The sequence below is a fragment of the Ambystoma mexicanum genome, chromosome 2q (assembly GCF_040938575.1).
Source record: "Ambystoma mexicanum isolate Mex_15411 chromosome 2q, UKY_AmexF1_1, whole genome shotgun sequence".
Lineage (NCBI taxonomy): Eukaryota > Metazoa > Chordata > Amphibia > Caudata > Ambystomatidae > Ambystoma > Ambystoma mexicanum.
In genome coordinates, this window is record NC_090924.1 from 710,172,552 (window position 1) to 710,244,640 (window position 72,089).

Genomic DNA, 72,089 nt, shown 5'->3' on the forward strand with positions numbered 1-72,089 from the left:
CTACTGCACTGCCATGGCTCGCCTCCGTCTCTTCCACAATCTCTGCACTTTCTTCATGGTCCACTGTCGGTCCCTGTTCGGGGAGAAGCCAGCTAGTCAAATATCCATCGCGAGTTGCCTTTCTTTTCTTGGCTCTTGCAACTCTTTTCCTACTCTTCTTAGTAGTCATTCCCCTCTCATTCTTCTCTGTCGATGTTGGTTGTGTAGCGCAGACTCTTTTGCCCTTGTTTATTTTTCTTGCTAAACGCTTCTGTTTTTTGGAAAAGAATGGATCAGGTCTGTCTGACTCCTCGTTGATCTCCAAATTTCGTTGCTTGTCAATCTCACTTGTAGCATGGATTGCCTCAGATAGATTTGCCTCTACATCTTCAACCGAAATCGTTCTCTCCTTGTTTCCCCTGATAAGGATGTCCATATTGGCTAGAATCCGCCCTGACATTTTCAGCAAGATCTTAAGTGCAAAGTGCAGCGATGCTACCGATGCCTGAATCTCCGCTATTTCGGCTAGCCCTGTACTAGGTTTATCTATATGGTCTATTATTTCATCAGGGTCATCTTCCATTGAGGCTAACGCCAAATTAGGAGATGCGGAGAGTCTCTCTGGTCGATCTCTGACCGTGGAAGTCCCTGAAAGTATGTCCATAGGTTTATCTATCGGTAGACAGCTGTTATTATTGAATCTTACTTCAGGTTGTGGTGTCATGTTTCTCTGGATATTTAAACATAGGTCTAATAGTGAGTTATTGTCAATATCTTCAAAATTAGATATACTCAATAAAGGATTTTCTCGTTGGTCGAATGCAACTTCTTCAATTGTAGTTGAGTTTATTTCTCGAGGGGGGAAAAAAGAAGTAATCACACCTTGTTTAATCGGAGAGCTTTTTTTTGCTTTTATTTTAGGCATCAGATTATCCATCTGAGCCTTCTTGTTAGCGGGACCCCAAGCAACTGTTCTTGACTTGGTCTTCCTTAAGTTGTACACAACGGGTCCCTGCCGGTGCTACCGGCATCAGCAGGGACCCGTTGTGACTGGGTAGCAACTTCCCGGAATGAGCGAGGACACGCGGCAGCCGTGCCAATAACACTGGCATGCCGCAAGGAAGTGCATATTACAATGCCGGTAAGAATGGTTATCATGATGAAGAGGCAGCCGTTAATAGCAATCTGCTGAGTTGAAACCTGCTGCAGATGCACACAATCAGCACATGTGGAGGCAATGGAGTCTAGCACAGCAGAAAAGGAACACACCCACACACCATACCCCTTCCAATCCCAAAATACTACCATTAGCAGTTGCAATACTGGGGCTGGAGGACATGCCTGCACTCCTACTACTCCAGCAGGCATTGAACCAGGGAATGCATCAGAGGCGCAGGAGGAGAAGGAGGTTGAGACTGGGCCAGCACATACCACCAGTGCAGGCAGTTGTACCCCGCAGGCAGCCACTAATCCCTCGCCTAAGGTCCAAACCCTGTACCGCCTGGACAGGGACACCATATGCATAATAATGGACCTCATCCATAATGACCTGATAGGCCTCATCAACATCCGGACAGGCATCCACCCCATTGATGAAGGTAGTGTCTGTGCTACACTTCCTTGCCACAGGCACCTACCAGCACACAGTGTTGCAGCTGCATGGCATCTCACAACCATGTTTCTCCCGTGTGCTCAACCAGGTGCTAGATGCCCTCCTGAAACATGGAAGACACCACATATATTAACCATGTACTGCAGAGGAGGATAATGCTTCCAGAATAGCATTCCAAGCACTGGCAGGCATGCCAAACATAATCAGTGTCCTCGACTGCACCCATGTGGAGCTGGTAATCCGGCATGCCATGGAGGTAGTGTACCGCAACAGGAAGCTTTAGCATTCCCTGAATGTCCAGAAGCAAAATAATAACGCATTGCTGTGCTAGAAACCCGGGAACCACACATGATGCCATGGTACTGCACAACTCCACGATTCCCCGCAACATGGCACGACACGTTGCACAACGTACCTGGCTGCTGGGTAAGTCTAATGACAGGGCAATGAGGGGTGTTGCCTTGGGGGGGACCAGAAGCATAGGCAACCTGTCTGCTGGCTGGGGTATGAGGGGTGTTGTTCAAGGGGGACTACAGTGTCCTGGGTGGCAAAAACTGTGACCCCAATGACCTCAACAGAATGCGGGACACAGCCAATTGATGCAGATGTGTCATGCCTACGCAGCTGTGCGTAAATGTATTCAACATACACAGCGCCCACCCCAGCATATGCACCTGGAACACCATCAGATATGAACCACAGGTACCACGATGCACCACCCTGCAGGCACGATGCATGAAATACATGAGCGCAGCAAAGTATATCATGGGTCATGCAGCCATGTCTAAGCCAAATCCAACTGCCACACATGGAAATCTCTGTCACTGCACCCACCCCACAGGTACACCGCAGACCAGCATACCGGCCCAGGAAACTTAAGGGACACTTCCAAATGCAATGGTGCAAGCATGGAAACTATTGTAATCATCATTCAGTTACACCACTAATATGAGAGAGAGGTGTAGGACCCATCCACAGTACCTCAGTTCCACCATGCCAGTACACACCCAGCCTCATCACAGAAACGTTTACCTTCACTGGCGGACCATACCACCAATGTTATTGTGCCTTGGTCATATGGGGGAAGGCGTTTATGGCCAAGTACATGGTGATATCAAGTAGTCAAAACCATGAATAGCAAACCATTGTGTATCATGAAGCACATCAGGCAAATGTGTCATGATGCACTCCACATGTATACTAATTTTTCTTATGCAGCACACCCATCAGATGTCAGCACATCATGGACCTTCTCACCTCATTTGTGTGAGGGCTGTATCTGATGGAAAGGTCCCTAAGAGGTGAACAGCACCCATACCCCCAAAATATGGATCATCCCTAAGGACACTTACCTGGGTCTTACTATAAGGAAATGTAAAGTGCAGTCATGATGAATCTGTGGCATGTTGTTAAGCAGAAACCTGTGCAGTTCCTCTGGGACCACTGCAAAAAGTTTAAGTCTACAGGAGTTTGCAGTAAACCCAATTGGTAGCAGTCCGCACCACCCAGATTTACCGGGTAGCTGTAGCTGAGCAGTCAGACTTCTCTCAAGACGAGTTAGGCCACATTTGGAGTATACAGGATAGGGCAATTTACACAGTAGAACAAGCAGACACTGATCAGAGCTTGGGTGTAAAGATATATAATTATTTATTTAAAAACACATCTATGGAAAACACACTGGCACTAATATGGCAAACAACTTCAATCACAGTTACTATAAGTATATATCAATCCCATAACAATATTTCGACAAGTCTTGGTTCAACGGCACCACTTATTTGCAGCAGAGGTGAATGCTTTAACCTAGATGGCACTCTAGTATTCGTTAGAAAGGGAGAGAAAAAGGCAGGGTATGAAACCAACTCAGTACCAACCTTTTTACGAAACAAATGCAAGGCAAGCAAGGCAGGGTCTACTGTAAATCACAAAGTTCAGAGGCCAGGCCCACTCGGAGAGAGGCAAGGCAGTATGTCCCAAATGTACCACAGTGGAAATGCACTTCAAATCTTTGCAGCAAAATGTCACAGAAAGGTTGGACCAGTTTAGAACAAAAGTTTAAGACGGTCTGGAGGCGACCCAATGGAAAGGTAAGGATTTAAGACACCTCACGCTAACCGTTTCAAGGGAAGCCAGGCGGACACAGTACCTTGAGAGTGAAGAGGCAGCTCCGGCGGGGGCAGTTGTTCCTGGTGGTGGATGCAAGTCGGGGCTTTGCCAGAAGATGAGATGATCTCGTCGTCGAGGAAAGTTGAAGATCGTTGCACCACCAATCACAAGGCACCACCTTTTGGTAGCGGTACAGTGGTTAGTGGCTATCCGGTTGCCGGGGTGCTCAGCATGGGCAATTCGACCACTAGACGTCCTGGAAGCGAAGAAAAAAAAAGGACTGGTTGTTCCCACCAGTCAGGGGAAGAAGACTCTCCAGCAGGGAGATCTCCTCTGTCGTTGGGAAGTGGTGAGTCGGTTCAGCAGGTCGGCTCAGCTTTACCCTCATCGGATTCTTAGGTCCTGTGGCGACTTCTGAAGTTCCCGTCCCAAAAGCCCTGCTTTTATGCAGACAACCCCCATACATTCAGCGTAGCTGTCAATCAAACATGCTAAGTGGTAAGCGGGGAGGCTCACCACCCGGCCCAATCACACCAGAGTGCAACTTGAGTTGGCAAGGCAACTCAGTCCAGGGTGCCTAAACCCCCTCCCACACCCCCTGTGGTACCCAGACAGAATGGCACCACTCTGGAGGACTTCTGTGCAGAAGCCCGCCAAAAGTGGAACAAAGGGCTCAACCTTTGGTTCGGAGTTACAGAGGCGAACACATACGCCATTTTAAAAACTGAGTTCTGGCAGAAAATACCAACCGGTGGATTTATTTAAGACAAATAAACCGGCGGTATGTTAGAGACCAATGTGAAAAAGTATTAGCCTCCAACAATGGGAAGAATCCCATAGGAATATATTCGCGGTCGAATATAAAAAGTAGTATCCACTGCCACCAGCCAAAACTCGACGAGGGGGGCGGGACAGTGCCCCCTCGAACAACAGACCCAGGGGTAATCGAATTACCCCTACCAGTACGTCCACAATAGGATGGTTTGTACTAGTTCTGCTAGTAGATTTAGGTCTAGTAAAGCCAATGGTGACTTTACATGCCCTGGGAGACAGTAGTCAGTCCCAGGGTATGGAGTCTATGGTGGGGATCCTCTAGGACACCCCAGTTTTTTACGGCACGGAGGGTGCGGTGTAACACACATAGCAAAACACATGAGGCCCTATGGAGTAAAAGACCCCATAGCCCATAGAACACATTGACATTCAAAGAAATCAACCACAATCATGTCCAAGAGTGGGAGGAAAAGAGTCTCACTCTTGGCAGGATGAAAAAAACAAACTCCAGAATTCCAGCAAAGCTGCTGGGGGACTGACTAGGTTAGGAAATCCAGCCTAAACAGAGAATTCTCCCTATCACATGTGACCATGAATACTGTACAGGCAGTGCACACAAGGAATGACAAAAATATTCACAAATACACTTTCCATTGCACCTGTGCAGGTGATGCTTGGTATCCCCTGAAGCTGTGGCTCCTGACCCCCATCAGGCAACCAGTCAACAGGCATGAAGACTACTACAACCGCGCACATGCACGCACTCGTGTCACGATTGAGCAGACTTTTGGCCTGTTGAAGGCCCTTTTCCGCTGCCTCAGCAGGTCAGGTGGGGCACTCATATACAGGTCTGAGAAGGTGGGCAAGTTAGTGTTGGCATGTGCCATGCTGCACAACATGTGCATCCGGCGCAACGTACCCCTACCCCCTTACATGGTCCTGATGCCACCTGAAGATGAGGAGGATGATGGTGAAAATGCTGCATATTGCCCACTGCATAATGTGAATGAAGGACGTGCTGTATGCCAAACTTTGATTGCACAATACTTTTGATGGATTGGGTAACACAAGGCACTGGGAACGGGGGGCACTTTAAAGAAATACATTCACACACACTCAAAAAGCAATGTCCAGTCATGTGTTTTTCTTATGCACACCAGGTGTATTAAATAAATGGGAACTATGAACATGAAGCAATGTGCACCTCTATCCTTTAATATTCAGCACACTACCACCCACCCCCAACACCCCGACACCCCTCAACACCCCAACACACCCACACTCAGGTACAACCCCCACACCTGTACACCCCCTTCACCCACACCCCCACCCGCCAACTGCCCCCACTGCAAGTTCAATTTGACTCCCTCATGACATGTACATGTGAGTCAGGCTACTGATGCCCTTCTTTTAGGTGGAGGGGGTTGTTGGTCTGTGCGGCGCATACTAAGCAGTGACCGATGCACCGGGCTTGTCTGCATTGAACTTGCCAGGGTTGTGCTGGTTGATGGTGCGGGTTGTGGTTCTGTGTCTGCATTCCACTGTTGGGCCAACCAACTGGGGGTTGGCCTGTGTCATGGCTGCCAATCCTTCCTGCATGCGACGGGCCACACGGTACACAGCACAGTGGATTGTGTACTGGAATTCTCCTGCCTGGCCCGTCGTGTGGCTTCAACCCTCACCAAATACTGCCTGACCATGTCATGCATGGCCTGCTGGCGCTCCTCCATGCGGGTCAGCCGCCCCTCCAGGTCCCTGATGCTTTGTGCTGCAGGTGGTTACATGGGAGGTGGTGTGTGTGTGCTTCCGGGGCTGCGTGCACCTACGACCATGTCATCCACAGAGCTGAGCCAGGTTCCAGTGAGAACCGTGGGGTAGGCAGCGTGGCTGGGGTGAATGGCATGTTTTCAAGCATGCTATTGCCTGCAGTGTCTGCTTCCTCCACTTCCTCCTCTTCCTCCGCACTGTGTTGTGCAGATTGTGCCACCTTACCCAGATCACTCGTAGCCGTTGACTGTGGCCCTTCTACGTCACTGGCCACTGGGGATCCCACCTCTTCCACCTGAGGTGGTTCCTGTGCACCAGATGTTTTTAGGATTGAGACCTTTGTGCCAGGGGTGCCTTTTGGCTGGTGTGCATTCATACCAGCAGTGGGTCTTTGCTGGGACTCCTTTCTGGGTGTCCGTTGTTGCTGTTCGGCTTACTGCTCAGTCTGTGTGTCCTATTGGCTGGGGGGCTGTGGGTTGGGAGCTGTGGAACATCTCTGGCCAGCCCTTGATGTAGAAGGCCTCTGGCTGGAGGCGTTGACGTCCCCTCGGCTCAGACATGCAGGTGCTTTCTTGGGTGTTGGGGTGTGTTCCGCCTCTCTGCCTGATCCTTTGCCTGTGGGGGACAGTGAGGCAGGGCATCAGTCATGGTTCAACTTACATCCTACATACATCGATGCTAGTACATACAGAGTGCTGTGCATTCTCGTGAATATGTTGGAGGGGCAGGCATGGTGCTGACAGGAGTTGGGGCGGGGGCGTGCAGTGTTTGGAAATCCTTCTAGTGCAGCCATGATGTGCATGGTGTCTGTTGGGCGGCCTACAGGTGTCTTGTGGCTTGCGTGTTGTAGCCATGCCTCAGGGGCTGTGTGCCATGTGTTTAGATGTGGGGCAGATGTACTTGCACTATGTGCATAGTTGCATTGATGTTTACACTGCGTGCATGGTCATCGTGGGTGGGTCAAGTGTGCAATCGGTAGTGGTGATGTGTGCATCATACAATGGGATGCACAGTGGTCAGGTCTGCATCTGTACAGTGATGTATATGTGTGTGTGCGCATGCAGATGGTGCATGTGTTTGTATTTTGGGACTCATGTGCTTTGTGTCAGTGGGGTTTGTTGGGTGTGTTCATGGCAGGGACGTTGTGGTTTTGTAGGGGCTGACTTTAGGTGGGAGGTGATGAGCCATGTATTTGCTCTCATCTACTTGCCATTTGGACTCAGCCATTGTACTTTGGGTATTAGGTGTGAATTTGTGACTTTGGTATTATGCTAAGGGTCACTCGCCGTCATTGGCCGATGAAGGGACTCCCATCTCTGCATGGCCAGTACCCTCGATTGACTCCATATCCATGTCTGTGCTGCACATCTCCTCCCATCGTGCAAGCTTAATGGGGATGGTGCTCCTCCACATGTGGCCAGGCCCTGGCTGCGATTTGCAGAGAGGAGGTTGCGGACACACAGCCGCAGATCATCCCACTGCTTTCTGTAGTCACGTACAGTGTGTGGTGTTGTCCCCACCGCAGAGACCTTTTGCGCCACCTCCTCCCATACATTTTTCTTGTGGATTTGAGCTGCCTGGCGCAGGTCTACGAAGAAAACTACGTCAGCCTGCTCCACCAGGGTGTCCGCTAGCATGTTCAGCTCCTCGTTGCTGAAACGTGGCTTTCGCTGCTGCACTGTGCCTTTCCTCGTAGCCATGGTCCTCAGCTTGCTAACACACTGCACAGTTCTCTGGTCCAGGCGCTGTAGGCAGAGGATTGCAATGTATTGTGTTTTTAAAGATGGCCGCCAGTTCATTTCCCATTCCAGCACAATGACGTAGCTTCCGGTGCCGGTATTGTCGGTATCGGGGGATGCTGGTTCTTACGGCATCGAGGATGCTGGGGCCTGCGGCATCGATGATGCCGCTATCAGGGGTTTGGAGTGCCTTACCAGCATGCCGGTGCTGCCGTTTCCGGCATGCCGGAATGCGAGTGCACGCTGACTCAGAATTAACTGTTGATTCTGGCAGCAGTGCAACATGGAGACGGTTGCACCAGCATGCCGGTATTTTTTTTTTTTTTTAGCGGCCAACTCGTAATGAAGCCCACTCAGTCCTAGAAAATGGAAACTTTGACGATGGGAAAGGGTATATGAGTGGATTCCATCGATATTTTATGCCTGTTAATTTTGTCTGTATGTGAGTTGACCAGTTCAAGGGGACCTTATCTACTAATATTGGGTGTAGATACAGCTGCAGCATTTAGCTGGTGTAAAGACTGGAGGGGCAGTATCTGTGCTTCTGCCATCTATATGGTTGGGACAAAGGCACAGAGCACCCCAGCTAAAATGTTCTATATGGTAGCTTGGACGAGCAACTAAGGATTGAGCACTCAGGAGGTGATGCAGGCAGGTTCTTAAGTACAGCGAGTCCCCATGCCCCCACAAAAGAATGCCCACACACTATGTTCGGTGATAACACAGCTTCTTTATATAAAATAATATTCAGTAATATATATACACATAAATAATAACACTTTGTACTCATGCCATAATATTCAAAGCATGACAAATGTATGCATTCTATGTGATACCACACAATACTTAAATTCAGTAATACATGCACCAACTGCAGAATAGTTTCAATTAGGCATGTGAATTCTTAAGTGGGGTGTAACAGCATAGATTAGGGAAGAAAGGCCGGTTAGTTATGAACAGTGGCAGAATGCTTTCATTAGACTAGATTCACAATTATGTGTGAGGATCCCCCCACCTGGGTAACCTGAAAAGGAAAAGTTAGGGAATAACTTATATTGGGTCTCATTACGACCCTGGCGCTAAGTGAAAAACGATGGCGGTAAATGGTTACCGCCATCGTTTTCCGCCAGGTCCGATCATGACCCATGACCGTTAACTACGATGCCATTAGCGGCATCGTAGTTAACGCTGCCACTAACTGCTCTAAGGGTGCACGCGACCGGCCACACCGAAAGGTACTCAAATGCCGACCCAAGTGGACATGCACCTAACACCATCACCCAGCCCGTTAAGTACCTTACCGCCATGGTGCTAATTACGCCATCGCGAACCAACCGTAAAGGGCCATGTAAAGTGAATGCATCTGCCACAGGTGCACAGAAACAGCACAGGTGAAGGCAATACAGATTCAGGAAGTACAAAAAGAGCACACCCACCCCTTCCCACACCCAGTCACACTCCACAATGATACCAATACGACTAGCAATGTTGGGGCTGGAGGACCTGATAGCAATGCATGTTCTACAACAGCAACAACAACAACAGGCAGCACAGAGGAGACGCAGGAGGAGAAGGAGGGCAAGGCAGGCCCAGCAAGCCCCACCAGCACAGCCAGTGCCACCACGCAGGCAGCCCCCAATCCCACGCATCAGAGCCAATCCATTCAACCTCACTGCTGAGCAGATCTACACCCTGTACCGTTTGGACCGGGACACCATCACCGCCATCGTAGACATGATACACAACGACATCGTCAGCATGATAGAAACTCCAACCGCCACCCCCCCCCTACTGAAGGTAGTGTCTGTACTCCACTTCCTGGCCACAGGCACCTACCATCACACAGTGGGGCACTTGCATGGCATTTCACAACCATTATTCTCACGAACACTCATCCAAGTGCTCAATGCCCTCCTCAAGCACACAGACGACCACATCTCATTACCATGGACTGCCCAGGACATTGCAAACACCAAAGTGGGTTTCCATGCACTAGCCGGCATACCCGGTTGCATTGGTGCCATCGACTGCACCCATGTGGAATTGGTGGTTCCACGTGCCATGGAGGTACCGTACCGCAACCGGAAACAGTTCCACTCAATCAACGTGCAAATGGTCTGTGACTCCAACAAGATCATCACACATTGTTGTGCCCGATTCCCCGGATCAACCCATGATTCTATGGTCCTGAGGAACTCCACAATACCACGCTACATGGAGCGACATGCAGGCCCAAGATCCTGGCTACTCGGTGAGTCCAATGTCATGGAAGTGGGCAGGTGAATGACGTACCGATGCATACTCCACCTGGCTGAAAGGGGAGGGGGATGATGCATACTCCACCTGGCTGAAAGGGGGGGGGGAATGATGCATACTCCACCTGGCTGTGAGTAACACAGAGAACGGAGACAGAGGATGGGCACTCACAATGTACTCAACCCCTCTGCATACATTGAGTGATGGCATGCAAAACAGGCCATGGGAGCCATGAGCATATACTGGTTGCATTGTGTGAATCAATTAGTGCATGTAGAAGTGAGCCAAAGTAACAGTTGGATGCAAGCCATGTTGGCACATCATGTTCTTGATCAGACGACATGACTGACACATACATTCTCGCCTACATACAGGTGATGCAGGCTATCCCCTGAAGAGGTGGCTCCTTACACCAGTCCGTAACCCGCAGAACCAGCACGAGGAGGACTTCAACCGTGCCCATACACGTACTCGTTTGGTCATAGAGCAGACATTCGGCCTATTGAAGGCACGGTTCCGAAGCCTCGGCAGGTCTGGTGGGGCACTCCTGTACCACCATGAGAAGGTGGCAAAGATCGTCATGGCATGTGTCATGCTACACAATATGTGCGTCAGACGGAATGTGCCCCTGCCCCCTGACGCAGAACTGCAACCACCTGACGATGAGGAGGGTGCAGATGGGGCGGCACCCCATGGAGGAGGCGATGCACAGGAGGGGCGTGCAATGCGCCAAAGTATCATCGACCACTGCTTCTAGCACACATGGCTGGTGTGAATCACATGGAGACTGCACTTGGGGCACCGTGTGTCTCTGGGACATGCACACTGTGGACTGTACACCAATAAAGCACACATACGCAATGAAAATGTCCACACATTTCATTTTGGGAAAGAAAAAAGTGTATTTAAACTATGAAACGTCGTGACACACCCCCTCCCCCCTCCCCCTGCACACCCCAACACACCCCCTCCCCCCTCCCCCCTGCACACCCCAACAAACCCCCTCCCCCCTCCCCCCTGCACACCCCAACACACCCCCTCCCCCCTCCCCCCTGCACACCCCAACACCCCCCCTCCCCCCTCCCCCCTACACACCCCAACACACCCCATGTAGGTGTCAACAGATGCCTGTGACAGTGGGCACAGGCTGTTACAAGCCCCCTCTCCTGGCCCCCGGGGCACCCCTGGCTGTGGAGCGCAGGTTACGTCCGTAACGTCGGACGGGGCTGCTCTGTGCAGAACTGGCAGTGGAGGATGTCCCTGCCTGCCCCCGTGCATGCACGTCCTGTAGGGTGTGGGTGAGCTCAGTGAGCGCACGACGCAAGCCAGCAAGTTCAGCACAGATGTCCCTGGACATGGCCTGCATGGCATCCCTCAGGGTGGCAGTGCTCTGCGCAACTTCGGTCTTAGGGTCTCCGTGGCCTTTTCAATGGTTGCCCTAGCCCCCACACATTCCGCGGCATGCTCAGCCAGCATCGTGGACAGTTGTTGCTGCCGTTCTGTGATGTCCTCGAGGGACTGCTGCCCCTGCTGGCCCATGGCCAGTGCTGGTGGAGTGATGGAGGGGCTGCTCCCCTCCTGTGGACTGAGGACTGGGCATGGGGTAGAAGGCCACTCCTCTACCTCTGTGTGCCCCTGTGTGTGATCCTCATGGGGGCTGGCGTCTGACAAACAGGGGGAATGTAGTAGGTCAGTGGGGCTTCTGACTTCGTGCTCCTCAATGTCTGAGTCTGAACATGCAGCTATTGAAGCTGTCTCACCCATGTTGCTGCTGGCCGCTGACCCGGTGCCTTCTGTGGCAGGCAATTTTGGTAGAGGTGGAGCAGCTGCTGCTGGCCTGCTGACTACAGGGGTGCTTGCCGGTGGGACGTCCGGTATGCTTGCAGTGGGTCCTGCTTGTTGTGGGGTCTGCCTCACTGCAGCTGAGGTCGAGGGTGCGGGGACGGTATAATTGGCCTTCTTGGCTCTCTTCGTCGCAGGGGTGTCCTGGTCCTCGGGGTGTGAATCTGTGCCTGTGGTGGAGCAAAGGAGGGAGGGCTTTATTGATGGGTCTGCAGACTTTGGAATGACAATGATAGACATTATTCTGTTCAGTAGATGAGGCAGATTTCAGGCAGGGCCATGCAGGTTGTCTCCTTTTAGTGTGGAATGTGGATGCAGGTATGCGGGTGCCAGCAGTGTATACAGGGTGGTGCTCGCATGTGGCTATGGGCAGTGTGGAAATGTGTTGCATTTACACTCTAGGTCAACCTTGTGCTACACATGAATGGACTGCAGTGACTATGGCATGTCTTGTTTGAGGCACCTACCTTCATCGCCTGATGTCGGAGCTCCCCTTTCAATCCCTCCGACGCCTTCAATGGCTTCCATGCCAATCGTGGTTGCACAAATCTCCTCCCACGGTTGGAGTTTTAGTGGGGATTCCGACCCTCCACCGGTACCCATTGCAAGGTTGCGGTTCGCAGAGATGACCGCTCTGACCCGTATGCGGAGGTCGTCCCAGCGCTTCCTGCACTGCTGTGGGGTGCAGGGTACGGTCCACACCGCGCTGACGCGCTCGGCCACCAGGGCCCAGATGGCCTTCTTTTTCCCTATCGCTGTCCTGGTCATTTCAGGGGAGAAAACGACAGCTGCGTTGCCTTGCAGGGTCTCCGCAAGCATGCAGAGTTCCTCCCGGCTGAATCTTTCCTGGCGCTGGCGGTCACATGCCTTCTTAACAGCTTTAGGCATTTTTGGGTAGTTGGATGGGTGGGTGATTGGTTGGGACAGGTGTCAGGGTTGGATCTGGTGTTGTTCGGTAGGATGGCAATGGATTGTGTTTTTAAAGATGGCCGACGTGCTGTTTCCCGTTCCAGCGCGATGACGCTATTTCCGGTCCTGCTTTTTACGGCCACCGCAAATTACGGTGGCCGCTAATTACGGTGGCCGCTAATTACGGTGGCCGCTACTTACGGTGGCGGAAGTGCGCCTTGCTCGCTTTACGATGCCGGTAGGGGCCTTTTCTGCCATGGCGTTAATTGCATTACCGCCATGCCGTAATGCTCGTGCGCGATGGGTCGTTATGTGGCGCTCTTTACGCCATCGGCCCACGGCGTAAACGCTCATTACGCCATGGCGGTAATGACGGAAGATTACCGCCTGGGTCGTAATGAGGCCCATTGTCTTTTACAGCCCAATCCAAAAACGTACAATTACACTCTACTTTCTTTTTAAGGGTTATACCACCCCAAGGTACCTAAGAGGCCACAGGAGAACAGGATCCCAGTAAATCCTGGGATCTTTGGACACTTATGAGGCTTGAAGATTCTCTTCCTCGCCACAGTACCTTTGGAGAACTGTTGAGTTCATAGCTTCATCTGAAGTTTACCATCCTTCCCTCTGAATCAAGCGCATTGTGGGTTATTTCTCCAGGTGGGATGTTTCTTCTTCTAAGTGAGCCCCCTCTGCATTCACGACAGCACATACTGGGAGAATTACGGTGGCCGCTAATTATGGTGGCCGCTAATTACGGTGGCCGCTACTTACGGTGACGGAAGTGCGCCTTGCTCGCTTTACGATGCCGGTAGGGGCCTTTTCCGCCATGGCGTTAATTGCATTACCGCCATGCCGTAATGCTCGTGCGCGATGGGTCGTAATGTGGCGCTCTTTACGCCATCGGCCCACGGCGTAAACGCTCATTACGCCATGGCGGTAATGACGGAAGATTACCGCCTGGGTCGTAATGAGGCCCATTGTCTTTTACAGCCCAATCCAAAAACGTACAATTACACTCTACTTTCTTTTTAAGGGTTATACCACCCCAAGGTACCTAAGAGGCCACAGGAGAACAGGATCCCAGTAAATCCTGGGACCCTTGGACACTTATGAGGCTTGAAGATTCTCTTTCTCGCCACAGTACCTTTGGAGAACTGTTGAGTTCAGAGCTTCATCTGAAGTTTACCATCCTTCCCTCTGAATCAAGCGCATTGTGGGTTATTTCTCCAGGTGGGATGTTTCTTCTTCTAAGTGAGCCCCCTCTGCATTCACGACAGCACATACTGGGAGAGGAAATATGGTAATATGCACTTCTCAGCAATAAAACATCCACACAATGCAAGGGTCTAATGTAAGACCTTGAAAATTAACATGACAAATGTTTTCCTTTTCTCATATATGGCATTGGTTACGATACAGCAGGAAACTGCATCACCCAAGATGTCTTATTCATACTAAAGATGCTCACACACTTGGAAGAGCTGTGGGTCTCTGGCGCTCTATATCTGGCCCTCTTCCAACTGTCTCGTGGCAAGATTGGTTGACATTGTTGTGTTCCGTCCTTGTATCATTGCATGGCTTCGTAAAAAAAGCCACTGTTTCAGAAAGTGCAGTGCATCTAATTGCCTGGGCACAATGAAAACTGAAAAAGATAGAAATGATGCACTTGAGTTCAAATCTGACCTAACCAAATAGTCTTTAGGTAATTAACTCTACCAATTCTACACTATTAAATCTGCCTCATTATATCAATACCAGCATATTGCTTTAGAAATCTAATAAATACAAATACAATATTGTAAACTAGTAACTTATGTTATGCAATGTTGATTTCCACCGCTCTGCAAGAAAGTGGACGGGGTTAGTTAGTGAGGAAAGAATGATCTGATAGGACCAGAACCAGGAAAAACTGGCATCTGTGTGTGTTGGCTTGGAGATGGTAGTTTGCGTGCACTGACTTGTATCTGTATGGGTGAGGTCCAATGCCTGGGATGTTTTCTGTGTGGCTGCATGTTGTGCTGGGGTGTGTCTGTGTGTTTTATGTGCAGATTGCTGGTATTTAGGGTTGTGCGCACTGGCTTGTTGTATCCGTACAGGTAATGTCCAATGTCTGGGATGTTTCTTTGTGACTGTTTGTTATATTATATTGACCCACCTATACCTGAATACACTGTATTGCTAAATTATTCGTTTTTACCCACAATAGCTGTGCTTATCCAATTGACTACTTTCCCTGTCCATTGTGTGCTCAGCCTGAATTGTATTGTTGCAGCAACCTTATTTACCTGTCATAGTTTCTTAACTATCACATTCCAATTTCAGCGTGTTGCATCCCGCCTACGGTGTCGTGCCCTGTACCTTGATGTACACCCTCTTGTATTGCAATCAATTAATATTACTGCACCTAAAATCTCATGTCGCCTCCCAGTATTTTGCACCCAGCATCCAAGTGTATACCTAACTGTGCTGCATCTAGCCTGTGGTGCTCCGCCTAACATTTAGGTGCACCTTTCATTGTGTTGCTTCCTGCCTCTTGTACTGCAACCCGTTTTTCACAGCATACCCCATTGTACTGCATCTAGCCTGAGCAGCCCCCAGCATATCATTGAATACCTTATTGTTGAACCAGTTACCGCTAACATTGCAAGTGGTAGTCTACCTATCATTTGATAATTTTGCTCGCTGCCTCCTACCCACTTTGTGCTATCCTTGAATGTTGCATCTTGACTATCCTTGGTGCTAATTTTGAATGTTGCATCTTGCCAAACTTGTACTAATTCTGAGCCAAATTGACTATGGACTAGCCTGCTCTATTGTAATCATACTCAATATAAGTGCCTAGATGACCTCACTCTGTTATTTCCAGTATATGTGACCCCATCATGTTCAATCCATGCTGTGATGTAAATAGGAACTTATATGACTGAACCTAGTTAATAATTGAACGCTACTGAGCCATGTTTATGCCTCCTGTAATCCTCTTGTGCCTCATTATTCTACCTAGCTTATTGTCCTCATCCATAATGGCCCATAAAGATACGAGCAAGGACTTCCAACCAGCCTACGCTGACTTCTGCCCATCGCCTTGCACACATAGTATTTCCTTATCCACGTCCTTCACATTACCACTATCTGACAACATTCCCCATCACTATTCCTACCAGCCTGTCACCTAGAAACACCCAATAGGCTTATCTCACCAACATTCTGCCACTCTCATCCTTTCACAACCACATGATGGATCAATCTCTTTGCTACAAGACCCACACCTAATCAACCCTGCCCAACTAAGACTAGGAGCTTAGGACTATGCTCAAGACTACAGCCTGGACATATAGTATCCAACCACAACCACAACACTACTACTAAACGCCACTCTACTAGAACCAAAACATTCAATGCCTCTATCAGCTCGAACAACAACGTACCTATGCATAGTGATCCCACATATCATACGGAAGCCAAGTCACAGAATCCTAACTCCTTGATTAAGGGTGCTCTCAAAAATGCTAGATCCATATCAGCCCACACCCTAGATGTAGCAGATATCATAACCTCTAACGACTTGGACTTTCTTGCCATAACGGAGACTCGACTCCATGCAGCGTCAAGGCCCTCCCTTGCTCTTGCCTTTCCAGATTGATATACCATAAATCGATTGGACAGAGAATTAGCAAAAGGTGGAAGTGTAGTAGTTATTGCTAAAACCACACATAATATAAGGCCTATACCTAACCTAACACTCCCTTCAGGGGAAGTACTATCCATCAAGCTGCCCATTTTAGCTTCTCGAATGCTCACCATTCACCTCACATATAGACCTCCCGGCCCTACCTCCACCTTTGAAGAAGACATTACTCTTCTCCTCTCCAACAACACTAAACATAGCTTTCAGATCTTATTATTAGGCAACTTTAATCTAGGCTTTCAGGACCCCAAAGACGACAAAGCATCTAACCTTACCAACCCGATCTCTGAATTAGGCTTCACACATCGCACCACCGTTCCCACACATAACAAAGGAAGAACCTTAGACTGGTTGGCCGTCCTAAACTGTGACATTAATATCCTCTCCAACACACCCTGCGCATGGATGGACCACCACCTTATCCCATTTACTATCACAAAAGACAACCTACTGGACCAGCAAACACCCATTGCTCCACCAGCATGTACGAGAAACAATCGAAACATAACTGTGGAGAAATGACTTCCTCTACTACAGCCGATCAATTACTTCATGCCTTCAAACTCTGACCCTACTGCCCTAGTAGACCTATATAACCGTACCCTGCTCAATGCTATCAATACCATAGCAACACTCACAATGTGCAAAGCTAAACCCATGCACATCTAAATTCTTTGTTCACCCCTGTTTAAAAATATTATGCAAGAACAAGAGAAATGCAGAATCGTCTTGGAAAAACTCCCTTCAGCCACTTACCAGAACACATTTACTATAGCATCCAATAATTATAAAGAAGCTATTCTCCAAAAAAATAAACACCTTCAATGGTAGAATGATCAAAGCCAAATCTAGTATGAAAGAGCTCTTCAACATTCTAAGAGAGCTAGAATCCCCCTCTCATCTACCTGACACCTGTATTAAAGGCACCACATGGTGCACTAACATTCAGAAGGCCTTACTTGACAAAATATCGATGTTACAAACTAAAAGAGTCCAAAAGATGCAATATATTCCCTGACACAGCCCAACCCCCACCATCAAGTAAACAACCAAACATTCATGACATGTTCAACTTCACACCCCTCTCCATTAAAGAGATAGAGGACATAATCTCCAAGTTGAAACCGTCAAGAAGCCAGGGAGACATTTGTCCAGCACCGATCATCAAGGATGTAGCAAAGCACATGGCCCCCTTTATCACACCTGTAATTAACGCCTCATTCGAATCAAGCATAGTCCCCACCAATTTGAAAGATGCGTTCTTCCCCTCCTAACAAAAAATAAAAACACTTTATACCCACACATCCCCACTAACTACAGGCCTATTAATACAGTGCCATTTCTCTTAAAAATCTTGGACAGAGCAGCATACTTGCAGATTCAGAACCATCTAGAAAATCACAAACTCCTGAGCCTCAGACAATCAGGCATCCGACCAAAACATGGCACAGAAACGGCCCTGATTGACCTCAAGACTCAAATGGCCAACTTAAAAGACAATGGCAAACTCGCCCTCTTACTTCCATTAGACCTTTTGGCTGCATTTGAGTTGGTTAACCACAAGGTCTTATGAAACCACCTCTCATCAGCAGCTTACTTCTCCGACAAAGCAAATGCCTGAATTCAATCCTTTCTAAACAATAGATCCATTAGGGTCTTTGCACCTTTGGCTTCTGCTGACCCAGCTCCAGCCACATGCAGAGTCCCTTTGGGTTCCTGTGTATCACCAACACTATATAATGTGTTTACAAAACCTCTGTTTGACGACACAAATTATGCAGATGACACCCAAATACACATCCCTATTACTGGGGATTACATTAAAGACACCAAAATCCTAAACAACATCTACCTCATCATACAAGCATGGATGGCTAAACACAGACTTTGCCTCAACAATGACAAGACAGAGTTACTCCTATTAGGCTCCCAATCCAGAATTAACAAACTTGACAGACAATACTTATCTTTCAATATTGACGGCAATAACATAATGGTATTTAAGGATGTCAAAACGATAGGCATTTACCAAGACTCATCACTTACCATGACCAGACAAATCAACACATTAGCCTCCTCCACTGCCTACACCTGCAAGTTAATCAACGCATGCAGACCTTTTCTGTCTACATCTAACTGTACTTCCATAGCCAGAGCCTTAGTTCTCTCCAAAATGGACTACTGTAATGCACTCTACCTAGGCACAAGCCTATGCAACCTCAACAAGCTGCAAGTAATACAAATAAATGCCCTCAGATCAGCATTGAACCTCCCTAGGTCTCAACATATCTCGTACACAAGACGGAGCACCCAGTGGCTCTCTGTCAACCAAAGGATAGAGTACAAAACTCTATAACTTACACATAAGTGCCTCGCCAACCTGGCTCCTAGCTATCTGACTGACAACTTCACCCAAAATACCTCAGCACGTCCCACTAGATCTGCCCAAGCTCACTGTATAAAGATCCCCAGGTTTAAGCTCCAGAAAGTGGGGGGCAACAGCTTCCCCGTACTAGCCACCAAAATGTGGAACACCCTACCACCTACATTAATAATAGAACCCTCCTTCCATCTATTCAGAAAAAAATCTAAAACTTGTCTTCTATCGCAAGAAGTCTAAGTATCCCACACTCACCCTAACGTCAATGGTAACTTCTGCTTGTGTCTACCACTCTCTACCTGTAATAAACTGTCTTGCACAAATGCACCATATGCATCTGTTAGCACTGCGTCTTGTATCATATGTACGCGTAAAAAATGCACCTATGTAACAACCTGACTGTAACTAATGTACCATATGTAACTGTAAGTACTGCGGTTTGTATCATGTGTATCTATAAAAAATTCACCCATGTAACTGTAAATAATGCGTCTTGCATCATATGTACCTGCAAGAAATGCGCCCAAATGCCCCAGGGCTCGGTGCGCTATATAAATAAATGAATAAAATGGCTAAACTTCACAATTCTATCTAAGTGTGATGCATGGTTAATATTCTTAATTCTATCTGAATGGGATGTGTGGCTAATCTTAACAATTCTATCTAGGTCTGGCGCATTGTTAAACTTCATAATTCTCTCTAAGTGTGATGCATGGTTAATATACACAGCTCTATCTAGAAGTGATGCATGGTGGAACTTCACAATTCTTTCTAAGTGTGATGCATAGTTAATATTCACAATTCTGTCTAAGTGTGGCAACTGGCTAAACTTCTCCTTTCACTCTAAGTGTAACACATGGTCAATCTTCACATTTCACTATAAGTGTGATGCATGGCTAAACTTCACATTTCACTCTAAGTGTGATGCATGGTAAATATTCTCAATTCTATCTGTATGTGATGCGTGGATAATCTTTGCGATTCTATCTAAGTCTGACACATAGTTAAACTTCACAATTCTCTCTAAGTGTGACGCATGGTTAAACATCACTATTCTCGGGGGGAAGGCTCAGGAGCAAAATGCTCACCTTGGAAGCAAGACGACACGGAGCAACACAGATTCGATCCCCGGAACTGTGCTTAGAAACCTCTGGGTATTAAGCGCGTTTTAAATAACCCATCATATCAGATCATATCATAGCGTGATGCATTCATAATCTCCACAACTCATTTTAAGTGAGACGCATGGCTAATTATCACTTTTCACTCTAAGTGTGACACATGGTTAAACTTCACCTGCACAGAGCGTGAACTCCTAAATCGGAGGCACAACAGTAAATGCAAAACTTCTAGAATTGAGATATCTGGATAGAGGGAAAACACCTAAGTATGGGACACATCAGTAGAAAAAACTACCTAAAGGTTGTTACACAGCAGTAATAGGAATAATTGTAAGAGCTTTCTAATTTTGGGATGCTATGTTATGTAGGTAAGAAGAGTTTTTTTTTTTTGGAATATAGTGATTGCTGTACTTCCCACCCAGACCACATTTTCCTTGTCAGTCACTTCTGGTTGATGGCTGGCTACTGACTTTCCAAGCAAACATGGGCAAACATGGACTGGAGCTGCTTTTTCAGGAGCTGCCCTTTGCCTTGGGACTCTTATCAAAAAGGGGTGCACAGGCAGTGGCTGCGCTGGGGGTTGTTCTCAAAAGGGTTACTCTTGCCAATCAGGGCCCTGGGGCGGGTTTCTACAGGAAAGGAAGTTGGTCAGGGTTCCACCTGGCATGGAGCTACTGCACGAAGGAACACCTGACTGCTTCACCCAATTGCTAAGGTCTGGGTGGGGAAAGTATAAAAGCCAGAAACAAGCAAAGGAATACAGCACCAAGACAGGCCACTCCACAGGCACAAGGGCACAGAAAAAGGGCTGGGAGACACAAGGAAACTACTTATAAATCCCTCTAAAATCAGCAAATATCCTAAAAACAACAATTGCAATATAATCACAAATCCCTCCAAAAAGGCACACATATTCTATCGAAAATTGGACTCAAATCAAAGGAAAGCCCTCACAAGGCACTTATCAGGCCCTAGTACCTATGAGCAAATGGTCTCTGTGCAGGAAGGTTGCACATTACATTCAGGAAGGGAGAGGTAAGCAGTGAAAGATGGCCTCCAGAACAGAGGCAAAGGGACACCTAATTGCCTCAGCCAATTGCTAAAAGGCTGGTTGGGGAAAGTAAAAAAGCCAGAAACAAACAAAAAACAGCACCAAGACAGGCCACTCCACAGGCACAACAGCACAGAAAACGGGCTGGAAGACAAAAGGAAACTACTAATAAATCCCTCTAATAATCAGAAAATAGCCCCAAAAAACGATTGCAATATTTCACAAATCCCTACAAAAAGGCACACATATTCTATCCAAAATCAGACTGGAATCTAAGGAAAGCCCTCACAAGGCACCTATCAGGCCGTAGGACCGATGACCAAATGGACTCTGTGCTGGAAGGTGCAGCCTTAAATTCAGGAAGTTCACGACTTTGTGTTTAGAACTGTTTACATGTGGAACCAGAATTGACCTTTAATTTCCTGTCAATCTCGAGCTGCAGACATTAAATGTGGAGGGAAGATGGGAGGTATAGTTTGCAAACTTGCATGTGCACACTTAAAATCCTGCTTCCCCGGCCTAAATCTGCATATGTATCCAATATGCCCCCATGCAGAAATAATGTAATTTGTTTCATAATGTCATAATGTCAATGGGTGTACTCTGTTCCTCTATGCCTTTGGGCCGCATGCATTCAGATAAATAATACCCTTACTCTTTGTAACCAACACCAAATGTTTTAGAATAGCACTCCCATCAGCCCCACTGAGGAAATGCAATGGGAGTGCTGATGAGGTTGACATTTGAAAACCTCCTGACATGCAGGTACATCTTCAAGTCCTACTTCCCTGGCATCTGTATGTGTACAGTATGTGTAGTAAATCAATGTGTTTAGTAAAGTTTCATCATTTTAATTGATGTGACCATTTCCCCACAGGTCTATCCCCCAACTATTTTTTTTGCCATGCACAGACATAATTGACGAGTTCGTGGGCCTCATTACAGGTCCGGCGGTAGCACTGGGGCCTTCTGACCCCGGCGGCCAGGAATTCAGGCACCAGTAATTTTATAAGTCCCCATTCCCACGCACTCCATAGGAATGGGGACCATGGAAGCACCGGCACCGCTAACAATGGTGCTGGTGCTTCCGTGAAACTCTGCGGGTGGGTGCCATTCCGCCCGCCAGGTCTGACCATGGCGGGCAGGACGGAACCTGCCCATAGATTCGTATTGTGCACGTCCAGAAACAACGCTGCCGATAGGCTTACCAGCACTGTTGTTTCCGGGCCAGCACACTCATAATGAGGCCCTGTGTCTTTGTTTTTTATTCGAAGGTAGTAATGCATGAATATATTTCAGGTGGTGATCTATAATAAATCAAAAAATACAGTACATAAAGTAATAATACATGAGTAAATGGGTCTGCACTTACTTTGAGGAGTACTACCTGTAGTGGGGCTTAGCGGTATGTCTGGGAGAGTTGTTGTGTGTTGGCCTGAGGTGGATGTGAGAAATTACTGAACAATGTGAGAGATAGGAAGGGGTCGAATGGAGTCACTCCTGCTACCAGGGATGCCAGTGCGTTAATATTTTCTTTTCTGTGTTTGGGGGGATCCCCATGAAAAAAGCATGCATAAAGATAAATAGGGAGGATCTAAGAGTAAGAGGGACCCGTGGTGTGCTGTTTTAGCCAAAACTGATGTTCATATGCCTTTTTTGATACTGGTAAAACTACACCACATATTTCAAAAGTATCGTCTCACCCAGATAACGGCTGCAGATGTTAACAATGACCTCAACATCTACCGGGCTCATGTCCCATGGTGGTTATACAGGCAAGGAGGCGTCAGTGTTTTTCTTCTTTGTAACTATGGGACAGGGTGAGGAATTCCCTGCTACCATGGGGAACTGCAGTGGCAAGGGATTGCAAGCAGAAATCAAGTTTACTGGGGTGGCAAAGTCCAGTAGACAGGTTTTCAGTGATGTGGGGGAAGTTTGCAAGGGTGATGCTCTCAATGGGATAGAGGTTGTGAGACTACCCAGGAGAATGTACTGAGGTGGGCAAATGTCTGATTGGGTGGTCAGGGTGTAGATCACAGGATGGGGTATAGGGAGGGTTAGTAAAGGGGTGGAAGGGTAGCAGTCTGGTGACCACTGGTGGTACCATTTGGTGGATCTGCACTGCTGGGGGAAAGTAATGGAATGTTGGGGTTATGAAGGGGGCTCTTCAGGATGGAGCTATTCCTTAATGGTAGATGAATGTATATCATTTGCCCATTTTCTTTCTATGTTACCCTCTTTGGCAGGTACATTTTGTTCCTTAAGATGTATAAATGAAACTTCTGGTTGCACAGTTCTGAATATATGGTCTGCATAAAGGAGTGCTGGGTCAGTGGTCAGCCTTTCAGGTGCCACCGTTTTGTGCGTGCCCACAAATTCTTGATGCACCTGCCATTGCCAGATGCTAAAACGAATTTCTGAACTCTGACCTGGTGGGCAGGGGTTCAGAAATCGGTCTTAACAAATTGGTGTACACCGGTGGGATAGGACTGAAGGTATCCAGTGTTGCACACTAGTGAAGGCATTTCAAGTTATTCCTACCCAAGACACATAGTGACTTTGTATTGATAACTGTAAAGGGCATAGACCTATCTGATATAATGGAAACACGTACCTTTATAACCTTAAATGCTTCTAGATCAGAAACATTGAGAAAGATGTGTACTGAGAGAGGTTTACCTGCGCAAGGTACACAATTGGAAATTATTCAGAAAATCATGGAATGGCAAGAGTCACAACTCAGAGATGACCGCTCTGACCCGTATGCGGAGGTCGTCCCAGCGCTTCCTGAACTGCTGTGGGGTGCAGGGTACGGTCCACACCGCGCTGACGCGCTCGGCCACCAGGGCCCAGATGGCCTTCTTTTTCCCTATCGCTGTCCTGGTCATTTCAGGGGAGAAAACGACAGCTGCATTGCCTTGCAGGGTCTCCGCAAGCATGCAGAGTTCCTCCCGGCTGAATCTTTCCTGGCGCTGGCGGTTACATGCCTTCTTAACAGCTTTAGGCATTTTTGGGTAGTTGGATGGGTGGGTGATTGGTTGGGACAGGTGTCAGGGTTGGATCTGGTGTTGTTCGGTAGGATGGCAATGGATTGAGTTTTTAAAGATGGCCGACGTGCTGTTTCCCGTTCCAGCGCGATGACGCTATTTCCGGTCCTGCTTTTTACGGCCACCGCAAATTACGGTGGCCGCTAATTACGGTGGCCGCTAATTACGGTGGCCGCTACTTACGGTGGCGGAAGTGCGCCTTGCTCGCTTTACGATGCCGGTAGGGGCCTTTTCCGCCATGGCGTTAATTGCATTACCACCATGCCGTAATGCTCGTGCGCGATGGGTCGTAATGTGGCGCTCTTTACGCCATCGGCCCACGGCGTAAACGCTCATTACGCCATGGCGGTAATGACGGAAGATTACCGCCTGGGTCGTAATGAGGCCCATTGTCTTTTACAGCCCAATCCAAAAACGTACAATTACACTCTACTTTCTTTTTAAGGGTTATACCACCCCAAGGTACCTAAGAGGCCACAGGAGAACAGGATCCCAGTAAATCCTGGGACCTTTGGACACTTATGAGGCTTGAAGATTCTCTTCCTCGCCACAGTACCTTTGGAGAACTGTTGAGTTCATAGCTTCATCTGAAGTTTACCATCCTTCCCTCTGAATCAAGCGCATTGTGGGTTATTTCTCCAGGTGGGATGTTTCTTCTTCTAAGTGAGCCCCCTCTGCATTCACGACAGCACATACTGGGAGAATTACGGTGGCCGCTAATTACGGTGGCCGCTAATTACGGTGGCCGCTACTTACGGTGGCGGAAGTGCGCCTTGCTCGCTTTACGATGCCGGTAGGGGCCTTTTCCGCCATGGCGTTAATTGCATTACCGCCATGCCATAATGCTCGTGCGTGATGGGTCGTAATGTGGCGCTCTTTACGCCATCGGCCCACGGCGTAAACGCTCATTACGCCATGGCGGTAATGACGGAAGATTACCGCCTGGGTCGTAATGAGGCCCATTGTCTTTTACAGCCCAATCCAAAAATGTACAATTACACTCTACTTTCTTTTTAAGGGTTATACCACCCCAAGGTACCTAAGAGGCCACAGGAGAACAGGATCCCAGTAAATCCTGGGACCCTTGGACACTTATGAGGCTTGAAGATTCTCTTTCTCGCCACAGTACCTTTGGAGAACTGTTGAGTTCATAGCTTCATCTGAAGTTTACCATCCTTCCCTCTGAATCAAGCGCATTGTGGGTTATTTCTCCAGGTGGGATGTTTCTTCTTCTAAGTGAGCCCCCTCTGCATTCACGACAGCACATACTGGGAGAGGAAATATGGTAATATGCACTTCTCTGCAATAAAACATCCACACAATGCACAGGTCTAATGTAAGACCTTGAAAATTAACATGACAAATGTTTTCCTTTTCTCATATATGGCATTGGTTACGATACAGCAGGAAACTGCATCACCCAAGATGTCTTATTCATACTAAAGATGCTCACACACTTGGAAGAGCTGTGGGTCTCTGGCGCTCTATATCTGGCCCTCTTCCAACTGTCTCGTGGCAAGATTGGTTGACATTGTTGTGTTCCGTCCTTGTATCATTGCATGGCTTCGTAAAAAAAGCCACTGTTTCAGAAAGTGCAGTGCATCTAATTGCCTGGGCACAAGGAAAACTGAAAAAGATAGAAATGATGCACTTGAGTTCAAATCTGACCTAACCAAATAGTCTTTAGGTAATTAACTCTACCAATTCTACACTATTAAATTGAATTATACAGCAGCGGACATGGTACTTTGAAGCTGCATTTCCATTTCATCTGCCTCATTATATCAATACCAGCATATTGCTTTAGAAATCTAATAAATACAAATACAATATTGTAAACTAGTAACTTATGTTATGCAATGTTGATTTCCACCGCTCTGCAAGAAAGTGGACGGGGTTAGTTAGTGAGGAAAGAATGATCTGATAGGACCAGAACCAGGAAAAACTGGCATCTGTGTGTGTTGGCTTGGAGATGGTAGTTTGCGTGCACTGACTTGTATCTGTATGGGTGAGGTCCAATGCCTGGGATGTTTTCTGTGTGGCTGCACGTTGTGCTGGGGTGTGTCTGTGTGTTTTATGTGCAGATTGCTGGTATTTAGGGTTGTGCGCACTGGCTTGTTGTATCCGTACAGGTAACGTCCAATGTCTGGGATGTTTCTTTGTGACTGTTTGTTATATTATATTGACCCACCTATACCTGAATACACTGTATTGCTAAATTATTCGTTTTTACCCACAATAGCTGTGCTTATCCAATTGACTACTTTCCCTGTCCATTGTGTGCTCAGCCTGAATTGTATTGTTGCAGCAACCTTATTTACCTGTCATAGTTTCTTAACTATCACATTCCAATTTCAGCGTGTTGCATCCCGCCTACGGTTTCGTGCCCTGTACCTTGATGTACACCCTATTGTATTGCAATCAATTAATATTACTGCACCTAAAATCTCATGTCGCCTCCCAGTATTTTGCACCCAGCATCCAAGTGTATACCTAACTGTGCTGCATCTAGCCTATGGTGCTCCGCCTAACATTTAGGTGCACCTTTCATTGTGTTGCTTCCTGCCTCTTGTACTGCAACCCGTTTTTCACAGCATACCCCATTGTACTGCATCTAGCCTGAGCAGCCCCCAGCATATCATTGAATACCTTATTGTTGAACCAGTTACCGCTAACATTGCAAGTGGTAGTCTACCTATCATTTGATAATTTTGCTCGCTGCCTCCTACCCACTTTGTGCTATCCTTGAATGTTGCATCTTGACTATCCTTGGTACTAATTTTGAATGTTGCATCTTGCCAAACTTGTACTAATTCTGAGCCAAATTGACTATGGACTAGCCTGCTCTATTGTAATCATACTCAATATAAGTGCCTAGATGACCTCACTCTGTTATTTCCAGTATATGTGACCCCATCATGTTCAATCCATGCTGTGATGTAAATAGGAACTTATATGACTGAACCTAGTTAATAATTGAACGCTACTGAGCCATGTTTATGCCTCCTGTAATCCTCTTGTGCCTCATTATTCTACCTAGCTTATTGTCCTCATCCATAATGGCCCATAAAGATACGAGCAAGGACTTCCAACCAGCCTACGCTGACTTCTGCCCATCGCCTTGCACACATAGTATTTCCTTATCCACGTCCTTCACATTACCACTATCTGACAACATTCCCCCATCACTATTCCTACCAGCCTGTCACCTAGAAACACCCAATAGGCTTATCTCACCAACATTCTGCCACTCTCATCCTTTCACAACCACATGATGGATCAATCTCTTTGCTACAAGACCCACACCTAATCAACCCTGCCCAACTAAGACTAGGAGCTTAGGACTATGCTCAAGACTACAGCCTGGACATATAGTATCCAACCACAACCACAACACTACTACTAAACGCCACTCTACTAGAACCAAAACATTCAATGCCTCTATCAGCTCGAACAACAACGTACCTATGCATAGTGATCCCACATATCATACGGAAGCCAAGTCACAGAATCCTAACTCCTTGATTAAGGGTGCTCTCAAAAATGCTAGATCCATATCAGCCCACACCCTAGATGTAGCAGATATCATAACCTCTAACGACTTGGACTTTCTTGCCATAACGGAGACTCGACTCCATGCAGCGTCAAGGCCCTCCCTTGCTCTTGCCTTTACAGATTGATATACCATAAATCGATTGGACAGAGAATTAGCAAAAGGTGGAAGTGTAGTAGTTATTGCTAAAACCACACATAATATAAGGCCTATACCTAACCTAACACTCCCTTCAGGGGAAGTACTATCCATCAAGCTGCTCATTTTAGCTTCTCGAATGCTCACCATTCACCTCACATATAGACCTCCCAGCCCTACCTCCACCTTTGAAGAAGACATTACTCTTCTCCTCTCCAACAACACTAAACATAGCTTTCAGATCTTATTATTAGGCAACTTTAATCTAGGCTTTCAGGACCCCAAAGACGACAAAGCATCTAACCTTACCAACCCGATCTCTGAATTAGGCTTCACACATCGCACCACCGTTCCCACACATAACAAAGGAAGAACCTTAGACTGGTTGGCCGTCCTAAACTGTGACATTAATATCCTCTCCAACACACCCTGCGCATGGATGGACCACCACCTTATCCCATTTACTATCACAAAAGACAACCTACTGGACCAGCAAACACCCATTGCTCCACCAACATGTACGAGAAACAATCGAAACATAACTGTGGAGAAATGACTTCCTCTACTACAGCCGATCAATTACTTCATGCCTTCAAACTCTGACCCTACTGCCCTAGTAGACCTATATAACCGTACCCTGCTCAATGCTATCAATACCATAGCAACACTCACAATGTGCAAAGCTAAACCCATGCACATCTAAATTCTTTGTTCACCCCTGGTTAAAAATATTATGCAAGAACAAGAGAAATGCAGAATCGTCTTGGAAAAACTCCCTTCAGCCACTTACCAGAACACATTTACTATAGCATCCAATAATTATAAAGAAGCTATTCTCCAAAAAAATAAACACCTTCAATGGTAGAATGATCAAAGCCAAATCTAGTACGAAAGAGCTCTTCAACATTCTAAGAGAGCTAGAATCCCCCTCTCCTCTACCCGACACCTGTATTAAAGGCACCACATGGTGCACTAACATTCAGAAGGCCTTACTTGACAAAATATCGATGTTACAAACTAAAAGAGTCCAAAAGATGCAATATATTCCCTGACACAGCCCAACCCCCACCATCAAGTAAACAGCCTAACATTCATGACATGTTCAACTTCACACCCCTCTCCATTAAAGAGATAGAGGACATAATCTTCAAGTTGAAACCGTCAAGAAGCCAGGGAGACATTTGTCCAGCACCGATCATCAAGGATGTAGCAAAGCACATGGCCCCCTTTATCACACCTGTAATTAACGCCTCATTCGAATCAAGCATAGTCCCCACCAATTTGAAAGATGCGTTCTTCCCCTCCTAACAAAAAATAAAAACACTTTATACCCACACATCCCCACTAACTACAGGCCTATTAATACAGTGCCATTTCTCTTAAAAATCTTGGACAGAGCAGCATACTTGCAGATTCAGAACCATCTAGAAAATCACAAACTCCTGAGCCTCAGACAATCAGGCATCCGACCAAAACATGGCACAGAAACGGCCCTGATTGACCTCAAGACTCAAATGGCCAACTTAAAAGACAATGGCAAACTCGCCCTCTTACTTCCATTAGACCTTTTGGCTGCATTTGAGTTGGTTAACCACAAGGTCTTATGAAACCACCTCTCATCAGCAGCTTACTTCTCCGACAAAGCAAATGCCTGAATTCAATCCTTTCTAAACAATAGATCCATTAGGGTCTTTGCACCTTTGGCTTCTGCTGACCCAGCTCCAGTCACATGCAGAGTCCCTTTGGGTTCCTGTGTATCACCAACACTATATAATGTGTTTACAAAACCTCTGTTTGACGACACAAATTATGCAGATGACACCCAAATACACATCCCTATTACTGGGGATTACATTAAAGACACCAAAATCCTAAACAACATCTACCTCATCATACAAGCATGGATGGCTAAACACAGACTTTGCCTCAACAATGACAAGACAGAGTTACTCCTATTAGGCTCCCAATCCAGAATTAACAAACTTGACAGACAATACTTATCTTTCAATATTGACGGCAATAACATAATGGTATTTAAGGATGTCAAAACGATAGGCATTTACCAAGACTCATCACTTACCATGACCAGACAAATCAACACAATAGCCTCCTCCACTGCCTACACCTGCAAGTTAATCAACGCATGCAGACCTTTTCTGTCTACATCTAACTGTACTTCCATAGCCAGAGCCTTAGTTCTCTCCAAAATGGACTACTGTAATGCACTCTACCTAGGCACAAGCCTATGCAACCTCAACAAGCTGCAAGTAATACAAATACATGCCCTCAGATCAGCATTGAACCTCCCTAGGTCTCAACATATCTCGTACACAAGACGGAGCACCCAGTGGCTCTCTGTCAACCAAAGGATAGAGTACAAAACTCTATAACTTACACATAAGTGCCTCGCCAACCTGGCTCCTAGCTATCTGACTGACAACTTCACCCAAAATACCTCAGCACGTCCCACTAGATCTGCCCAAGCTCACTGTATAAAGATCCCCAGGTTTAAGCTCCAGAAAGTGGGGGGCAACAGCTTCCCCGTACTAGCCACCAAAATGTGGAACACCCTACCACCTACATTAATAATAGAACCCTCCTTCCATCTATTCAGAAAAAAATCTAAAACTTGTCTTCTATCGCAAGAAGTCTAAGTATCCCACACTCACCCTAACGTCAATGGTAACTTCTGCTTGTGTCTACCACTCTCTACCTGTAATAAACTGTCTTGCACAAATGCACCATATGCATCTGTTAGCACTGCGTCTTGTATCATATGTACGCGTAAAAAATGCACCTATGTAACAACCTGACTGTAACTAATGTACCATATGTAACTGTAAGTACTGCGGTTTGTATCATGTGTATCTATAAAAAATTCACCCATGTAACTGTAAATAATGCGTCTTGCATCATATGTACCTGCAAGAAATGCGCCCAAATGCCCCAGGGCTCGGTGCGCTATATAAATAAATGAATAAAATGGCTAAACTTCACAATTCTATCTAAGTGTGATGCATGGTTAATATTCTTAATTCTATCTGAATGGGATGTGTGGCTAATCTTAACAATTCTATCTAGGTCTGGCGCATTGTTAAACTTCATAATTCTCTCTAAGTGTGATGCATGGTTAATATACACAGCTCTATCTAGAAGTGATGCATGGTGGAACTTCACAATTCTTTCTAAGTGTGATGCATAGTTAATATTCACAATTCTGTCTAAGTGTGGCAACTGGCTAAACTTCTCCTTTCACTCTAAGTGTAACACATGGTCAATCTTCACATTTCACTATAAGTGTGATGCATGGCTAAACTTCACATTTCACTCTAAGTGTGATGCATGGTAAATATTCTCAATTCTATCTGTATGTGATGCGTGGATAATCTTTGCGATTCTATCTAAGTCTGACACATAGTTAAACTTCACAATTCTCTCTAAGTGTGACGCATGGTTAAACATCACTATTCTCGGGGGGAAGGCTCAGGAGCAAAATGCTCACCTTGGAAGCAAGACGACACGGAGCAACACAGATTCGATCCCCGGAACTGTGATTAGAAACCTCTGGGTATTAAGCGCGTTTTAAATAACCTATCATATCAGATCATATCATAGTGTGATGCATTCATAATCTCCACAACTCATTTTAAGTGAGACGCATGGCTAATTATCACTTTTCACTCTAAGTGTGACACATGGTTAAACTTCACCTGCACAGAGCGTGAACTCCTAAATCGGAGGCACAACAGTAAATGCAAAACTTCTAGAATTGAGATATCTGGATAGAGGGAAAACACCTAAGTATGGGACACATCAGTAGAATAAAACTACCTAAAGGTTGTTACACAGCAGTAATAGGAATAATTGTAAGAGCTTTCTAATTTTGGGATGCTATGTTATGTAGGTAAGAAGAGTTTTTTTTTTTTTGGAATATAGTGATTGCTGTACTTCCCACCCAGACCACATTTTCCTTGTCAGTCACTTCTGGTTGATGGCTGGCTACTGACTTTCCAAGCAAACATGGGCAAACATGGACTGGAGCTGCTTTTTCAGGAGCTGCCCTTTGCCTTGGGACTCTTATCAAAAAGGGGTGCACAGGCAGTGGCTGCGCTGGGGGTTGTTCTCAAAAGGGTTACTCTTGCCAATCAGGGCCCTGGGGCGGGTTTCTACAGGAAAGGAAGCGGGTCAGGGTTCCACCTGGCATGGAGCTACTGCACGAAGGAACACCTGACTGCTTCACCCAATTGCTAAGGTCTGGGTGGGGAAAGTATAAAAGCCAGAAACAAGCAAAGGAATACAGCACCAAGACAGGCCACTCCACAGGCACAAGGGCACAGAAAAAGGGCTGGGAGACACAAGGAAACTACTTATAAATCCCTCTAAAATCAGCAAATATCCTAAAAACAACAATTGCAATATAATCACAAATCCCTCCAAAAAGGCACACATATTCTATCGAAAATTGGACTCAAATCAAAGGAAAGCCCTCACAAGGCACTTATCAGGCCCTAGTACCTATGAGCAAATGGTCTCTGTGCAGGAAGGTTGCACATTACATTCAGGAAGGGAGAGGTAAGCAGTGAAAGATGGCCTCCAGAACAGAGGCAAAGGGACACCTAATTGCCTCAGCCAATTGCTAAAAGGCTGGTTGGGGAAAGTAAAAAAGCCAGAAACAAACAAAAAACAGCACCAAGACAGGCCACTCCACAGGCACAACAGCACAGAAAACGGGCTGGAAGACAAAAGGAAACTACTAATAAATCCCTCTAATAATCAGAAAATAGCCCCAAAAAACGATTGCAATATTTCACAAATCCCTACAAAAAGGCACACATATTCTATCCAAAATCAGACTGGAATCTAAGGAAAGCCCTCACAAGGCACCTATCAGGCCGTAGGACCGATGACCAAATGGACTCTGTGCTGGAAGGTGCAGCCTTAAATTCAGGAAGTTCACGACTTTGTGTTTAGAACTGTTTACATGTGGAACCAGAATTGACCTTTAATTTCCTGTCAATCTCGAGCTGCAGACATTAAATGTGGAGGGAAGATGGGAGGTATAGTTTGCAAACTTGCATGTGCGCACTTAAAATCCTGCTTCCCCGGCCTAAATCTGCATATGTATCCAATATGCCCCCATGCAGAAATAATGTAATTTGTTTCATAATGTCATAATGTCAATGGGTGTACTCTGTTCCTCTATGCCTTTGAGCCGCATGCATTCAGATAAATAATACCCTTACTCTTTGTAACCAACACCAAATGTTTTAGAATAGCACTCCCATCAGCCCCACTGAGGAAATGCAATGGGAGTGCTGATGAGGTTGACATTTGAAAACCTCCTGACATGCAGGTACATCTTCAAGTCCTACTTCCCTGGCATCTGTATGTGTACAGTATGTGTAGTAAATCAATGTGTTTAGTAAAGTTTCATCATTTTAATTGATGTGACCATTTCCCCACAGGTCTATCCCCCAACTATTTTTTTTGCCATGCACAGACATAATTGACGAGTTCGTGGGCCTCATTACAGGTCCGGCGGTAGCACTGGGGCCTTCTGACCCCGGCGGCCAGGAATTCAGGCACCAGTAATTTTATAAGTCCCCATTCCCACGCACTCCATAGGAATGGGGACCATGGAAGCACCGGCACCGCTAACAATGGTGCTGGTGCTTCCGTGAAACTCTGCGGGTGGGTGCCATTCCGCCCGCCAGGTCTGACCATGGCGGGCAGGACGGAACCTGCCCATAGATTCGTATTGTGCACGTCCAGAAACAACGCTGCCGGTAGGCTTACCAGCACTGTTGTTTCCGGGCCAGCACACTCATAATGAGGCCCTGTGTCTTTGTTTTTTATTCGAAGGTAGTAATGCATGAATATATTTCAGGTGGTGATCTATAATAAATCAAAAAATACAGTACATAAAGTAATAATACATGAGTAAATGGGTCTGCACTTACTTTGAGGAGTACTACCTGTAGTGGGGCTTAGCGGTATGTCTGGGAGAGTTGTTGTGTGTTGGCCTGAGGTGGATGTGAGAAATTACTGAACAATGTGAGAGATAGGAAGGGGTCGAATGGAGTCACTCCTGCTACCAGGGATGCCAGTGCGTTAATATTTTCTTTTCTGTGTTTGGGGGGATCCCCATGAAAAAAGCATGCATAAAGATAAATAGGGAGGATCTAAGAGTAAGAGGGACCCGTGGTGTGCTGTTTTAGCCAAAACTGATGTTCATATGCCTTTTTTGATACTGGTAAAACTACACCACATATTTCAAAAGTATCGTCTCACCCAGATAACGGCTGCAGATGTTAACAATGACCTCAACATCTACCGGGCTCATGTCCCATGGTGGTTATACAGGCAAGGAGGCGTCAGTGTTTTTCTTCTTTGTAACTATGGGACAGGGTGAGGAATTCCCTGCTACCATGGGGAACTGCAGTGGCAAGGGATTGCAAGCAGAAATCAAGTTTACTGGGGTGGCAAAGTTCAGTAGACAGGTTTTCAGTGATGTGGGGGAAGTTTGCAAGGGTGATGCTCTCAATGGGATAGAGGTTGTGAGACTACCCAGGAGAATGTACTGAGGTGGGCAAATGTCTGATTGGGTGGTCAGGGTGTAGATCACAGGATGGGGTATAGGGAGGGTTAGTAAAGGGGTGGAGGGGTAGCAGTCTGGTGACCACTGGTGGTGCCATTTGGTGGATCTGCACTGCTGGAGGAAAGTAATGGAATGTTGGGGTTATGAAGGGGGCTCTTCAGGATGGAGCTATTCCTTAATGGTAGATGAATGTATATCATTTGCCCATTTTCTTTCTATGTTACCCTCTTTGGCAGGTACATTTTGTTCCTTAAGATGTATAAATGAAACTTCTGGTTGCACAGTTCTGAATATATGGTCTGCATAAAGGAGTGCTGGGTCAGTGGTCAGCCTTTCAGGTGCCACCGTTTTGTGCGTGCCCACAAATTCTTGATGAACCTGCCATTGCCAGATGCTAAAACGAATTTCTGAACTCTGACCTGGTGGGCAGAGGTTCAGAAATCGGTCTTAACAAATTGGTGTACACCGGTGGGATAGGACTGAAGGTATCCAGTGTTGCACACTAGTGAAGGCATTTCAAGTTATTCCTACCCAAGACAGATAGTGACTTTGTATTGATAACTGTAAAGGGCATAGACCTATCTGATATAATGGAAACACGTACCTTTATAACCTTAAATGCTTCTAGATCAGAAACATTGAGAAAGATGTGTACTGAGAGAGGTTTACCTGCGCAAGGTACACAATTGGAAATTATTCAGAAAATCATGGAATGGCAAGAGTCACAACTCAGTGCCATAGCCTCAGATGAGAATGCAGAAGGAGGTGGGACTGCTCCCACTGGCAGAACTCACAGTTCGGATGATGTAATGTCCAATGTTTCCTCTACAGGTGCTGACACTATGCTGGAATTCAAGAAGCAAGAGCTGCTATTTAGGCAGCAGGAGTTTGAATTTCACATGGCTAAGTTGAAAATAGACCAAGTAGAAAAACAGGACAGGGATCACCAGTTGGAATTGGCCAGGCTTCAAGTTTCCAATGGGTCCAAGGGATATGAACAAGGGTCTGGGTCCTCCTCTCATCCAAGATTTCCTAAAGATCTGCTCAGTGTGTATGATGCAAAGAATGCCATATGGACTGGTTGAATGCATTTTAGTATGCATGTGTAGTTTAAGAGGTTGTAAATGCTGATAAGATTGCATGGTTGCTCAGCAGACTATGCCATTCTGGCTGCAGTGCTATTATGGAAATGTCAAAAGCTGAAAGAGTACATTTTGCAATGTTGAAGCAAACTCTCATCGTAACGTTTGGGAAGACTCCTGCCCAATACTTGAAGAGGTTTAGAGAGTACAAATAGAAAGAAGGAAGTACTTGGGTGTCATATGTGACTGATTCCTCAAAGAACTTCATGGGCTGGGTTGAAGGCTATAAGGTCTCCACCTTTGAGGGTATGATATGTCTTGTCATGCTTGAACATATTTTTGCATCTTGTTCCCCTGAGCTTAAGCAGCATTTTGTAGATTCAAATGAGTTAGATCCTAAGAAGCTGGCCACAGCAGCAGATTTGAGGGTCTCACATAGAGTGTCCCATAAGGACAAGACTCATCCTGGTAAGCAGGAGGAGGGGAAAACGTCCAAAGATAAGGAGGGTGGGGGATCTGATAAAAACGTCCTCCTAAAAGAGTCACAACAAGAAAATTAAGGGTAAGTCACAAGAGAACAGGTTATCCTCCAAAACATAACTCTGGTTACAGTACAACCTCCCTATGTCCCAAGACCCAGTGGATCTTGTGTGGCTTGTAGAGCAAGTGACCATCTAAAGGGGGACCCCAGATGTCAGGTCAAAACCTTGGGGGTCCACTCTGCTAATCTGGCCTTCTCCTCCTATGAGGAAGAAGAGATTACAGGTGCTTCCTTCTCCTCAACTCCTTCCCCAGTGGGATAGATTCTGAGGTAGTTTTAGTTTCTCTGGGTTCCTGGGAGCCTAAAGTCTCAGAGGCTTATGCTAGGATTCCTGATAACACCAATCACTACTTTAAGGACAGTGTGCTGATTAACGGAGTGCACTTAGGGATAGTGGGTCAGCAGAACTGTAGTAGATTCTACCTTGGTAGACCCAGAGGAAGTTGCCAGAGCTCCTCTTTTCCCTACTAAGTTGGCTGATGGCCCACCTCACAAGTTCCCAGTTATACCTGTAAATCTTACTATAAATGGTACAGTGGTCAGGATTCTAGTGAGCATTCAGAGAGATGCCCCAGGAAAGGTTTTGCTGGGGAATGATCTCAGAGCTTTAGAGCTTGTGGGAGACATAGCAGAAAGGCCCTGCAAAAGGTCACAAACAAAGGCTGCCTTGGAAAGTCCAATGCCCAACATAAGCCAAAGGGGAAACCCAAGGCTAAAGGAGTCAGAAAAAGTAACAGAGGGAAAGAAAACATTCCCCCAAACTCACCTACCACTGAGGTGGAGGTAGTTAGTTCAACACCTGAACCTGACGAGGAAGAGGTGTTACCTGATGTTTTTGATCCCAATGACCATCCTGAACTACAATGATTGTTAGTAGAAGGTGGTCCTGATAGGATTGAATTCAGTAGGGGCCAACGTGAGTGCCCATCTCTGGAAGACCTAAGGAGACAGGCCTGCTCCCAGCTTGAGGGTGAACCTCCTGGGAGGCATAGGATTTATTGGGAAAGTGGGCTCCTCTACAGTGAGCCTACAGAGTCTACAAAAGGAGACCGTAGGAGGTTGGTGGTTCGCCTTGCTGTAAGATCCTTCCTCCTGCAGCTGGCGCATGAAGTGCCCCTAGCTGGTCAGCTTGGTATCAAGAGAACCAAGCAAAGGTTCTCCATGCATTTCTACTTGCCCAAGATGGGGGTGCAAGTAGAAAATCACTGCAGGAGTTGTGCCACATGCCAGTTATCTGGAAAAAGTGGCACAACAATCCAAACTCCATTGGTACCACTCCCAGTTGTGAGGGTACCATTTTAGAGGATAGGGATTGACATTGTTGGTCCCCTTGACCCCGAAACATCCTCAGGCAATAGGTTTATCCTGGTGCTGCTTGACTATGCCACCAGGTATCCTGAGACCATCCCATTGAAGACTGTGACTGCCAGGTCAGTTGCAAAAGTTTTGCTTGACATAATTACTAGGGTTGGCTTCCCTAAAGAAGTTTTGTTTGATAGGAGCAGCAACTTTATGTCAAAGTACATGCAGGCCATGTGGAAGGAATGTGGTGTCACCTATGTTTTCATCCGCATACCACCCACAGACCAATGGTCTTGTTGAAAGGTTTAATAGGACCTTAGAAAGCATGATTGGGGCTCTGGAAGAATAGGGACTGGATTATATTAATAATAAACACTGCAAAATCGGTTTCAGAAAGTCTAATGAATGAGATCATAAAATAACAAGATGCCTTGACAACAAAAACAATTGTAGGCAACTATCTGAAGAGCATGGCGGCATTAGACGCAACGATTAAGGAATTTAAGGAGTTTAACTTGAATTAAAAAATTATCAAACTCAAAAAAGATATCCAGGCTTTCTCACATGAGAAACAATATCCCTATGCTACTAATGAATACTATGAAGAAGCCGAGAAAAACACCGAAAAAAATAGACCACAAAAGGGGAGACAATACCAACAAAGACAAAGACCAAGGCCTGGTAATTGGAATTTTTCAAGCGGTAGCTCAGATGAGAACACTGGGAGACCTGTAAAGAATCTCTGGTTTAAAAACAAAGAAACAAAACGAGGAGGAGCCTCTCTGGGTTATTAACAACCAAGAGGATGAGGCAGACCAAGAGGTTGGTGGCAAGAGCAATCACCCAGGGTAACCAGGAATCATGGGAGAGGATGGTACAAACAAAAGGCCCCCCACAATAAGGAAGATTGACTGGTGGTCAATCTATCAAATAGAGTACTTGAACATCTCAAAGTACTACAAAAAGGATTATCATTTGTTCCCACAACGAAACACAACCCTTTTCAGACGAGAATGGAATTAACCTAATTAATGAGGAAGATCCGTCTGAAACAAAGTTTTGCCAATAGTACCTATAAAGGTAATATGGATGTCACCAACCTGCATAATAAATCAACCTTTTATCCTCCACTGCATGCTATCGCTACAGAATCCATTACCTTTGAAAAGTTGATCCTCAGGAAACTAGAGGAGATAGAAACAGAAGAACAAAGAGGATTCCATAACATGACAAAAAATGAAACAACAGCATTAAGGGAATTACAGAATAATGAAGAAATAGTGATAAAGGCAGCGGACAAAGGAGGAGCAATAGTCCTCATGAACAAAAATGACTACCAAGAGATGGTCAACACATTGGTAAGAGACTGGATGACCTATAAACAACTGGGGAGTGACCCAACTGAAAAAAACGGAACAATCTAATAAATCCTATAATTGAAGAAGCTGAAGCTGAAGGTCATATTAGTCAAAAGGAGGCAGAATTTCTCTGTCCGAAATATCCGAGATGCTTGGCATTCTAAGCTTTACCTACAATTCATAAGGGTATAACCCCACCATCAGACGCCCTATTGTCTCTGGGACAGGGTCCATACTGGAACCCCTCTCTCAGTTTGTCAACTTCTTCTTAAAGAATGAAGTCCCACAGATGAAGTCATACACAAAAGACACAACTGCAGAACTAAGATAACTCAAAGACGTGACATTTGAAAGTGAGGAGATCTATGTTGTAACCATGGACATAGAATCCCTATATTCTGAAATTCCACAGATAGAAACACTCAGAGTTATAGAACAGGTGCTACAGAATAAACAAGAACCAATCGAGATGACGGTCACTTTTATTTTGCAACTCACGAAAATCGCACTCACCAGGAATTATTTCCTGGTAGAAGAAAACTACTCTGAGCAGATCTCAGGTACGGCAATGGGAGCGACCTTTGCACCTTTATTGGCCAATCTCTATGTCACCCACTTTGAAGAAAAACACATCTACCAGCAATCAAACCCATACTCGAGCAATATCTTAAGTTGGCGCTGCTATATCAACGACATTCTTATGATCTTTGAGGGAAGTGAAGCCACCCTGCATCAATTTATTGTGTGGCTTAATGGTTTGAATCCATTCTTGCACTTTACACTTGAATTTAGCAAAACTGAAGCTACGTTCCTGGATTTAAAAATCCTGAGAAAAGGGAATAGTTTAGAGACCACAGTGTATCAAAATTACAGACAGGAATTCACTATTGGAATACAACAGCTTCCACCAAAGAACACTTAAGGAAAATCTACCATTGGGACAACTTCTCCGCTTTAGACGGAATTGCACTACACAGAGTATGATATTCAAGCTGATAGACTGACAGAAAATCTGAAAGAAAGAAACTATCCTGAAAAAGTGATCAGGCAAGCTAGAAAAAGCGCGAGAAACATACCTCGGGAAGTGACACTCAAACAACATGGCAGAAGAGCTAGAGATGAGGATGTTATAACAGCAGTCCTCAGTCATTTGCCGTTAACCCCGTACCGCCTCATTATGAGGTCCCCTCGTGGGACCCGCTTTGGACATCTGGTCAGACGAGACGTCATTTGCGGGTCCCGCGAGGGGACCAGCATGCTAACAACGGGCCCGTCATTAATGGTCCCGTTGTTAGCATGCCCCCCATTCCCATTGAGCCCTCTGGGGGCTCAAATGGGAATGGGGATAGTCCAGGTCTGGGTTTCCTGAATGGGGAAATACTGGGCCCTCCAAAGTCGTAATGGCCTGGTATTTCCCCATTCAGAGACCAGTTTGGAGGCAGCCATGCCCTTGTTAAGGGATGGCTGCCTCCAAACTTGTAATGAGGCCCTAAACCACTCACTACAGACATATGCTAACTATAGTTACACCTGAGTAACTCATTTGTGAACACTCTGGTTTTCAATAAGAACTCCAGCTGTTCCGACGAAGATTGTAATTTGGAATCAATAGGGGGATGCTGGCATAGTTGCCAGCATGTAGGTATACATCCTAGTCCTCCAGATTAAGATCGAAATAAATATAAAAATACAAAACTATGAAAAAATAGCGCCCAGCACTCTGACTGCAACACCCACAAGTTGAAAATGGGCAGCGATAAAAATGACCAAAAGACTAGCATATCCTGAAGATTAGGCTATATCTGGGCCATACAGGGTATACCAATAATGCTGAACAAATTGAGTAAAGTATTGGAAAGATTGTAAAATCACGCGCTGAAAAAGTTAAAGATCATGCCTAAATAAGCAAAAACTACATTCCTCAGCAACACTTGTAGCACCTACGAGTTCCAAATGGGAAGTGATATAAATATCAACAAAGATCCAAGATGAGGCAACACTCGGGACTGAGAGGGCACTTTAACAATGCTGCAGAAACGGTATAATACGAATAATAATACGAATAATACTAATTACTAAACTATTACGTGTAGTAAAATCACGTGACACGCAGAGGTATAAATACGTCATATCCAAAATGGTGACCGAATTAACGCAAACGAGCGGGAGGAAACTGAGTCGTAAGCGAGGTGAAGATATCCAGTAAGAAATGATCCATGATTCATTTAATAATGCTGCCACTAGATGAACTGACAGCAGGAGTGCACGCTGTGCTTTAAATGCACAGTGCGGAAAACGTACACTCTGTAAAGACAAAATCATCTGGACTGCCATTTGAGTCCATAATCTTTCACAGGCAGAGATAATAATGTAAAGGGCTGCAGGAAGAGTTGACATCTATAATATTTTGAATATTTGGAGTCATGTGAACCTAAATCCACACAGGTGCTGTTGAGAAATGCAAATGATCGTGCAAAATACACTAACACGCCCTTATAAACAACTGCCTTCTCTTTCCTCCCCCCTCCCCACCTGTTAGATAACTCTGAACAACCGGGTTCTTACGTGGTGCACGGCATATGAATACTGGTCACATCACTGACCAAGAACAACGGGCACAATGAAAGCGGTCTGACCACAAGGGAGGCAAGGTAAAGAATTACTTGTTAGTAAAACACAGAACAAAGCAGTAAGGTCGGAATCACTATTCACACTTAGTTACCTTCTTGCAGGCCCAAAAACAATGAACATGGAGCACGAATAATAACAGACGCTCAAGCGTCTTGGAAACAGAAAAATAACCAGGTAAAAATAGCTACACCACAAACCATTAGGAAAATGTGGCGGATCCAGAGACATGAATAACATGGGCTTCCTATTCGATAGGATAATAAGAATCGTGATGCCTGTCTACACACGAGTTGAGTATCATGCACGTCCAGAAATGGGTAACTGATAGTGTCCCATTTCTTCCTCCATTTAGGGAACACGAAAGTCTACCTCCAATGCCCGACAGCAACCCAGAACCCTCCCGAGTCCAATGGCTGGGCAATAAGACATTAATGTTTAATTTGTCTGATATGTTATGACACATGTAATGTATGTGATGTCCTGAAGAAAGCGGAAAATAGCTATAACTGCTGAAACCGGTCGACAGATAAATAGGTCTGGGAGTGATGACCCAAATACTGACACCCACTACAAATGAGTTGTGGGTTTGGCTAAGAAACATCGCTACAACCATTTTAAGGGTTGGCAACAAAAGGAAGTATTGCTGCCATCAGTTTTGTAAAAATCGTAATTGATTGTGATTAAGGATTTAGAACCAATAAGACACACAGCCTTTGAGGCAATACGAATAAAGTATACAATCGACCCCAAAGAGTGTGCACTTTTCTTTTAGCTACGCAGGAAAGTAATGAGAGAGGATAGGGTTAGCCTCATGCATGTCCCCCGACCCTAGACAGGTGTTCCACCAGTGCTTTCCAGTGACCAGAATCAAATCAAGGGACAGCTGGATGCTTCTCACAGGGATATTCATGTAGACATAGGGACCTAGACCATTAGGAGTAACGTTTTAAGTAATCAGTTCTGTCTATACAGAGAGGTACCACAGGAGGGTGTTGGCTTCAGCTCCTTCAAGGTTCTGTTTGGTGACCCTGTGAGGGGATCCGTAGCCATATTCAAGGAGGGATGGGAGTTGCCCACTCCCCCATAACTACCAACGTTGTGGACTATGTGCTAGGGCTCAGAAAGAATATGGTACTCCTGATGGGTCTGACTAGTGAGAAACTGAAGGCAGGGCAAGCTCTGGTGAAACATTGGTATGACCTAAAGACTGCCCTCATCAATTTCACACCTGGTCAGCAAGTCCTTATCATGAATCCTATAAGGTGTGGAGCTTTACAGGACACATGGCCAGGCCCTTACACAGTGGTGGAGTCACTGGCTGAGGTCAACTATTTAGTGGACCTTGGAAGGGCTGGTCAAGCTCCAAAAGTGTTCCATGTGAATAGGCTGAAGGCTTTCATCCCAAGAGTTGAAATCACTGCTCTGCTACTGGCTTCAGATGTTGAGGAGGAGGACCCAGAACCTCTTCCTGACCTGTTCCAGGACAGTCCTTCAGATAGCTCCATTGAGGGTGACAAAGTGGCCCCTCACCTGACTTCTGATCAGCAAGCAGAGGTGAAAAGTTTGCTGAGGCAATGTTCTCCCTTGTTCTCACAGTCTCCTGGTTTGACACCTTGGTGCAAACATGACATTGACACATGTGATAGTGTCCCTACCAAAAGTAGGGGGTACGGGATGTCAGACAAAATAAGGTCTTACATTAAGACTGAGGTCAAGAAAATGTTGGATCTTGGGGTGATTGAGCCCTCTAGTAGTCCTTGGTCCAGCCCTATGGTTTTGGTTCCAAAGGCAGGTCATTCTGAGCTACGGTTCTGTGGGGATTACAGGGCTCTGAATGCTGTCACCAAGACAGATGCACACCCCTTGCCTAGAACAGATGAGCTGGTGGATACTTTGGGTACTTCCAAATACCTCAGCACATTTGACCTCACTGCAGGCTACTGGCAAATAGCCCTTGCAGAACATGATGTTAGGCAGATTTATATGCAGTACACTTTGGGAACACCACACAAAATTAAGACTACAAGTGACAGTACAAATTCACCTTTGGTACAAGCCTGTACTACACAGTAAAGTGGTAGTGATGGCTGAGCAGCCAGACATATCTCAAGAGTAAGTGAGCAGTTTCAATAGTTACACAAAGGACAGCAATTACTATGATTCAAACAAACACTGACTCAATGTTTCTGAGTAAAAGAATATACATTTATTTACACATCAGTTGTAAAACATTTTACTAAAGTAAAGCAGTCGAAAAATCACACTCTTAATGCACTAAACCACACCCAATAGATTCTGGACAAGTTAGGCTCAAAATGAAGTGTGAGCAAAAGGGCACTGCAGCAATTCAAAAGGGAGGGAAAGACAGAGTTAGGCAAAAATTGAATAAGACCAAAAAGTAGGTAAGCAGGGCAATCTAGAAAAAGGGACTAAAGTGAGGAAATCAGATTCAAACAGGGCCTTGCACAAAGTCAAGGGGTCAGAGGCCCTCATTACAACTCTGGCGGTAGCCGTACCGTTAAAAATAGAACGGTTGCCGCCAGAGTTGCATTTTTTCCGGCACCCGTGAATGGGCATGAACCGGGTCATGCCGAGTTCGGCGGACCCGGTAATTGCCCATTTTCGGGTGCCGGAATCAAGGGCCTCCCTATGCCCATTCTGCCCTGTAGGGCTGAATGGGGATGGAGACGTCGGATGCACTGGCACATTCAGAGTTGTGCCGGTGCATCTGACGTGTTCTGCTCATGGGTGCTGTTACACCCACCAAGAAAAACCTGCTGGGTGAAACGGTTCCCGCAGGCAGAGCCCGTAGTATAGCGGTCCAGGAAGTACGGTACCGGCATGCTTACCGGTACCATACTTCCCAGACTGGCATGCTCGTAATGAGGGCTTGAGTCTTTTGCTCACAATCACACAGTTCAGGGTAGTTGGCGGTTAAGTCTTTGCCAAGAGTTCAAGACGAAGGTGGTCGGCAGAAAAGTTAGTTTAAAGAATGGAGAAGGACAAGCCCTAGGATTGGCAAACGGTTTCACACACATTCACCACAGCTGAACGAAACGGACAACCGGATTTGAACAGTACCTCAAATGGAGAAGAAGGCTGTAGCTGAGGCGGACGTTCCTGACAGGTCCTGCAGGCTCACGGTTCTTGAACCGACTGTCGGACTGACAAGAACTAGGAAGGCTGGAGTGTTCTGCACTGCCCAGGGAAGAAACCAGAAGTAGAGCAAAGCACCGAATAAAAGGTGTGCTCCTAAAAACGCAAACAGGGTCCGTTCCTCCTGGCTATCCTGTTCACTGTAGCTTTGTACAGTAAATTCGACCAGAGAAGGGAGACCTGACGGGCAGTTTGGTGAACTGGTTGTTCCCACCAGATCAAGGGGCGAAGATTCCTTGAAGATCTTCCCTGTCGTTGGAGTATGACAATTCAGACCTGCAGCAGGGCTTCACCAGGCAGTTCAGTCATTGTAGGGGTCCTCTTCTGTCAGCTCGTGTTCCGTTCTTTCGTTCCAGTGGCAACTCTGCCTACCAAGACCCAGAGACCTGCTTTTTATGCAGTTTTCCCCCATTCACACAGCCTGGCTGTCAATCACAGAGCAGGGTGGCTGTCCAGCCCAGACAGTCACCACAGCCAATCAGATCAGAGTGCGACATGGGTCTCCAAGGAAAGGAAACCCCGTGCAGGGAGTCCTAAACCCCTCTGTCACATCCTGTCCACCCCAGACATACAGGTATGTAAGGAGGGCTTCTGTGAACAAAGGAAACAAACCTGGTTTGGCGCGCAGAGAAAAACACAAGAAAGACTTTTACAAAAAGAAATGGCGAATAAACCCAGTCGGAACCGTATAAAAACGTATATGGTGTAGCAGGTTTAAATTCAAGGCTACGAAGATAGCCTAAAACAATACCAGTGCTATTTAAGATAACTGTGGTAGGAAAAATAGGGTAGGTACCACTGCCACCAGCCAAGTTTTAATGAAAAGGAAGCGAAACAATGCTCCAAGAGAAACAAACGAAAAGGGGTAAGTATTAACCCTTTCCAGAACTCTTTTTAAGATAGTTTATACTGGGTCTGTGAGTTTTAAAAGAGACTAATAAATCAATGGCAACTTTACATGTTCTGGCAGAAAGTAGTCAGTCCCAGAAAATTGAGTCGGAGTTGGGAAGCCAAAAAGACAACCTAGAGAGACCATCAGCATTTTGGTGGTGACATCCTGCTCTTTGCTGAATGGTGAAATCAAACCCTTGCAGGCAGATTGACCATCTCAGATGATTTGGGTTCTCCCCTTTCATTTGCATTAACCATCTCAAGGGTTGGGGGTCAGTTTGAATCACTAAAGTAGATCCATACAAGTATGATCTAACCTTCTACAAGGACCGCACATGGCAAAACATTCACGCTCTATAGTTGCCCACCTTGTTTCTGGTTACTTCAGTTTCCTAATGATGAAGCAAATGGGGTGCTCCCTACCTTTCTCATCCAGTTGACTAAGGACTGCAACTATACCTGTATTGGAGGCATCTGTCTGCTCAATGAAGGGTTGGTGATAATAAGGAGCTCTTGGGACTGGAGCTTGACAAAGGGTTTTCTTCAGCTTTTGAAAAACCTGGGTGCACTCCTCATGCCATCTAACCTTTTTTGGGGAATTTTGGAGAGGAGATCACATTTAAGGGAGAAGCTATGGTCCCAAAGTTCTCTATGAAATTCCTGTAGTACCCAGTGAGACCTAGGAACGCACTCACTTGGGTTTGAGTAGTAGGGATGGCCCAGTTTTGTACAGCTTGTACTTTGCTAGGCAATGGCATTATTTCACCTCCTCCTACCTCATGAACAATGTAGACCACTTTGCTCTGACTAATTGACATTTGCTTACCTTTATGGTCAGATGGGCCTGCTCAAGAGCCTGCAAAACATGTCTCAAGTGATCAATATGTTCTTTCCATGTAGGGCTGAACACTGCAATGTCATCCAAGTATGCCATGCAGAAGTCCTCTGTCCCATTCAGAACATGATTGACCATCCTTTGGCATGTAGCAGGTGCATTCTGTAGTCCAAAAGGCATATCCTTAAACTGGTAGATGCCTGCTGGGGTGGAGAATGCAGTTTTTTCCTTGGCATGGTCTGTCAGGGGTATTTGCCAATAGCCTGACGTCAGTTCAAATGTACTGAGGTACTTGGCTGAACCAAGTCTATCCACCAGTTCATCTGTCCTAGGCAAAGGATGGGCATCAGTCTGGTGACTGCGTTTAGAGATCTATATTCCACACAGAATCTCAATTCCTTGGATCCTGCCTTTGGTACTAGAACAACTGGAGTAGACCATGGACTTGTAGAGGGCTCTATAACCCCGAGTTCAAGCATCTTGTTGACCTCTCCTTTGATGTGGGATCTCACATGTTCTGACAATCTGTAAACTCTGCTTTTCACAGGTAGACAGTCACCAGTGAGAATATCATGCCGGCCCCAAGGGGTCAAGCCTGGTGAAAGTGAAATCAGGGAGGCAAACTGATTTAACAGAACTTTGCAGTCCTTCTGCTGTTCAGATGTTAGTTGAGAAGAGAGATTGACTCCTTCTATTTTCTCATCCAAAGGTTGGCATCCAGCCATCACCTTTCTGTTTTGCTAAATTCACTCCGAGTGGGACGGGTATGCCCAGACGTGGGTCCCGAGTCTGCTTGGCCTTGAGACCCAAGCTACTCCTCACTGATGACGCCCAACAAGGCTGAAACATGTTTGGGGATATTTGTGGTCTCGTGCAGAAGGGATGTGACCTAACAGTTCGGGCTGGACTGCCCCTTTTGGGGTAGGACCAAGCCTGGTTTGCATATGGTTTTTCCCCTTCTGTAATGGCTTGGCAGGCTGAAAAACGATGGTCTGGAGGGTTGCCCAGAGCTTTGCCCGTGGTCATGATTAATTCAAAACCTTCCATCCATCACCTTTCTGTTTTGCTGGCATCTGAGGAGGTCAGGTAGAGGTTCACCCTCCTCCTCCTCCTCTTGAGTAGAAGCTAGAAGCAAAGCTCCCACTTCTGGTCTCGAGACATATGCCTTCAAACGGTTGGTTTGAAAGACTCTGAGAGGCTCCTTAGGTCTGCCTAAGGCCACCAAATAGTTCACCTCTTCAAGTTTGCCCACAACTTTGAAGGTTCCTATCCTTTGGTTCTGTAAGGCCCTCTGCCTTGTTGGCACCATAATTAATACAAGTTGGTCTTGAGTAATCTCAACCATGTTGGCCTTCTGGTCATGCCAATGTTTGACCAGAGCCTGACCTGCTTTTAAGTTATCACTAACTTCTGCCATCATGTCTGACATTCTCCTCCAGAGACCAATCACATAGTCAGTCATTCTGAGTGGCTTGGGGGAAGGAGCACTCTCCAACCCCTCCTTAATCAGGGCCAAGGGGCCTCTGACTGGATGGCCATAAAGAAGTTCAAAGGGACTGTAACCAACACTCTCCTGAGGGACTTCTCTATAAGCAAAGAGAAGGCATGGCAGTAGAAGGTCCCACTTTCTTTTAAGGGGTTCCTCTAAAGCACCTATCATGCTCTTCATAGTTCAATTAAACCTCTCTACCAGTCCATTGGTCTGTGAATAGTAGGCTGTAGAGAATGTGTACGTGACACCACAGTTTTTCCACATGGCTTGCATGTAGTGGGACATACAATTGGATCCCCTGTCGGATATCACTTCCTTAGGAAACCCTACTCTGGTAAAAATACCAAGTAGAGCCTTAGCAACAGTCCTCATAGGTATTGAGTCTGGGTATCTTGTAGCATGGTCTACTACAACCAGGATACACCTGTTTCCTGAAGATGTGGGAGGGTCAAGGGGACCAACAATGTTGATGCCCACCCTATCAAAAGGAACTCCCACCCCTGGGAGAAGCATCAGGGGTGCCACATTCCTGGCTCCCCTCTTGCCAGAGTTTTGGCAAGTGTGACAGCTCCTACAGAATCAGTCAACTTTTGAAACCCATTTTAGGCCAGTAGAAGTATAAGGAGAGCCTTTCCTTGGTCTTTTTGAAACTCAAATGACCAGCCAAAGGTATCTCATGGGCCAGCTGTAGGAACTGGAGTCTGTTGGCAAGGGGAACTAGAATTATTTTGCCGTCCCCAGGGATAGACTCAGTCTGTTCACTGTAGAAGAGGCCATCTTCCCAGCTCAACCTATGCTTTCTAACTTCTTTCCCATCAAGTTGGTTAGAAGCCTGTTGTTGAAGACTTTCGAGAGTAGGACACTCTCTTTGTCCTCTGCTGAAGTCTGCCCTTTTGGGTCCACCTTCTGCCAGTAAAGACTGCAGCTCAGGATGGTCAACAGGGTGAAGATCTCCAACCAAATTAGTATCTTCCTCCAGATCTGATTCATCAGAAACTGGATCAACCATCCATGGTTGTACCTCACACTCTGCCTCAGTAGGTGGAGGAGTCACAGGTGTGACTTTGGACAGTCTTGGGGATGTCCTTGTTGGTAGCGCAGGGGTGCTGTCTGACTTTTTACTTGAGGCCATGGTTTTCGCCTTTGCCTCTTTCTTTCCAGAAATAACAGTGAGCAACACCTGTGGAGTGGGAGTGATAGTTTCCTCTTTCAACTCCTCTGGGGAGTCTCTCAAGGTCCTCTCCCGTTGCAGGCCTAATGATCTCCCGTTTCTTTTTACTGGGAGGCCTGGGGGTGCTTGACACAACTCCAAGAGTGTTCAGGTCATTGCCCAACAGGTCTCTCCCAGGCACTTCACTCTGCACACTAACAGGTATCTTAACAGTCATATCATTACACTGGATGAGAGCTGGTAACTGGGGAAGCATTTGCACAGGGCCTCCAGCTAACTTGGTGAGGCATTTGGGTGCCTTAGCAACATCCTCCACCTTGAAAAATGATTCATCCACCAGAGCTATGCTGGCTCCAGTGTCTCGGATGGCAGGAGTCTCCTAGCCATTCACAAGAACACTATCTTTATAATACTCTTTAGTATTATCTGGGATGGAATTATAGACATCTAAATTCTGTTGTTCCCACAAGCCAAGGGACACTTAAGAAACACTAGCTGAGACTTGCATGGGTTCATCAGCCAGTAGGTGAACATTTCCACTTGCCATAGGTACATCATCCTCCGGGGAGAAGGCTAAGGAGACAGTGAGGACCCCTGAAGGTTTACCCTTACATCTGGGATCCCCTTTCATATGGTCAGTTGACCCACAAACATAACATTTCTCAAATGTTTTTATGAATGGGGGTTTGTTCTGACCCCCATCTGGTTTGGGTCCAGATGGTGCACTAGCTTGATTTGGTTTCCCTTGTGGTTTACCCTTATGTTGCTGTTTGTGGCCCTCTTTTGGATTGGAGGTATTTGAATTCTCCTTGTTATCTTCCTTTGGCTGCTTTCTCGCATCCTTCTTCTGAGTTGCCCCAGAATCCTTGTGAGCAGCCCTGTTGGCAACCCACAAGTCAGCAGCCTTAGCTAACCTCTTGGGATCTATCTCCTTTGAATCAGCCAAGTGCTGTCTGAGCTCAGGAGAGCAGGCATCAATAATTGACTTCCACATAACAAGATTTCTCATACCTTCAGAAGTGTTCACTCTGTAACCCTTAACCCAACCATCAAGTTTTTCAAACATTCACATACCCAGGTAGCCCAATGCCTTTTTAGGGTCCTAAATCTCTTAAGGTACTGAGAAGGAGTCTTCCCAAATCTAGCAATTAAAGCTAGCTTCACACACTCATAATCCATCCTATCCACCTCCCCCAACTCCATCACAACATCAGATGCAACAATGGGTAGACTAGAGAAGAGCTAGGGAAGCAAGTGATTCCCTGTAAGACCTTGAATACCACGGTTATATTCAAACATTGCCAACCAATTCAAAATATCAAGCTTAACCTCATACATACCCACAATTTCTTTAGGCATACGGGGTCTCTTAGGACTGGAAGACCTAGAAGACTCTGGGAAAAAAGCATTTTCATTAGACAACCTTTTCATTTCTAAGGCATGGTTCAACTCCATTTCTCTGTGCTTAAGTTCTTGATGCTTTTGTTCAGTTTGAGCATTTAAACGGTTAAATTCCAACTCAAGCCTCATCTTTTCTAGAGCAATGAATTCAGGACTGAGTGTAGGACCTGTAGGGGTCCCACTGGACAAACGTTGAGGTTGCTGAGCAGGTAAGGGAGCAGTGAGTCCTATATTATGAGACACATCTACTTCCTCTAACTCATCAATAATAGACACATTATCAACCTCATTATTTTCCACATTTGCTAAGGGATCAGGTATTTCTGACCTGCCCTCCAGACTTTGTTTCGCTAACAACTTTTCAATCAATTTAGCCTTTTTGCCTTTTGTAGAGAGATTCCTTTCTCTACACAGATTTTTCAGATAATCCACAGTGTAACTAAGGAGGCTCTCCTGGCTGTAGCTTTCCATATCAGACATGATTAATATTGCTTTTTAGTGATGTTTAGCCTTGTGGTTAGTTGATCCAAGGTAATAGCAGCACTCTAAATGTAATCACTATACTTGATTCTCACAGCTGTACACCAGTGTTAGCCAGAATTATAAGCAGTACCCTTTGGGAACACCACACACAATTAAGACTTCACGTGATAGTAAAAATTCACCTTTGGTACAAGCCTGCTCTACTCAGTAAAGTGGTAGCGATGGCTGAGCAGCAAGACTTATCTCAAGAGTAAGTGAGCAGTATCAATAGTTACACAAAGGACAGCAATTACTATGATTCAAACAAACAGTGACTCAAGGTTTCTGAGTAAAAGAATATACATTTATTTACACATCAGTTGTAAAACATGTCACTAAAGTAAAGCAGTTGAAAAATCACACTTTTAATACACTACACCACACCCAATAGATTCTGGACAAGTTAGGCGCAAAATGAAGTGTGAGCAAAATGGCACGCCAGCAATTTAAAAGGGAGGGAAATGCAAAGTTAGGCAAGAATTGAATAACACCAACAAGTAAGTAAGCAGGGCAATCTAGAAAAAGGAACTACAGTGAGGAAATCAGATTCAAACATGGCCTGGCCCAAAGTCAAGGGGTCAGAGTCTTTTGCTCAAGATCACACAGGTCCGGATAGTTCGCAGTTAAGTCTATGCCAAGAGTTCTATACGAAGGTGGTTCTGCCGAAAAGTTAGTTTAAAGAATGGAGAAGGACAAGCCCTCAGATTGGCAAAATGTTTCACACACTTTCACCGCGGCTGAACGAAATGGACAACCAGATTTGAACAGTACATTAAGTAGAGAAGAAGGCTGTAGCTGAAGCGGTTGTTCATCACAGGTCCTGCAGGCTCACGATTCCTGAAGCGACTGTCAGACTTACATGAAGTAGGCAGACTGGAGGGCCCTGCACTGCCCAGGGAAGAAACCAGCAGCAGAGCAAAGCAACAAATAAAAGGTGCGCTCCTTAAAACGCGAGCAGGGTCCGTTCCTCCAGGCAATCCGGTTCACTGTAGCTCTGTACAGTATATTCGACCAGAGAAGGGAGACCCTGTGCAGGAAGTCCTAAACCCCTCCCTCACATCATGTCTCCCCCAGACATACAGGCACCTAAGGAGGGCTGTGAACAAAGGAACCAAACCTGGTTTGGCGCGCAGAGGAAAGCACGAGAAATACTTTTACAAAAAGAAATTGTGAATAAACCCAGTCAGAACCGTATAAAAATGTAAATGGCATAGCAAGTTTAAGTTTGAGGCTACCAAGATAGCCTAAAACAATACCAGGGCTATTTAAGATAACCCTGGTAGTAAAAATAGGGTAGTTACCACTGCCACCAGCCAAGTCTTAATGAAAAGGGAGCGAAACAATGCTCCAAGAGAAACAGACAAAAAGGGATAAGTATTAACCCTTTCCAGAACTCTATTTAAGATAGTTTGTACTGGGCCTGTGAGTTTTAAAAGAGACTGATAAAGTCAATGGCAACTTTACATGTTCTGGGAGACAGTAGTCAGTCCCAGAAAATGGAGTCGGAGTTGGGAAGCCAAAAAGACAACCCTCTGTCACTGCACTGAAGGTGCTGGTAAGTATTAACCCTTTCCAGAACTCTATTTAAGATAGTTTGTACTGGGTCTGTGAGTTTTAAAAGAGACTAATAAAGTCAATGGCAACTTTACATGTGCTGGGAGACAGTAGTCAGTCCCAGAAAATGAAGTCGGAGTTGGGAAGCCAAAAAGACAACCCTCTGTCACTGCACTGAAGGTGCTGTGTAACACCCAGTGAAAAGATAATGCCTATTGAGTAGTTGAGGCTCTGCAATTTATGAACACAAAGAATGTTAAACACACATAGCAAAACACAGGTAAGAATGTGAAGAAAGGCTCACACTCTTACCAGGTGAAAAAAATGCATCCCAGAAATCCAGCAAAGCTGCTGAGGGACTCAGTAGGTAAGGGAAATTAGCCATTCTGGAGAATTCTCCCTAACACATGCCAAGGAGAAGACAGCTTTATCAACACCAGAGGGTCTTTACCAGTTCAAGTAATGCCTTTTGGGTTGAAGAATGAATTCCCCTGCCACTTTCCAGAGCCTTGTGAATCATGTCCTGAACGTGTTGGATGAATTCTTTCTTGCATAGCTGGATGATATAGCAGTCTTCAGTGCCACCTGGGAGGATCATGTGAAACATCTTAGGATTTTGTTGCAGGCTCTTCACAAGGCCCACTTGACCATAAAGGCCAGTAAGGGCCAGATAGGACAAGGTTCAGTGGTCTACCTTGGACATGAAGAAGGTGGAGGGAGGATACAGCCTCTTCCCAGTAAAGTACAAGCAGTACAAGACTGGCCCACCCCCACTACACAGACCCAAGTGAGAGCTTTTGTAGGACTCACTGGTTACTACAGGAATTTCATGGCAGACTAGGGCACTATAGCTGCCCCTCTGACTGCTCTCACAACTCCTAAGAAACCCAAGAAGGTAACTTAGTCTGAAGAGTGTGGGAAGGCCTTCAATGGCTTAGAGGACTACTTGTGCCAGGCCCCTGTTCTCAGGGCCCGTGATTGCCAAATACCTTTTATTGTGCAGACAGATGCCTCTCACTGGGATAGGAGCTGTGCTATCATAAGTAGATGAGAAAGGTAAGGAACACCCTATTGGCTTCATTAGTCGCCAGCTTAAGGATAGAGAGCTCAGATGGTCTACACTAGAGTAAGAATGTTTCTCTGTTGTGTGGGCCCTAAGGAAGATGAGGCCCTACCTCTGTGGGACCCACTTCACTGTGCAAATCAGAAGCCCTTAAAGTGGCTAATGAACATGAAGGGAGAGAATCCAAAGTTACTGTGGTGGTCCATAGGTCTGCCAGGCTTTGACTTCACTATTGAGTATAGACCAGGGGTCCAACATAGCAATGCTGTTGGGTTGTCCAGAATGTTTAACCGACCTGAATATGAGACTCATCGAGGGGTGGGTTAATCCCCCCTGTCCTTGGTCTGGGAGGGGCGAGAGTTAGGAAAGATTTCCATTTAATGTGTAATTTTCCCTCCAGTTGTGTACCATCCAACTTTTTGCTTTGTTTAAACACCATAGTCTGACTTTACCAGAGGAGCACAGCCTTCTGCTGCACTCCCCTGAGCTTTTCGCTCACTTTGTTATGGGGAAACGGACAAGCCCTTAAATACAGTCAGTACTGGGAGAATTTTTTTCCCTTAGTCCTTGTCCATGTTGCAACTTTTCTGCAACATGTATCAAGTGTACAATGCACCTTGCAGTACAGTGCACTTGGGTCTAATAGTCATTTTCAAAGGCCCTTTATACTCTCATAGGATTTTTTAGGCGAAGTGCAGATGTGCCTTGGGCAGGACTGGTGGCAGCTTATCATTTAGTGAATTTTTAACCCTTTCTTGCCAGTTTGGCACGAATAGGTGGCCTGGCTCCAAAATGGCAATGCCACAAGGTTCTTTGTCCTGTCCTTTGGCTATCTTGCCCCTTCACCTTCCCCAAGTCGGGCCGACCCGGGTCAGTCCTTATTTGGGCATGCATTCTTCTACAAACCACCAAGCTTTCGCGAGCTTCTCTTGTGTTTGTGCCTCCAGGATGTGGGCTGGAACGTCTGGTTCCAATACACATCCTGGGGGCCAGAGGGTCTGAGGTGCTGTGAATGCCTGGGACCACCGTGGTCCATGATTGGTCCACGTATGGTATGCCTGCATGTGAGCAGATCTCCCCTTGGGTCCTATATATTTTGACGTGAAGGAGATTTTGGATAGAAGAGGGCTCCAAACACCCATACCTTGTCGATCTCTGGAGTTCTCACTGAACGAATATAGGATCCAAGTATCCTGAAACTAAGAAGCTGAGTCGAGGAACCGCTGGTGACCCAATGGAGGTTTGGCACTCTGAGCCCGGTGTCGTCGAGCTGGACCACTCTGCATATGGTCGTCCTTGAAGGTATGCGAAGACGCTTCGACCCATTGGAATAGTGGGACTAACTATTCTCGGCACCTTCATCAAACCCTGCAAGTAAGCCTTCTCGGGAGTGGCCCTGAGCCAACCAGTGGGCTGACCAGTTTACGGAGGACCTTTGGCCTGATACTGCTGCCATTTGAAGGAGACACTCGAAACTTGGTATGTCGCTATCTCTGTGTTCACTGTACTCTCACAACAAATTTCATACACTTGGCATTCCCAGGTCTGGAGTAAAGTGAGTGCGTCCGAACCAGAGCATATGTGGTTACCATGTCGCCCAGCCGTGGTGAAAACTTTGCAGGTGCACTGCTTTTGTGCCCCTCTTTCCCCGAAGCCTGCTGCAGTGAAACTGGCATGATCCATCCAACAGGAGCAGAGAAATCACCACCGTCCCATTTGGAAATCAACGCTGTGGGCCTCATTCCGAGTCGCCCGGTAAAACCGTGTTCATTACAGGCATGCCGGAATGAGCGGGTCCACGCTCGTATGAACCCGCTACAGCGGGTGATTATGAGTGCGCGAGCATGCACGTTCCCCCATGCCGGTAGTGGCAATACCGCCATGCCGGTAAAGGGCCACCAACCCCCCTATACCGGCATTGCGGGGCCCGCCCATAGGGTTGCCGACACATAACAACCCCTAAATACCGGCACGGTAATACCGGCACAGTATTACCGTGTTCGCAAAAAACGGGCCCGAAAATGACGTCATCGTGCAGGAACGGGAAATGGGCCGGCGGCCATCTTTAAAAACACAATCCATTGCCATCCTCCACAACCACCAGTTCTTTCATGCTGTTTTGTGGCAGAATAGAAGCAGGATGTCCAAGGCTACCAAGAAGGCGACCCAAAGGAAGAGAAAACAGCGTTTTTCAGACGCTGAACTAAGCATGCTTGCTGACACCCTGTCCCAGCATGCGGACATGATCAGGAGCACTGACATGAAGCATGCGGCCCAAACCAAAAAAAGAGAAGTCTGGCAGGAGGTCACACAGAGGGTGTCGGCAGTGGGAACCACCCCAAGGAGTGTGCGCGACTGCAGGAAGCGGTGGGATGACCTCGGCCTCAGGGTGAGGGAGATCCTGGCGGAGAACAGGAGGGCCGCAATGGCGACAGGGTGGTCCCACACTCCCCAGTGAAGTGACGGCATGGGAGGAGACCGCCAGTACCTTCATTGACCCTGAATCCATTGAGGGAATTGGAGACCATGAGGTGGGCGCCGCATCATCCACAGAAGAAGGTGAGTGACCCATCACATCCATGTAGGCTAAACCATGATGTGGCACGAGTGATGTGGAAGTGAGACTAGGCAAGGCATTGCATGTCCCAGGCCCACATCAACATATCCAATCAAGAATGTGTGGCACACCCTGCAACACACGCATGCTGAGTGCCAATCCCAATGCCAAGACAAGTGCAACATGACCCAACCATGCCCATGGAACTCACCACACAGACACCATACCAATGCCTTGCCACCAGCCATGCATTAATTGGCCACATGCCCCCTCAGAACACCAAATACCACACCCCAGAAATAATTTGATGCATGAATGTATGAACATATCGCAGCGCAATACATCATAGCTGCCATGTGACACCATCACTGATGACCTGCATCTCTTCTATCCCCCAGGCACCGATGAGGAAGATGGAATGCAGGACAGGGGTGCAAGTTCATCCACTGCACGGCAAGGGACCAGGGCCACTGCCACCCCCCAGCCCTAGAAACTGCCCAGAGCAACAGGCAGTGTGCCACACCGGGCAGTAACCCTGCAGGAGACACCTGCAGCCACAGTACAGCAGCAGCCACCCACAACAGTGGGAGGTGTTTCCATTCCCGCTCCACCAGCCACCGCGGACGTTGTGGATACAGAAGTGGAGAATGAGGGTGACATCATGTCCGGCACACCCACCCCAAGCCCCATTACCAGCCTACCCCCCCTACAGAGGCCGAGAGCATGGACGATCCCTGCCTCCACGACTCGGACCTTGGAGACTCAGACATGGGCCTATTTGGGGAGGAATGTGCCCTGGATGTGGGCCCCACACAGGTGCCATCCTCCACCCTGCCTACCACCACCCTGCCATCCACCACCCTGCCTACCACCACCCTGCCTACCACCACCCCGCCCACCAGTACTCCTGCAGCCAACGACTCCTTCGAGGCTCGCCTGTCAAGGGTTGAGACCCGACAGGAGTCGATGCTTGAACTCATGTGGCAACAAATATCCAACGGGAATGACTCCATGAGGGCCATTGCCACAGCCATTGCAGCCAACACTGCTGCTGTTGAGGCATTGACACGTGCCATGAGGAAGTGCATGGGGGCACTTACACAGGCCCTGCTTGCGAATCTACTTCAAACGCAGTGCCCACACCCTGGGGCAGGCATGGGACTGATCATCGACACCTCCACTGCCACAACGCATAATACCTCGGCCAAATCGAGCCCCGTGCGGTTGACGCGGAGGAGTGCACAGCGCTTTACCATGGCACCCCCGGATCCCAAAATTGCAAAGAAATATGGTGGGAAGACAATGACATTTTGAAAATGTACATTGGTGAAGGGACCAGTGTTTGTTGGACATATGGGGACATTTGGGGTTTGTAGGGTGGATGAGGGAGTTTACTTGCGTATTTTTGGGGTTTGTAGGGTGGGTGAGGGAGTTTACGTGGGTATTTTTGGGGTTTGTAGGGTCGGTGAGGAAGTTTACTTGGGTATTTTTGGGGTTTGTAGGGTGGGTGAGGGTGTTCACTGGGGGTTGTGAGGGGATTATATTCACATTATCACGTGTCTGGAAAATACATCCGTTGTGTGCAAGAAAATCATTGGCTGGACATATTTATTTTTGTGCATGTACATTTAATCTGTGATGGTGTACAGTGGGGCAATTCTAACAAAACAAGTGTGCATGTCCACATGCAGACAGTGTGTCACAGGCACATTACATTTATGGTCCCTGCGTTTTAAAAGTATTCGTCAATTAGAGCTTTGCGTACAGCATGGCCATCCCGTGCATCACGTACTGGCAGGGGGGCTCCTTCGCCTCCGTCTCCATCCCCTTCATCCTCCCTCGGCCCATGCATGTCAATGTCAGGTGGCAGTGGTACATTCCTTCGGACGCACATGTTGTGCAGCATGACACAGGCCATGGTGATCTTCGGCACCTTCTCAGGCCTATATAGGAGTGCCCCACCAGACCTGCTTAGGCAGCGGAACCGCGTTATCAACAGGCCAAAAGTCTGCTTAATCACAACACGGGTACGAGTGTGCACACAATTGTACTCCTCTTCATGGATGTTCTGCGGATTCCGCACAGGGGTAAGTAGCCACGGCCTCAAGGGATATCCTCCATCACCTGCAAGCAGATACAAATAGGTGTGTGTCACTCTGAACTGCCACCTTCAGGGAGCACAGTCATGGCAGCAGCTATTTGGTGTGGGCATGCACATGTCCCTGTACGTGTACAAAATAGTCACCTAGGTGCAATGTATACTGTAATGAGGTGTGGTGCACTGGATGGGGTTCAATAGATGATGCAGAGTGTAATCATGCATGCTCTGGCAGATGTGCTGTGGTAGTGCGAAAATGTTTGGCCTCCAAATCATGCTCTATAATCTTTACTATGTATGGTCACACTAGCCGCATTGCCACTGTTGCCATCCTATTCATTCATGCATTGCTTGCCATCACCATGGTGCCCTGGTTGTGCTTCTTGCTTGTTGTCATCCATATGCAATATTTGTGATATGTGGTCCAGTGATGTGTTATGCTCCATTTGGCTGGTTCAGGTGAGGAGTGTTTAGCTCTGCATGCATTCTCCACTCACTGGCTAGCACCACCCAGATGCACTATCCCCCCCTTTCCCACCCAGGTGCACTATTCCCCCCCCCTTTACCACCCGGGTGCAGTAGGCCCCCCTTCTGCATCCGCACACATCAGTATCCCACAGCATGGCCATGGCCTTGTTGTGCAGCTCACCGAGCAGCCAGGCACGTGGTTCCAGCATGTCGTTCCATGTGACGGGGTAGCGTGGAGTTGCGCAGTACCATGGCATCATGTGTGGATCCAGGAAATCGGGCGCAGCAATGTGTGATGATCTTGCTGGAGTCACATACCATTTTCACATTGATGGAGTGGTATTGCTTGCGATTGCAGTACACCGCCTCTATGGCATCGGGGACTACCATTTCACATGGGTGCAGTCGATGGCACATACACAATTGGGCATGCCTGCCAGTGCATGGAAGCCTACTTTGGTTTCGGCTATCTCCTGGGCAGTCCGTGGTAGGGATATATGGGTGCTTGTGTGCTTCAGGAAGGCATCCAGCACTTGGTTCAGCATGCGTGAGAATAGTGGTTGTGAAATGCCATGCAGCTGGCCCACTGTGTGTTGGTAGGTGCCTGTGGCCAGGAAGTGTAGCACAGACACCACCTTTAGTAGTGGGGGGATGGCAGTGCATATTTCTATGTGGCTGGCAATGTCGTTCTGTATCATGTCCACTATGGTGGTGATGGTGTCATGGTCCAACCGGTAAAGGGTGTGGATCTGCTCAGGGGTTAGGTTGAATGGGCTGGGTCTGGTGCGAGGGATTGGTGGCTGCCTATGAGGCACTGTTGGCTGCGCTGGTGGTAATTGTTTGGCCTGTCTCACCCTCCTTCTCCTCCTGCGTCTCCTCTGTGCTGCCTGTTCTTGATGCTGTAGTTGTAGCAGTATACGCATGTCCTCCAGCTGTTGTTGATGTTGCTGCTGTAGTTGTAGCAGTATACGCATGTCCTCCAGTGCCATGATTGCAACTGCTAGCATTTTGGTGTAGGAAGGGGTGTGGTGTGTAGGTGTGCTCCTTTTGTACTGGGCCACTCTACATTGCCTACACCTGCGGGGGGGGTTGTGGTGTGTGGGTGTGCTCAGTTTATACTGGCACAGCCTCCATTGACTCCACCTGTGGGGATTGTGTGCACCTGTGGCAGATGCCTTGTATGCTGCTTGCTGTTTGCGGGTGGTCCGCGATGCCTGTATGGCTGGCATCGTGCAGCCCATGATTACCGGTATTTGCATGTATGCGTGGGTTGGAATTACCCCCTATTACCGGCATGCCGGTATTTGCTCCCTGAAGAGGCACGTGTACGCGCCTATGCCGCTATTAGCAGCACCATTGTTTAGTGTGCCGCTAACACCGGGTTTGCAGGTCAGAATGCAACGGGATGGTAAACGATGCCGGTATTAGCTGCCAGAGTGTGCCGCTAACACCGGGTTTGCAGGTCAGAATGCAACGGGATGGTAAACGATGCCGGTATTAGCATACCGGCATCGTTTTTGCCTTACCGGCATACCTTGTAATGAGGCCCTGTGTCTTTTTCACTGAAAGCCGCAGAGCTGCCATATTGCCACACTTGAACATGCAACCAAAGTGGACTTGACTACCAAAGTTTGGTCCAGAGAGCGCCGGGAGTCAGTGAGTAATTGCAACCCTAACCGGTGGTCCCTAGCACCTCTATCCATTTTTACGTATGAGTGGCCCCTGAGGGCCCCTCTCCTTTCCACTGCTAGTGCAAACTATTCCCAAACTCTGGGACCTGTTCTGCCCTGTTGGGGAGACCCTCCACAAATAGTTGCTACAGACCCTTGAAGAGGCCCTGTTTTGCCCATCTGCATTACCGCATGCGCCGGCATTGCAAGTACATTTGAGCCATAGGCTCCACTCTTCTTAGGGATTGCACGCTCTCTCAGTTAGGATTGTGTTTGATGCCGAAGGGACTAAAGACTATCTGCACTGCCTGCTTCCTTCCCCTTTTAGGGTGTGGACCCATTTCGTGCATTAACCCTTTAACCCTTTAGAACCCACTGGTCTTGTATATATGTATGTAGGTAGGATTGTATTGATCTAAAAGTATTACTGTGATTGTTATTGCGTGGTGAACTTTCAAAGGCCTTGTAATTAAAAAATATATATAGTAAGTTTCCTTTACTCAGTGTGCTCATTGAGGTCTTTCAGTCACCCTCACCCCTCCTGACCTAGTCTTGATCGCTGGCAATGCTACCTTGATTGGTCTGGCTTGTTCAGAAGGTTAACCTGTTCCAAGAAACTAGGCTGGCCTTCTGAACCTCTGCCCACCAGGTCAAAGTTTAGAAATCCGTCTGAACACCAGACATGCTGAACACCACCCACACAATCAGAGTCCACTCCTTGCACCCCAACTCCTGTATCTCTTGCCCCACATACTGGTGTAATCTACAGCCTTCTTGCCCACGCATTGAACCACTATCCTGTTGTGGTGGTCATAAACAAGTTGGGACTTCTGCTTCTTTTGCTATTCTGTGGTGACATTGTATGCAGGTTGGTTGGACCACGGAGCTTTCTCCCACTGGATGGTGTCATTCAGTTGTCATGGCTCAACCAAGATTTTCAGCACTGGCAGTGATGTTGCTGCTAAAAAAAGAAATATCCAGCATGTTAACGTTGTGTTGCCTCACAAATGGGAAGAATACAACAGCACAGTATCAACCCTTTCCAATGCCGATATAAAATATATTAGGAATGTGTAATGTAAAGTGCTTACATGGATAGAACACAACAGACCGTTCTGTAGCCCCATACAGTATCAAACCCTTTCAATGGTAATAAGGAATTAATGATACACATGCAATGGGAAATGCTGTAACTCAACACACCAGATAGTACAGCAATGCCATACAGCATCCCACTCTTCGGATGCCAGTAGACAATGAATGAGACACTTGTAATGTGAATGGCTGGAATGGGAAGCAGACAGCACTTTACTCCCTTTAAGTTTTAAACCCACCACATGGTAATATCAATGAAAAATGAATAGTTTACAATTAAAGATGGCAGCAACTTAACCTCGGGAGTGAAGAGGATGTTATTCTTCACTGTAAACATTGAGATCTTCGTGGACTTCAGTGTCACATTCTCCTTGGTATTCTGAGGGCAGTGGTCGAAGTGAGCGGGAGCGGGTGGGAGCTCCTATACTCTTATTTTAAAAAGAAACCGTTCCAGAACGGTTTCGTTTTACAATAACAGTGTAGGAAGAAGTTCAAACTTGCACTTTCAGTGCACTGCACTGAACATCCCTTAAACAGCAGGCAAATGTATTTGGGGGGTTGTATTGTGTGTGGGAGGGGGCAGAGCAATGGGGTTTGTGAGGAGCGGGACAGGCCTGCAGGGAACATAGCTCCACTACTTTTTTTCTTACACTTCGACCACTGTCTGAGGGTTCTTGGGTTCCATAGCAGGCTTCCAACATTCCCATGTTGAGTTAGTGACAAACAGAAGCTCTTTCCACCCACTGTCCAACGCTTATTGCAGAGCTTGCTCATCTGCCTTTATAGATTGGCACCATCCGATCGGAGCAGGTCGCGGAACTTACTGTGTTCAGACATGAACCAGCCTTAAGTGCGCACTTACCAATCTCTCCCTCATTTCCAAGTGCTACACAAGTCGTTGTCTCATCGACAGGAGTTCTATTATGCAAATATCAGACTTGTTTTTGTATGTGAAAGACAGCCAAGCTGCGGCAGCGCTTCACTTCCAGGGCGTTTATGCACACGGCAGACTGTAATTGCAGAGCTGAGGTGTCAGGTCAGCCTTATGACCCTTGATTGTTAAAACATGCTGGGCCTTGGCAGACAGAGCTCTGTCAGGTGTGAACGGGTGAGGGAGGCGAGTGCAGTGAGGCGAGGGCAGGTTCTGCTGAAAAACAATTTTGAAGGACTTCGTACTGTGAGGGCAGGGTCTTCTAATGCAGCTTGTTTCTGTGATCATTATGGGATGCTTCCCCGGACAGTATTTAAACACAGAATGCATGTATACCAGACAAACAAGAAGTAACATACACAGTAATAAGGAAATGTATTGTGAAAACCACAGGGAATAGAAAATAACAATAAAAACTACACACATTTACCAGTGTCCTCTAACTATTTCCCACAGAAAAACACCTTTTTCAAAAAACCTGTTCAAATATATCTGTGATTAAATGAAAACAATAAATACATGATAAATACACAAACCCTCATTACTTGCTTGAGGCTTTTCTGAGGAACCTTTTGGGGGGGTTTTCCTATAGTTGGACCTCAGCGCCCTTGTATGTACTTGATGATTGCCTTTTCAGGGTCACATGGGAGAGTAACAAGGGAGTATCTGGTTCCTCGACTCCATTTAATTAAAAGACAAATTCATGCAGTTACATTGACATGTTCCCATGCGCCCACCTTTTGCCGAGAAAGGAAGACAAATGACCCCTTCTCAGTGTTCCAAATTTTTTGGTTTTAATTTTTCTGTTGTTTTCCTCCTTTCAAAATATGTTATTGTGCATTTCACAGTGGCCTTTGTGATTACACGTGTTTCGACGATCTCCTCGTCTTTTTCAAATCAGGGCTGATCATATTTCATTTGCAAATTATAATTTTCAAAAAGACATGTTTTGTATATGAAAAAATAGTATTCACATTAACCATCACATGTAATACGCATATTCATTGCATGAAAACATTCAAGAGATTGGCCATTGGGGGCGGGGGGGTAAAGGGTAGGAGTGTTAGGGATGGTAGAGAGAACATCAAAGGGAAAGATGAAAATAATAAATTAAATAAAATGGTAACAAAAAGTTAGATAGTTTGAAGTAATATTAGATTCCACAAGGTAAATAATCAGTAATAGTTCCATATTTCCTATTTCTTTGAGTTTTTTTGCAAGTTCTTCAGAAAACACGGTTTGTATGGTATTTGGTTCAATCTAATTCTGCTTACCCAATGGTTCTTGTTTGAAAAAGTACTCTTTAGATCTTTGGTCTTAATTCATGGGTTAAATCCCAGATTAATCTAAAATGGAAATGGAAATGAATCAGGACATTTTTGTTTGTCACTTTGATTCTAAAATCATATATTCTGCATGTAGTCCCTCTTTTGTTTAGTGGCAGGTAAGGAAAACAAAATGCACCACGTCAGGTGCTAACCTGTTTTAAACGTGGCAGTTTTCCGTTTCATTTTTATATTCATTTTTATATATAAAATGTGGCAGCACTGCAAACGTGCTTTAGTATCTCATACGAGTCATTGTTAGATTACGGGCAGGTCTCCACGTGAAGCCGCGTGTAAATTAATTTGCAGATATCCCCTGGGGAGCCCCTCATGCACGCTTGCCTCCAATGTTAGGTCTCGTACGAAAATGTCCTTGTCCGCTTGGCGTCCCTGCCGAGTTCTTACTATCAACAATTCTGTTGCCTGACAACATGGTCCTACTCCCCTCTCAACTACGGCGGCCATGTTTTGGGCTTCAGTTAAGGCTAAGACGACCTCTCTGAATATTTTGACGAAAGTTCATTTTAGTTCGAAACATAAATAGTTTAGAGTTAAATAAATGAAATGTTTTAGTGTTTTATCTTAATATAACAAATTAAAAAATCGAATTACACAGTATTACGTCATCCAGCACCGTGGTTCATTTTTAGTCCAAAACAGAAATTTGTTTCCAGCTAAATGATTGTAATGCTTGGGTGCTTTTATCTTGATAAATCAGGTTTAAAAATCGAATTACAGAGGATTACTTCGTCCATCACTGTAGTCCTTTTATGGTTTCGATTGCGGCGGCCATATTTTGGGCAAAAGTAAGGGTTAGTCATAGTTAATGCGTTGTTCACTTATTATTAGTTGCATGTTACTTCTAGTTCTCAAAATTGAATGCTATGTTTGCCTGTATGGTGGTATATTGTGCTTTGGGATAATAATAAGAAAGTGGGTGCATTAAACATTTTGAGATGCGGATAAGGAGCATATGGGGCGCCAGTTTACACCCTGATACTACAACTTTATGAATTTATTACTATCTTATGTGGTCCAATTTGTGAACACTTCCCATAATCAATGTTACATGTCACCTAATACCATACATCACCATTTTACAGTGTTTAAGTTTTATCGATTGAACATTATCATTTGTGTTGATTGATAATTACACATTACAGAAAAGATGCCATTTTGTTGTCAGGGTTCAGGCTCCTCTCCAATGCGCGAAATTTACAAATTAATTTCGCTTCTTCTTGTATATGTTTCAATTCCTGGTCTCTGCCTCTTGGGCCTATGTCACTTTTTGAGACCAAAAAATCTCAGCAATTTCTTTTAATTCAGCTGATGGTTCCTCTGCCAATGCCGGGCTAATGGTAGGTTAGTATCTTGACTTCCAATGGTTGATAGATGTTCTCGTATTCTCGTTCTAAGTTCCCTAATGGTGCTGCCTATATATATATATTTCCTCACAGTGACAAATTATAGCATAAACCACGTATTTCGTCTTGCAGTTCATGTGATCCTCAATCGTCTGCGTTAATCCATATTTGTCTTTGAAAATCAATGTACTGTTTGATGCTTGTTTGCACATTGAACATTTTCCACATTTTCTAAACCCTTTAGGTAGTGGTGGAAGCCATACTGTTAAATTGACATTCTTCACCTCTGGAAGGAAAGATGGACTCAAAATGTTCTTAATCGTTTTTGCACGTTTGTAGATCAAGGATGGGCTGTCATCAATGTATTTCTTCACATTCGGATCCAGTGGTAATAAGTGCCAGTTCTTCTTCAGAGTTCTTCTCAAAACTGCATTATCAGCACAGTAAGTGATAATGAAGCTGATTTTCCCTTCTTCTGCTGGTTTTATTTTGTTAATGATTAGGGTGCTCTCATGTTAAGTTTTTTCGCTTTCTCCTGTGCTTTCGCTATCGTTTTCTTTCCATATCCTCTTGCCCTAAATCTGCCAGTGAGTAGTTTACATTCATTCTCGAAAATTGCTTGGTCAGTGGAATTCCTGCGGGCTCTAATGAATTCACCCTTTTTGTATGTTTCTGATCACGGGATTATAATGGCAACTGGAGGCAAGTAAAGTTGAGTTTGCCTCTGTACTTTTTCTGTAGGTTTTTGTTTTGAGAGAGTTTTGCGAGATGTAGATATTCAAGTCTAAAAAGTTAATCTCATTAGCGCTTGTGTTGCCAGTGAATTCAATCCCCATCGTGTTCTGATTTGCCCTCTTCCTGAAATTTTCTAGTCCCTCTTCCTCCCCTTTCCAAATGAGCAAAACGTCGTCTATGTAACGCCAATCTCTTGAATGTTTTCATGCAGTGAATGTGTATATTTCATGTGATGGTCAATGTGAATACTATTTTTTCATATACAAAACATGTCTTTTTGAAAATTATAATTTGCAAATGAAATATGATCAGCCCTGATTTGAAAAAGACGAGGAGATTGTCGAAACACGTGTAATCACAAAGGGCACTGTCAAATGCACAATAACATTTTTTGAAAGGAGGAAAACAACAGAAAAATTAAAACCAAAAAATGTTGAACACTGAGAAAGGGGTCATTTGTCTTCCTTTCACGGCAAAACGTGGGCACATGGGAACATGTTAATGTAACTGCATGAATTTGGCTCATTACTTGTTTGGCGGTAGTTCGGAGGTAATTGCGCTGAGTTATTCCAAATGGAATAACTATTACTGCCACTTGGGCCCGCGGATTTACTGCATGATTCCAAGTTGTGGTAGGTGGTGGAAGTCCCCATTTTTCGAGTCCATGGAACTCCATCAGTGATTTTTTTTTAAATTATCACCAGCAGAATAACAAGTGGTAATTTTGCCAATTTTGGGAGGAAGAGTAGAGGATTTACCTTTGCCATCAGGCATCAAGCTGGAGGTAATTCCTCCAGTTTCCCTCCAAGAATTGACAGAATTACCACTCAGTAATTCCGCCAGTGGTAATTCTGCCAAAACGTGTAATTTGGTGATGAGGGCAAAAGTGGCAGTAATGGAATCACTTTCACTATTTTTCCACACCGCCAAACTTGTAATGAGGCCCATATTGTTTTCATTTATCCCCTTATTTTTTCCCGTACAAAATCCCTTGCTTTATTTAACATTAACTGAGTCAAATGAAACAAACTTTTAAAAAATCGAAAGGAGAGCATGGGTTATGTGGCGAACCACAAGAAGGAGTCAGTCTAAGAAGTTACATGTTCAAGGGTGTTTAGTTAAATAATAGGAAACACGCCTATCTAGCCCTACCACTATGATGGAAATTCCGTACCTATCAAACTATCAAACTAAACTAACGGTGCTCATGAAATGTCCTAAAGAAATAGATCTTAGTCCAAAACCTACTTATTATCTGGCCCTACCACTTGGAAAAATGTAACAAAAATAGAGACCAGGGCAATGGCCTCTATCCTAAGGTTTTACTTGGCCCAACTACTGTGATCTCTTGCCAAAGAAGGTGTTTAAAGGTATGTCAATTTCTCACAATGGGGTCTTCCAGCCTCCTTGCAGGTTCTGAATGTTCAGTCTTAATTCTTTATATACTTTCACCATATTCCTTTCTTTACATGGAAAAGGGTCTCCTTAATGCAATGCCACCATTTATGACTTGGTGTTTGACAATTTTCCTTTTTTGAATTTGAGCATGGGATCCCTTCAGGTTCTCTCTGTTCCCAGTCTGGCTCAATATGTTTTGTATTTCCAGGGACCCCCAAAGCCTTTCCTTCGACCCTCTACTAGGGTTGCTTTAGCATGGTCTCATTTGGGGGCATCTGCCTGTCTCCGGCGATCAGGTTTTCCTTGCTCCCGTAACCCATGTGGCTGCCCCAACGTCGGATATCAAAGTCTCTTGGTTTCCCAGGGTTTCCCAAAGCTTTTTGGCACCCTGGTAAGGTTCCTTTAGATGGGCCTTTGTTGGCATGTGCCCCTTTCCAGCATTCAGATTTCCCTGGATTCTGTAGCCCATGTGACTTTCCTAGCCTTAGATACAACTGTTCGGCCTCTTAGCAGAGGTTCCTCTTCCGAAGCGTTTGCTTCCCTTGCTCTGCCCTGCTCAGCAGCAGATGCACTTCTCATGCGGAGATCAGGGATCTGATCTCTCTGCTGTGGTCTGCTCTCTGCATTGGTTAACGGCCACAGGCCCACCACAGGATTGCATCAGCATTGATTAACGCTTGCTCTGCCATAGCACATGCAACGGAAATAGCAGATCTCACTAATTTGCACAACCTAGATATAGTCCTACTGACTGAAACATGGTTTACGGATGGGTCCAAGACCACATTCCACTATTTAGATCCTGAGGACTAGCGTATTCAGTTCATTAATCGAATTGGGAAGAGGGGGGCATAGCAATGATCTATAGATCCTCCTTACTGGCCTCCCACTTTGAGGAGCTTGAGTGGGCTGACGGGTCTCAGGTGGGCCAGGTCTCTGTCCAGTTATCACCCATGGTAACGGTGAAGGTTATCCTGGGTTATAGACCCCCAGGTCCAGCTGTAAGATTTCTGGAGAAACTGGATATTTTCGTGACCTTATCAAGGAGTAGATATAAAGAACTCTTATGTGTAGGAGATTGAAATATTTGGATGGACAATTTCCAACACCCAGGGCCTCATTAAAAGTTGTGCGGAATGCAGTTAACGGTGCAGGTGATGGTGCTGTCGCTGTTAAACGCATTCCGCACTATTACGAGGTTCCCTCGCGGGACCCGATGTGGACGTCTGGTTAATCCAGACGTCCATAGCGGGTCCCGCGAGGGAACCAGGGAGCTAACAACGGGCCCTCTTGTAATGGGCCCGTTGTTAGCTCCCTCCCCAATTCCCATTGAGCCCTATGGGGGCTCGAATGGGAATGGGGAAGGTCTGCGTTCCGGGTTCCCTGAATGGGGAAATACCGGGCCCTCCATACTCGAAATGGCCTGGTATTTCCCCGTTCAGGGAACCCGGACACGGTTTTGGAGGCAGTCATGACGCCAATAGCGCCATGGCTACCTCCAAAGTTGTAATGAGTCCCCCAGACTCCAGGGAAATAGGTGAATTGATAGGGAATCGTGGCTATCACTCCTGACGACTGCCTCGTCACAGGTTAGGGGTCATTGTCTGGACATATTATAGGCTAGGGGCTCATGCACAGTAATGAGTGGGACAGTCCCCATTCTCTGGTCCGATCACTTTATTCAATTTTTGACTTAGTCACTCCAGGAAGAGGGAAAAAGAAGGAGACGGATAGGCCATTGATGCGTACCCAAAAAGCCAAAGATCTAACCAGCATTCTAGGAGATGAAGTATTCCCAAGACTGGCTAGTATTGATAGTACATTGTCGAGTGATCAATTCTTCACCCAGGACACTATAATTTTGGAATCTATATGTTCTAAATACGCTCCGTTGAAACCCAAGAGTAACAGGATTTGTAAACCCTGGTTTACTCCTAATCTTATCTATATTCGGAAGAGGGTTTGCCAAAAAAATAAATGATCTAGGCTGGAACATTCAGTCAGATGCATTAGTACCAGGGAATAACAAAAACTGTGAGAGGTTTGATTTTAAACCAGTTACATAGGATTTTATACAATCCCTTCTGTTGAATCTCAATGCAACCAACGATTCCTTGTTCACATTACCTGCCTGTATGGCTAGAAGGTTGGTTAGCACAAAATAGTACTCCATTTATGACTACATTTGTCAATAAATCGCTGGACCAGGGCATTGTTTCTAGGGAGCTGAAAAACTCCATCATTACACCATTTTCAAAGAAACAAAACCTGGATCCACCCTGCTTAAAGAACTACCGCACAGTTGCAAGCGTATTGTGGCCTGAAAAAATAGTAGAGAAAGTGGTCACCTCACAATTTCAAACTTTTGTTGAGAATGAGGCGCTGCTTGATGGGCTCCAGTCATGATTTCAGCCTAAGGATGGGACCGAAAAAGCTTTATTAATGGTGTATGACAAGCTACTAGAGGTCGCATACAAATGGGGACTCACTCTTTTTGTGATGTTAGATTTATCCGTGGCTTTCGACACAGTTAATCACAATATCATACTCAAACGTCTGGCAATGCCTGGAAATGTGAACAGGCTTTGAAATGGTTTGGATTATTTCTAGATGTTAGACGTCAACAGGTGAAATCTGGGGGCTATATCTCAGACCCTATAGTAATGAGTTGCAGAGTCCCACAGGAATCCTCACTATCCCCTCTATTGTTTAACTTATAGATGCAACTTGTATTGAATATCGTAAAAAGTCATGGCCTGAGTTACCATTCATAGCCGATGACACACACATTTACATCAAAATTAACAACATTGAGGAAGCTTTCATGAGGGTTAATCATTGTCTGGAAGACATAAATAGATGAATGTCAAGAAATCAGCTTCAGCTGAATGCAGCCAAAACTGAGCTGATCCTGTTCGGATCTGGGAAGCAGGTTTTGGCTGTAAGGGAATCTTTTTCCTCCCTTATCCTTGCGGAGGAGCTTTAATTTACTACTAAGATTAAGAATTTAAGATGCACATGGCAGGAGAACCTAGACAGTGAAACATAGATCGGAGCCAAGGTCAGTCTACTATTCTCTGCAGATTCTTCGACGGGTTATACCATTTACTCCTGAAGAAGACCATGCAGTAGTGGTGGGGGCTATGACAAATACCCATTTTGACTACTGTAAAGCCTTTTTTTCGTTATCCCGGCCAAACAATTGTATATGTTCCAGAAGGCCAACATGCAGAAGACAGACTGATCAACAGCCTAGAGAGAGCAGACGATGTCTCCCCCTTTCGTAGAATACTGCACTAGTTGGCAGTTGAAGACCACATTAAATTTAAGGTAGCTTGCATGTTTTTAAGTGTCTAAAGGGACGGCCCTGGAATACGTAAGCAATAAAATCCTTCCTCAGAAACGCCCGAGGACACTCAGGTCAATGAACCAACTGCTGTTGAGCAGCCCCCAGTGGGTATTTATTACTAGAGGAGACAGAAGTTTTGCAATTTTCGGTCCCAGACTCTGGAACAGTCTACCACAGGAGATTAGGGATTGACAAACACTTGCTCAGTTTCGGAAGGCCCTAAAAACCTTCCTATTTAAATAGTAACAAAACAGTTTACCTGGTGACTTCTCATCCTTCTTTATTCACGTTTTATGTGTAGGTGATTCCAACTGCGCCTTTATTTGGTTAAGTTCATCTTGGGCGCATTACAAATACTCAAAATCAAAAAGAAAAGCAAAATCAAACAGATTTTTTGTGGTAATATCACCAAGCGGGATGGTCTCTTCACTGTCTCTGTTTCTCTCAACTTTGGCGTTGTTGGCATTCAGGATGCCAGCCTTCCGGTGTCTTGCTAGCGATAAGCTCCCTCTCCACGCTACCGTTGGCGCCATGATCTAGTCTGGCTCTGCCCCTCCAGGACATCCTCCTGTCAGTGCCTCGCCTATGCGTTGGATTCTCTCTTGCGTTTCAAGTTCATTGTCATTTTATGTACATCATTAAAAAACAAAAGGGAGGTGTAATTCCTCTTTCACTGTGGAATTCAGGCAAGAGCCAACATTACCTGAAGCCAAAGAGAATGAAGAAATGTCACTATTTGGAGAACCCAAAACAGAAGAAACAACATTCTTTCCGATTCCCATGTAGGCAGACAATGCATTCTGGGCAGGGAGTTCCTTACAGGAATGGGAGTACTTGTCCCCAAGAGGGGGATCACTCACAGTGAGGTTCCACTTTCCCAGACCCATTGGGAGGGTCTGGCTTAGCGGGCTCATGTCCTTAGGATCAAATAGGGTGGCTCATCTCTGAGGAGAAGGGATGAATAGTCACCTTCTTACAGGACACCTCCCCCACCGGGCTACATGTCCCAAAATGATGTAGAGTGTACCTTGGGACATTTAGCCCGGTGGGGGAGGTGTCCTGTGAGAAGGTGCCTACATTCTGACTGGTGTCAGAAGATCCTTGTCATGTGAGACTGTACCCTGCCATTTAAGGCCTCTCCTACATAAAAGTGTGCGTCAAGTGACACCCAGCCATCCCTCAAACACTCTCCATAACTCCTCCTGCTTACTACCAGCAGATAAGAGGTTTAAAAAGCAATGCCTGAGGTCACAGATACCTCAGTTTTGAGAGAAACTTGTTTAAAATGCAATCGCAAAATGCCTGAATGCATTTGGATGGATAGCAGAACAAACATCCCTTTGATTCTCTCCTTTCTTGTTTTAAAATATGTTCATTGATTTTTAATGAAAGGAAACAAATTATTCCAACACAAAATGATTCAATGAGAACATAAACCCAATGAAGTAACAGCAAAGCAGCATCACCTTAAAAAAAGAAAGAGAGAAAGGGAAGAGAAAGGAAAAGAAATAATAAAAAGGGGGAAGAACACATC